This window comes from Schistocerca piceifrons, chromosome 2 (assembly GCF_021461385.2).
Source record: "Schistocerca piceifrons isolate TAMUIC-IGC-003096 chromosome 2, iqSchPice1.1, whole genome shotgun sequence".
NCBI classification, from domain to species: domain Eukaryota; kingdom Metazoa; phylum Arthropoda; class Insecta; order Orthoptera; family Acrididae; genus Schistocerca; species Schistocerca piceifrons.
Window position 1 is genome coordinate 893,712,843 of NC_060139.1, and position 72,089 is coordinate 893,784,931.

Here is a 72,089-nt window from a genome sequence, read left to right on the forward strand (position 1 = left end):
TCCGTCTTTCTTCGATTTACTCTCAATCTATATTCTGTAACCATTAGACTGTTCATTCCATTCAGCATATCATATAACTCTTCGTCAATTTCACTGAGGTAAGCAATGTCATCAGGGAATCTTATCATTGATATCCTTTCTCCTTCAATTTTAATTTCATTCTTAAACCCTTTCTTTACTTCCATCATTGCTTCTTCAATGTACAGATTGAAGAGTAAGGGCGAAAGACTACATTCCTGTCTAATATCCTTTTTAACCAAAGCACCTAGTTTTTGGTCTTCCACCCTTATTGTTGCCTTTTAGCTCTTGTACATGCTGTGCATTACCCGTTTTTCCCTATAGCTTATCCCTATTGTTCTCAGAATTTCGAACATCTTACCCCATTATTCATTTCAAACCCTTTTTCCAGGTCGATAAATCCCATGAATATGTCTTGGCAGAACTAGACAGATATGGGACACAGACTTCTCAATGTTCAAAACTCCCAAGTACGGTGGTGAACTACATGTGTCTCATCAACCACGAACACGTGATATTTACCGTTTATTACAGATACTGCCGGCAATCCTTTTTATAAAACTGCTTGTAATTTATTCATATTTTAGAGCACAACAGCATTTTATTTAATAACCTCAATGAAAACAGTGGCTTTAATAATATTAAAAAGCGTGCACATGTTTTTATATTTTAACATTTATTTAAAAAGTTTTGCTGTGTTCCATAAATGCTCTCACTGCCCTGCAACGCTCCCTCTGTGGGCCATGGACTGAAATAACAATACAGGAAGGAATAGAGCTTACCGTCACATCGACATTGAGGTTATTACAGAGTCAGCATGGACTGGCAATTTCTCCTGTGGTTTTCATAGGAATTGTCCAGGCACTGTAGCCCGATTTTAACAACCGGAGAGTTGATGCTTCACACGTTGTAGCTAGTTTCCGCGTATCAAAGCGCTTAACGTCGTGCCCGAATCGTTTGCCGTTGTCAAACAGCCACAACAATTATTTGACTTGCAGTTCCTTGTCCGCCTTACTTTCTCGATGTATTGGAGTCCCAAATTTTGCGTCTGGTTCTTTGATTTCGTATTTCATCACAGATAACCACAGCAAAAGCAACGCAGACACACAGGCACACACACACACACACACACACACACACACACACACACATGCACACGCACATCAGCACACACATACACGCAACGATACTAACGAAATATACACATTTCATTCACAGCCCTAAGCAAACTCCATTGCATCTTTTCGCACAAGGCGCGATTCAGCGTCATTACTACAGCTATTATAATGACATATACTGACTTACTTGTCATAATCTTCCCGCGGCATTGAGAGAAACTGAATTTTGAAGGCTTGCGTGCCTCAGCGATACAGATAGCCGTAGGTACAACCACAACGGAGGGGTATCTGTTGAGAGGCCAGACAAATGTGTGGTTCCTGAAGAGGGATCGCAGCCTTATCCGTAGTTGCAAGGGCAACGGTCTGGATGATTGACTGATCTGGCCCTGTAACACTAACCAAAACGGCCTTGCTTTGCAGGTACTGCGAACGGCTGAAAGCATGATGAAACTACAGCCGTAATTTTTCCCGATGGCATGCAGATTCATTGTTTGCTTAAATGATGACGGCGTCCTACTGGGTAAAATATTCCGGAGGTAAAATTGTCCCCAATTCGGATCTCCGGGCGAGGACTACACAGGAGAAGGAAAGTTGGCGTCCTACGGATCGGAGTGTGGAATGTCAGATCCCTTAATCGGGCAGGTAGGTTAGAAAAATTAAAAATGGAATTGGATAGGTTAACGTTAGATATAGTGGGAATTAGTGACGTTCGGTAGCAGGAGGAATACGCCTTCTGGTCTTTGACTACAAGCCTATAAATACAAAATCAAATAGGGGTAATGCAGGAGTAAAAATAAAAATCTAGGAGTGCGGGTAAGCTACTACAAACAGCACATTGAACGCATTATTGTGACCAAGCCCACGCCCACAATAGTAGTGCAAGTTTATATGCCAACTAGTTGCGCAGATGAAGAAGAAATTGATGAAATGTATGATGAGATAAAAGAAATTATTCAGATAGTGAAAGGAGACGAAAATTTAATTGTCATGGGTGACTGGAATTCGATAGTAGGAAAAGAAAGAGAAGGAAACGTAGTAGGTGAATATGGAATAGGGGTAAGTAATAAAAGAGGAAGCCGCCTGGTAGAATTTTGCACAGCGCATAACTTAATCATAGCTAACACTTGGTTACAGAATCACGAAAGAAGGTTGTATACATGGAAGAGGCCTGGAGATACTGGAAGGTTTCAGATAGATTATACAATGGTAAGACAGAGATTTAGGAACCAGGTTTTAAATTGTAGGGCATTTAAATACACTCCTGGAAATGGAAAAAAGAACACATTGACACCGGTGTGTCAGACCCACCATACTTGCTCCGGACACTGCGAGAGGGCTGTACAAGCAATGATCACACGCACGGCACAGCGGACACACCAGGAACCGCGGTGTTGGCCGTCGAATGGCGCTAGCTGCGCAGCATTTGTGCACCACCGCCGTCAGTGTCAGCCAGTTTGCCGTGGCCTACGGAGCTCCATCGCAGTCTTTAACACTGGTAGCATGCCGCGACAGCGTGGACGTGAACCGTATGTGCAGTTGACGGACTTTGAGCGAGGGCGTATAGTGGGCATGCGGGAGGCCGGGTGGACGTACCGCCGAATTGCTCAACATGTGGGGCGTGAGGTCTCCACAGTACATCGATGTTGTCGCCAGTGGTCGGCGGAAGGTGCACGTGCCCGTCGACCTGGGACCGGACCGCAGCGACGCACGGATGCACGCCAAGACCGTAGGATCCTACGCAGTGCCGTAGGGGACCGCACCGCCACTTCCCAGCAAATTAGGGACACTGTTGCTCCTGGGATATCGGCGAGGACCATTCGCAACCGTCTCCATGAAGCTGGGCTACGGTCCCGCACACCGTTAGGCCGTCTTCCGCTCACGCCCCAACATCGTGCAGCCCGCCTCCAGTGGTGTCGCGACAGGCGTGAATGGAGGGACGAATGGAGACGTGTCGTCTTCAGCGATGAGAGTCGCTTCTGCCTTGGTGCCAATGATGGTCGTATGCGTGTTTGGCGCCGTGCAGGTGAGCGCCACAATCAGGACTGCATACGACCGAGGCACACAGGGCCAACACCCGGCATCATGGTGTGGGGAGCGATCTCCTACACTGGCCGTACACCACTGGTGATCGTCGAGGGGACACTGAATAGTGCACGGTACATCCAAACCGTCATCGAACCCATCGTTCTACCATTCCTAGACCGGCAAGGGAACTTGCTGTTCCAACAGGACAATGCACGTCTGCATGTATCCCGTGCCACCCAACGTGCTCTAGAAGGTGTAAGTCAACTACCCTGGCCAGCAAGATCTCCGGATCTGTCCCCCATTGAGCATGTTTGGGACTGGATGAAGCGTCGTCTCACGCGGTCTGCACGTCCAGCACGAACGCTGGTCCAACTGAGGTGGCAGGTGGAAATGGCATGGCAAGCCGTTCCACAGGACTACATCCAGCATCTCTACGATCGTCTCCGTGGGAGAATAGCAGCCTGCATTGCTGCGAAAGGTGGATATACACTGTACTAGTGCCGACATTGTGCATGCTCTGTTGCCTGTGTCTATGTGCCTGTGGTTCTGTCAGTGTGATCATGTGATGTATCTGACCCCAGGAATGTGTCAATAAAGTTTCCCCTTCCTGGGACAATGAATTCACGGTGTTCTTATTTCAATTTCCAGGAGTGTAACTGATTATGGTCGAAGAAGAGAGGATATAAAATGTAGATTGGCAATGGCAAGGAAAGCGCTTCTGAAGAATAGAAATTTGTTAACATCGAGTATAGGTTTAAGTATTAGGAAGTCTTTTCTGAAAGTATTTGCATGGAGTGTAGCCATGTATGGAAGTGAAACGTGGACGACAAATAATTTCAACAAGAAGGGAACAGAAGCTTTAGAAATGTGGTGCTACAGAAGAATGCTGAAGATTAGACGGGTAGATCACATAACTAATGATGAAGTATTGGATAGAATTGGGGAGAAGAGGAGTATGTGGCACAACTTGACAAAAAGAAGGGATCGGTTGGTAGGACTTGTTCTGAGGCATCAAGGGATTACCAGTTTAGTATCGGAGGGCAGCGTGGAGGGTAAAAAACGTAGTGGGAGACCAGGAGATGAGTACACTAAGCAGATTCAAAAGGATGAAGGTTGCAGTAGATACGGGGAGATGAACAAGCTTGCACAGAATAGAGTAGCATGGCGACCTGCATCAAACCATTCTCTGGACTGTTGACCAAAACAACAACAACTATAAGGATCAAGTGAGTGTATTGGCATCCCAAATTCGCGATATTCGATCCTTTAATTAGCGCACCTGCGCTTGTAACTTGAGGCATTGTCACGGGAGCTGGTAGAGTTGCAAAGCTACCGAAGGCCACTGCAGACTATTACAAGTAATTGTAGACTGCGGTAGTTTTCTTAGTGCCTCTGGTCAGTTAGGATCGTAACGTCGTTACCTGTATGTTACGGGTGTTGCATACCTGTCGAACGTTAGCTCATTTCGATTGCTTTGTCTGCAAGTGCTGTCAGTGTCTTATCAGGTTCTCCTAAAAAATGGATGCGGTGATCCGTCTAGGACAAGAGTGAAGATATTTAATGGGCCATGTAACATACAGAACGTTTCTGTTATACACAGGTTTACTTCTGTCTGTTACTTAAAACTAAACATTATAAATAACATCATTGGAACTGTCAGTATTTAATACAGGTTTTATTCGAAAATGGTTGATTTGTAACGTGAAACAGGAGGATGTTGCAGTACAAATAAAAAAAACATACAGACTTATCATATAGCGCTAGCAAACACAGTTTCCTCAGAAAAAGGTAAAATTAAAGAAAGGAAACATATCAAATATCTATTAAACACTTCGCTGAGCATGTATGAACCATGTTTCTGTTCCCAGAATGAAATTTTCACTCTGCAATGGAGTGTGCGCCGATGTGAAACTTCCTGGCAGATTAAAACTGTGTGCAGGACCCAGACTCGAACTCGCGGGCAAGTCCTGTACCATCTGTTTTTCACGACAACTTATACATTTTTTAAATTTTATTATGATACATAACATAAGTGCTCTACAATATTTCTTTGTTTTGAATTTTTATAGTTATATATATATATATATATATATATATATATATATATATATATATATATATATATATACATATATATATATTAAATTTTTTTACGCTACCTGTTTTTTAAGTTATAGATCAGGGGCAGAGTGGGCAGGTGTCGTGCTTGGAGGCCTGGTCAAGATGTCCCCATCTCCTGACAGGATAAGGGAAAGGCAGCGGGAGGGAAACATTGTATATTTTTTATTTTTTATTTATTGAAGTTTCATGTCCCAGAAAAAGAATCACATATGAAAAGCGAAGTGACAAAATCGTTAATTCCCTCTGAGCTATATCCCAGCCGCGAAACTACGTAAACCTGGGACTCTCCACCTCTTCGGGGGTCGTGAAATATTTTGCCTAGAAAGTTCGTAATGTGCGTTTTGTATTGAAATTGATGTTGGATGATTTCGTGTTGTTCTAGCAGATAATGCCAATATTCGGTGCCCGATATCACGGTCCGCGAGAGCACGTAGTGCGATGCATGTCCTCCAATCCAGCGGATTGCTGACGTTTTCTGTGAGGGAAAAAGACAGCGTCTGGGAAAAATAAAGCGTCCATCGTCATCGTGGAGTCTTCAGTGCGTTGCGTCAGCCACCAAACATCCTTTGCGTCACAGCACTGCAGAGAATGTTCGTCGGTTTCTGCATGCCAAAAATAAGGCAGAGCGGGGAATCTACCACGTGAATGCCGTACAGTCGTCAGAGGGTGACTTTTTTACGGTTGATTACTGTATACCAAGACGATCTCGCTGCAGTGGTGAGGAGAGACGTGCGGACAGCTCGCTAAATTGGTCGCCAATCCCTCGTTGAGTATTTAAGTTCAACAAAATGGTTCAAATAGCTGTGAGCACTATGGGACTTAACTTCTGAGTCCCCTAGAACTTAGAACTACTTAAACCTAACTAACCTAAGGACATCATACACACCCATGCCCGAGGCAGGATTCGAACCTGCGACCGTAGCGGTCGCGCGGTTCCAGACTCTAGCGCCTAGAACCGCTCGGCCGCCCCGGCCGGCTAAGTTCGACAACACTACTGCCATTGTGACGTCTCAAGTATCGATATATTTCACAGGTAGTGGGGATCCTCGTATAAGGTATCTGTAACTGAACATTACTAAAATCAACAAAGAATCGCGCGATGTCAGATAAAGAAGGCGATATTTTGTCTGCCGACACCGGCGACGGGGTAGGAGCACGTCCAGGATCGACGACGTGATGGTGTGTTGCCGTTGGTTCCATGTCCGTAGCATTTCTAGTAGGTATAGAGCTAGAGCCTTGTTCTGCACAAAAAAAAAGGTTCAAATGGCTCTGAGCACTATGGGACTTAACATCTGTGGTCATCAGTCCCCTAGAACTTAGAACTACTTAAACCTAACTAACCTAAGGACATCACACACATCCATGCCCGAGGCAGGATTCGAACCTGCGACCGTAGCGGTCACGCGGTTTCAGACTGAAGCGCCTAGAACCGCACGGCCACACCGGCCGGCCTGTTCCGCACATTCGTGAGATTAAGTCCTCGAGAAAGGTGTTGTAGAATTAAAGTCTCGTATTTGACCTTAAACCTTGGTGACATAATATCCAAAGGCTGCCTTTAACCTGTCAGCAATTCCTCCCTCATATGACTAAGTGGGTGTAGGGGCATTCTCCGTATCACCTCCATGCTCCCCTAACTCGGTCTGCTATTGCATCAACACATCCGTGTCATGCTCCGAACCCGACAACACCTCCCGGCGGGCCACCGACACGTACGTCATCGGCAGTTGCGTGGCAATCTCTCGCTTTGACGATTCTCCATGTGGCAGTTGCATGACGCGGTGCTGTATGTAATCCGAGCGGATATGTCCTTCTCCACCACAGCCAGAGTATGTGCGTTCCTGGTCATCGTAAATCACAATGGCTCGACATCCCCCAATACATAAATATGAAGGGATATATTTGTTAAGGACGATCCGCTCCTGTCGGACGCCGTTTAACAGTGGATAGGTGCTAAAAATCGCCCAACGTCCAGCCTTGTGACAGAGTACCGTTCCAGATGGTGGCAGCGATTTAGCAACCATCGATTCTGGTACCTCAAACGACAATTCAGATCCGAATGATCCTCAGACCCACGCCTGAATGAGTTACTGATACATCTCTGATATGGCCATTACAGCGGCGGAATTTAAATCCTCTTTGAGCAGCGGCGAGAGTTCTTTCACATGCAGCTCCATCGGTCATCTTGACGTACATTCTACTGCTTGCAATGGATAGGTGTATTTAATTTAGTTCTATAGTAGGTAAATGAACATCTTCCCTCAAAAAACGGTCTATTTAGAAAGCCTTGGGTCTGGCATATTCATTGTCAAACGTAAATCTGAGCGTAGTCTATCTAAAATTGTGTGCCATGGCGATCTAGTCAGACAACACGCCCGAGTATCAGCAATGTAAACATTGCCTCTTCCACACGCACCAGCGGACGGGACGACATGTCCGTGCCGCGCCACTGCCTAAAGCTGATTGAGCATCTGAGCTACCCAAGCACGACTCACGACCCGTCCTCACAGTTTACTTCTGCCAGTAAGGCTGTGGCAAAGCCAAGATTTCGCAGTATCCTTTCTTTCAGGAGCGCTAGTTCTGCACGTTTCGTAGGAGAGCTTCTGTAAAGTTCGGAGGGTAGGGGAAGAGGAACTGGAGGAAGTAAGGTCGTGAGTCGTGTTTCGGTAGCTCAGATGGTAAAGCGCTTGGCCACGAAAAGCAAACGTGCTAATTTCGAGTCTCGGTCCAGCACACAGTTTTACTCTAGCAGGAAGTTTCATCTTTCTGTTATTCATAAACAACTTTCACACTTATCAATAATAAAACTCTCGCCTTTGATCATGATGAAGAAATTTCTACTGAGTCAGAAACAACAATGATAATATAGATTTCGTTAGATTTGTGCATGTAAGCAGTAGCTGCATTAAAAGTAATTGCTTTGGTTACATAAATGCGCAAAAGTTACGCTATCAACTATTTTATATTACTTATAAAATATAACTTATTTTGTAAGGATGCAGAATACGCATTGGACAAACAGTGAACGACGTGTCGTGTTAGTTACGAGCAAGACAAACAAACAACCAAACAAATATCTCTCACATATTCTTTCATGTATCTCTCCCTGCCAGTGCTATGAACACCATTTACTACGTCATTACGTCAATTATGTATTTTTCCAAAACGTTCAAACTGTAGTATTGATAGTGCGCAGCTCGTGGTCGTGCGGTAGCGTTCTCGCTTCCCGCGCCCGGGTTCCCGGGTTCGATTCCCGGCGGGGTCAGGGATTTTCTCTGCCTCGTGATGACTGGGTGTTGTGTGATGTCCTTAGGTTAGTTAGGTTTAAGTAGTTCTAAGTTCTGGGGGACTGATGACCATAGATGTTAAGTCCCATAGTGCTCAGAGCCATTTGAACCATTTTTGTAATATTGATAGAGCGGAACTCTACCAGCCGGTCGCCCTCGTCAGCAGGGACATGAAGATAAAGTATGTGTCGGCACCCGTGTAAGTAGCTGGACAGTGCCGCATCGTAACCTAAATCGTTTATGCGGAACTTTTGTACTAATGCTTTATTCAAACGTGATTTGAGCATTATGAAGAATAGCACGTCAGTATTCTTACAGAAGTGTATTGTATTCGCTAAGAAAATGGAAAGTATTGTAGTTTGTAGTGTTTATATACACAAGGACATGAATTATTATCAAGGGCCGCGCGGGATTAGCCGAGCGGTCTGAGGCGCTGCAGTCATGGACTGTGCGGCTGGTCCCAGCGGAGGTTCGAGTCCTCCCTCGGGCATGGGTGTGTGTGTTTGTCCTTAGGATAATTTCGGTTAAGTAGTGTGTAAGCTTAGGGACTGATGACCTTAGCAGTTAAGTCCCATAAGATTTCACACACATTTGAACATTTTTTTCATTATCAAGGTATTGGTGTCTACATCACTGCGAAACATCAATGTTATCCATTTTTCCGATTACGACGTGTTTTTTTGTTACATTCTTCCGTCGGGTCGTAGTGGAATGTTTCATTTATTAGGTTTTGCTCGTACTATTTACTTGTCCTCGTCCTCGCTTCTCGTAGAGTGATGTTTTCTTCGCTGGATTGAGTCCGTAGTCTTTTAATATAAGATTGTACCGCAGTTCTTAATTCTCCAATCTCTTCATTTCGCTGTTCTTTGGTTTGTCTGACTCTTACTGTGCCCATTCTCTTTCGTTGGGACTTAAAAGTGCATCGCACTCTCTGTCTGTTTCGTTTTTTTTTTTGCTGTTCTTTTTGTTTTCACAGTGTTGCTTCTGACCTGGCAATATCTCCCTCACTTTTACGTTTGGGCTTTGTGTAAAATGCAAATCAAGTCAATTTTTACTAACAAAAACGCTAGGTACACTTTGCACACTTTTAAAACTATATTTTCGATTTATATTCAGTCACTGTATCACTTTGACTACTCACACATCACTGTCTGTTTTTATTCACTCACTCCGCTACTTTTCCGGTTCGTCCCTTCGTCTCTGATAAGAAACCGTCTTTCGAACCCATGACGGTAGCCCCACCAGTGACGAACTTCATAACCTATCAAAGAGGCTTTGAATGGTCTACCACGCTCCAGAACATTACCCAATATTCTAGAATGTTCTGGAATGTTCGACAATGTTCTGGGATATTCCTTAATCGTCCCTAACATTCCGGAATCTTCCTGAATGCTCCAGAATGCCCCGAACATTCCGGAACATCCCTGATCACTGTAGAGGATTCCAAAACACTCTGGAATGTTCTGCAATGCTCTCGAATACTCTCGAATGTTCTGGGATGTTCTAGAAATTTCTAGAGAGCGAAAATTCCCAGCCCTTGTATCTTTAAAATCACGTCCTTCAGGTAAAAACGGGAACCTTCTTCATGGATGGGGCGTAGACGGTTACCACACCATATAACTTCCTTCATCGTACAGGGACTTGTCTGTGAGTTTTAGCGGCACAAATATTGCACGTCTACTTTTTTAATATACAGGATGTTACAAAAAGGTACGGCCAAACTTTCAGGAAACATTCCTCACACACAAAGAAAGAAAATATGTTAAGTGGACATGTCTCCGGAAACGCTTACTTTCCACGTTAGAGCTCATTTTATTACTTATCTTCAAATCACATTAATCATGGAATGGAAACACACGGCAACAGAACGTACCAGCGTGACTTCAAACACTTTGTTACAGGAAATGTTCAAAATGTCCTCCGTTAGCGAGGATACATGCATCCACCCTCCGTCGCATGGAATCCCTGATGCGCTGATGCAGCCCTGGAGAATGGCGTATTGTATTACAGCCGTCCACAATACTAACACGAGGAGTCTCTACATTTGGTACTGGTGTTGCGTAGACAACAGCTTTTAAATCCCCCCATAAATGAAAGTCAAGAGGGTTGAGGTCAGGAGAGCGTGGAGGCCATGGAATTGGTCCGCCTCTACCAATCCATCGGTCACCGAATCTGTTGTTGAGAAACGTACGGACACTTCGACTGAAATGTGCAGGAGCTCCATCGTGCATGAACCACATGTTGTGTCGTACTTGTAAAGGCACATGTTCTAGCAGCACAGGTAGAGTATCCCGTATGAAATCATGAAATCATGGCGGTGAATCGAAGCAGTACATACTGACGAAACTAACATGAGCTCTAACATGGAAATTAAGCGTTTCCGGACACATGTCCACATAACATATTTTCTTTATTTGTGTGTGAGGAATGTTTTCTGAAAGTTTGGCCGTACCTTTTTGTAACACCCTGTATATTGATTACAGTAATAGCTAGCGGAAAACCTTCTAAGCTTAACTCGCATAATAGTGATAAATCAAGAATTGTTTTTGGCCACACATGTACGATTGACTGTAATGTAAAGCGCAATTAGTTATTTTTAACGAAGATTTTCAGTGCTTGAGTGTATTTTCGATTTTGTAGCACGTTGTTCGGAACTTTCCTTGATACTACATAGTTTACACATTTATGTAGGATGTACTGCATCGCGGATACCGAACTGTTGCAGCCTGTGCACCTTCGAATGGCGAGTGACTGATATAATCTGTAGCGTGGTCTGTTCGGACAATAGTAAATACTCAACTACTTCATGCACGTTTCATTTTGTGATGTTCCATATACAGATACAGGCAAAGTAGTGAAATATCATGATAAAAACATAACAGTAAACCTACAAAGTAGAAGAGTCACTTACAAACATAATAACAACCTAAGAGACATTTGGATGCTTGCAGAGGCAAGCAGACAGTGATTTCTCTCGCGCTCTCTTCGTGAGTGGAAAAGTTAAAAGTAAAAGCTAAAAGCACCCGCTGTCATGCCCTGCACAGTGGCGTTTGCATTTCATATGTATATGCAGGATGAGCAAAAGTGTGGGTCTGTGTGTGTGTGTGTGTGTGTGTGTGTGTGTATGTGTGTGTGTGTGTGAGAGAGAGAGAGAGAGAGAGAGAGAGAGAGAGAGAGAGAGAGAGAGAAGGCGTATGCGAATATTAAACGTATAAGCAATTTTATTTGACTAAAACATATTCAGAATGAGACAGACCGAGAATACGAAGTTAGTGTGACAGCGGGAAAACATTGAAATTTACGCAAGCAATCTACCACAGAGAGCATGTTTAATGTATATCCGTGTGACAGGCAAGGCTGCTAATGCAAGTATTGCAGGTGAGTGTAACTAATTTCCAAGATTAAAAAAATCTGGCAAAAGGCATCATTCAGCTTTATAATACTTCTGCCTTCAAAATATTTTTTAATTCATAAGCCGATTAGTGCCTGTCTTATAGTTCCCCTTCTGCAGAGTTTGAGAACAATGTAGATCATCGCACAACGACTTAAAACCTAACATTAATCCCTCGTAACCAGCTTGATAAAAAAAGCTGGATATCGTAACAATATCACATACGTTCTCGTTTGAAAACTTTCTTTCTTACTTTGAGCTTCGTAAGAAGCGTTATGGCCGACAGAGCATATTTAGGCTGGACTTTGGAAATGTTAAGTAGTGTGTATGACAATCAACAGCAGTTAACAAACACGAGAGATGTTACGGAATATGAATTTCAGCACCAAAGAGCTGCTTGCTAACACTATGAAAGGTAGTTTTTCGTAAGCTCTCTTTTGTGGCTCATCTTAAATTTATCTGAATAATAGTTACATTACCTTTATGTGTTATCGTGTTTGAGTGGCCTACCAACCAGCGTATCAAAATAAAGATTTCATCACTTAAAACATTCTTGACTTTCAGCATGACATTCCGGCCCATAATGATGAAGCGGAATTTCAAAAGCTGGGGGAAGTAGAATATTTTATCAAGCCTGTAACAAGTTTTTCTGTTGATTCACTCACTATGGGCATGAGAAGTTTCACTAGTGTGTGAAAAGTAGTCTATGTGGTCTGAATGAGAGATGCCTTGCCTATTGATTCTTAATTCAGCCGATACAGTACCATTATTCGGATCTTACATCTGAAATGTTTTCTACGCTTTACGTTAGCTGAAAAAGTCAAATATCAGGTACCCGGTATGGGCGTTTTCTCTTTCGAAAAAACTAACCCAGGATGGTCATGAAGGAATCCTCTCCTATCGAGTGGGACAGGCAGTAAGTTTGAACTGACATTCAAAGAAAATAACCTTAATGGTCGTCCGCCTGCTTAGCTGGGTGGTAGCGTGCTCGCCTCCCATGCAAGCGGCCCGGGTTTGATTTCCGGCCGGGTTGGAGATTTTCTCCGCTCGGGAACTGAGTGCTGTGTTGTCATCATTTCATCCTCCTCACCGACTCGTAAGTCGCCCAATGTGGTGTCGAGTGAAATAAGACTTGCACTTGGCGGCCGAACTTCCACAAACAGGGGCCTCCCGGCCAACGATGCCATACGCTCATTCTATTACCTTAATGGTCAATGACAGAGAAATATGGTTTTCAACAGTTCTATGAACACAGCAAGAAGAGATCGTTGTTATACTGTTGAATTTGTGATCGGTCTACCTACTGAGACATCAAGACTGTGCCGCGTCTTCTAAACAAAATGATATAGTACGTGACAGGCTACCTAGAACTATAAAACATAGCAACAAATATTATATGAACTTTAACATTATTCATGTAGAAACCATATAAAAATGTTCTACATTTAAGTATTATGGTAGTTGTTGCAGTATAACTACGCCTCCAGCGCCCTTTGAATATTAGGTTGCTCAGTTGGTGCCTGCGTTAATGCTTCTGAGTCGTCTAGCATCTCGTAAATATCGGAACAAACTTTAGGAAGAGTGAAAGAGTGTTTTGATCTGAGTGACGAAGATAATATTTTACATGAAAATATCGAAAAAATGCAATAATTTTCTTTTATTTATTAAAACGAATTTTCCAGATCATTTTCTGGCACTACCGCCCAACATCTATGGCTAGATCTCTTACGCTCATTGGGTATTATTTATTATGTACTTCCTGTTGATTTGTGGGTACAGTTCGTAACTTACAGTTCCGGTGATATATTCTAGCATATGTGCTGCCTCTTTTGATGAATAATATTTTTCAGGCCATTCGGCTCTTCGTGACAACTGGAGTCGACTGACAGAAAGCTGTTGGCAATTTATTTAGCCAGAATACTTGTAAAATTTGCATCAGGTTCAGACAAAAGCCTTCTGAGTTTCACGTCGACTGTAAGGTACGAACTGTACCGACAAATCAACAGGAAGTACATAATAAATTGGTAGCCTCTTGCTGGATCGCCGGCCGAAGTTGCCGTGCGGTTAAAGGCGCTGCAGTCTGGAACCGCAAGACCGCTACGGTCGCAGGTTCGAATCCTGCCTCGGGCATGGATGTTTGTGATGTCCTTAGGTTAGTTAGGTTTAACTAGTTTTAAGTTCTAGGGGACCAATGACCTCAGCAGTTGAGTCCCATAGTGCTCAGAGCCATTTGAACCAATCTTGCCGGATCGTGCAAAGCGCCGTACTCGAATTTTGTTTATCTCGTCTATCATTGCAGATCTTCGGCCTCGATGGGGTTTTCATAGGGGGCAACGACTAGAGAATATGGAGGATGAGGCAGCACAATTTTTTTGCAATAGTCATGCATCAACAGGGATGAATGTGCGGTTGGCTCATCGTGATGCAAGAGCCATGAATTGTCTCGTTATATTTCAGGTCGTTTCTTTCTCACATTTTCTCGCAGGAGTCACAATACGTCCTTGGATTATCAGTTTCTCCCTGTGGCACGAATTCATGATGAACTAATCCTTCGAAGTCAAAGAAAACTATCAACATGGCAGTGACATTTGAGCTGATCTTGGTGTTTGAGAACCTCTCTCGACCCATTGTGGAGACTGAACCTTGGTCTCAACATCATAACTGTAGACCCATGTGTCATCATCGGTTATGATTCTCTTGAGGAACATCTCTTTCTCATCTGCGCAATCTGAGAGCTCGTCAGAGATGGTGAGGCGAAGGTCTTTATGGTCTTCACTCATGGGCCGTGATACGGAGTTGGCGGCAACACGATGCTTTTCAAAATTGTGTCAGGATTTCATGACATGATCCAACTGAAATGCTACATTCCTCTGCAGTCTTTCGGACCGTCCATCTCCGACTGGCAAGCACAATTTCGTTGACGTTCCTAACATGAGCGTCGTCGGTAGACGTTGAATGGCGTCCTGAGTGAGAGTCACCTTCCGTCCGGCGGTTTTTAAACCACGCAAAGCATTCATAACACCGAGTACGGCCAAAGCACTCACCACTGTAGGCTTTCTGCAACATTCGGTGTGTCTCTGTTGTGGTGTTCCTGACTTTCACAGGAAATTTAATACAGACACGTTGCTCCTTTAGCTCTGCCATCTCTAAATTTGCAAACTGTGCGACAAAACGTTCTACTCAATACAGCACTGAACAGTAAGTAACAGACATACAACAACGAAACTTCCGGCCGTTACACATTAAACATGGCGTCTGCTGAGATGCTAACTGCGTTTCGCTCCAACACACCATTGGCGCGAAATTACGAAAGGTCCGGAATGTTTTGGATATACTTTGTATATTGTACTGAAAAAAGGAAACCACCTCCATTCTGGACCCAGACGGCTCAATGAGGACCGACAGGCCACCTTGTCATCCTCAGATAATGGCATGACTTGTATGCAGTAGGGAGAATGTGGGGTGGTCACACCGCTCTTGCAGCTTTTGTCGGTTTGGAATCGCTACTTCTCATTCAAGTACGAGGGTGAGTTAAATGAAAACCTTACATTTGTAATAACAAACTGAAATTTCGCGCCGTTATCCTGTAAGTAGGTAATCGTGCTACAAACAGCGTGCAGAATGGCCTGTAGGTGGCAGCATAGTGCAGATGCACACATACCGTCGCAGTATCAGTATAAAGATGGCCGCCCTACTTGCGACTTGCACCAGGGAAGAACAGCGTTCTGTTATTCGGTTTTTGTGTAGTGAAGGTGTGAAACCTATTGAAATTCATCGACGAATGAAGGTTCAGTACGGTGATGCATGTTTGTCACAGCAGTAAGTCTACGAATGGAGTAGGAAGTTCGCAACTGGTGTGACTTCAGTGGAAGATGCTCCTCGTCCAGGTCAGGCACAACGAGTTGTGACTCCACAGAACATTGCAGCAGTTGAAGCCATAGTGAAGGAAAACCGCCGAGTGATACTCAATGACATTGAAGCATGTTTACAGATTAGTCACGGGTCAGCACACCACATTGTGAATGATGTGCTCCAGTTTCACAAAGTGTCTGCAAGATGGGTGCCACAGCAGCTGACTCCTGAAATCTGAGAACGACGTGTTGATGCTTCTTCGGTGCTTTGAACGAGAAGGTGATGGCTTCCTGGCAAGAATCGTTACTGGGGACGAAACATGGGTTCACTTCCACCAACCGGAAACGAAGAGAGCGAACAAGGAATGAAGCCATTCGTCATCAGCAAGTGATTTCCATATGTTTGGACTACTCAAAGACGCAATGGGAGGAAAGAAGTTCTGTTCTGATGAAGATGTACGCCACGCGGTGCATGAGTTGTTGTGTGGACAATCAAAAGAATTTTTTTCTACAGGAATTTATGCACTTCGTAATCGCTGAATTGGTATCATGCCCGATCTTCTCTAAATCCTAACCTGTTTCTTACTCCCTCTCTAGTTGGACAGGTGGAGCCTGAAAGGCCTGAAGGGCAGTGCGCCTAGGGGTTGGGAACTTAAAATACTGCTCAGTCCACAAGAGTGGGGTTTAATCATTGGGCAAAGCGCTCGTTAAACACAGACACACGGTTCGAGATTCCTGTTAGAAGCCTCAATTTGAAACTCTTTCTTTAATAACTTTTTTTGAAACACTGACCTATAGGATTTTCCCTCACAATGACAACCCAAACTTAAATTATTCATTTATTACCCACAATACACAAGCCCAACGCAGTCTGACTGCTATACACTGACATTAGTTGAAGTAATTAACACAAAAGAATGACCCTGAATTGCAAGAAATCCTAACTACAATACAAATCCAAAAAATTTGAAATTAAAGAAATATGAAACTACCTCCAACTCTGTTAATTGCGTAAACTCATTTCAATGACGAATTCCGAAGTGGAAACCCCATTCTTTTTCATAAGTCACTTACCTCACAGAAAATCTTCATAACACGAACTACACTAGCACGAACAAGTAGCAACAACAGCCATCTGAATAAAGAAAATTCTAACTACTATAGACTCTAACTACTAGGAGGCATATGATCAGCAAAACGAGGATTTTATTGGAGAACAAACTACATATTTAAAAAATTTTACTTATTCATGTGACATCCATTTGCAAAGTTATACAGTTGTCAATAATTCCACTACCAAAACATTATCAACATCCATCCTCATTCATTTCCTTACGTATTTTATTATAAACACATCATTTCATCACAGTTAACAATGCATGTCCTACCAGCAGAGAGCCTCCGCTAAGAATATCATGTCCATAAACTTCCCTATCCACTCGCTAACTCCCAGTCCATCCAAGCACCGACTCTCTTGTCGAAGGCACAGAGTGCCGTCAGCGATATTAACACAGTCTATAGCGCTGCCAACATACAAACAGGCTACTTGCAAGATGAAGTATGGACATCACAGAGACGGAAGTGACAAAGTTAAGGACTTTGTTTATGCTATCATTGAAAGTATAGGGTTAGACTAAACAAAAAAGAAGTTTTCTGAAGTTGAAAACGGTACAGATTGATTTGGGGATAACAGAGTCACAAAAATGGGAATGTATAACGTATGATCGGAGATTATATTCATTTATGAATTTGTGTCTGGAATTAAAACAGGGCAAACGGAGGTGTGTCAACAGTGATCCACAAAAATCACATGAACAGCATTAATGTTTCGGTAGAAATAAATGAAAGACATACGACTGTGGACTTTTCCGCGTATGGCCATGGACCAAAATATGACGCTGACAAAACAATAAAAGATGGCTGTTATGAGGTATCGACAAGAAGAAAAACTAAGGCCACCAAACAAGATAACGCTAATGGTACATTATAGTGGAAGATTACGTACAGATGTGGATGATGAGATAATAGTAAGATAGTGAGAAGATACTACAAACGAAAGTGGTGAGGTATTTGTAAATACAAAATTCGCACTGGATTTGCAAATGTTAAATGTTTTGTTCCACTAAAAGTGCTTACGTTAATACACCTAGCAGTGACATTCAATAGGTCGGAGAAGTATTATAAATTACCTCTCACAAAAGAAAAATTCTAAACTTATAATGAATGGTATAAGTGTTTACAGAGGCCGAGAATGTCGCACTGACCACTCCCTGCTTGGAGCAATGATTGTCTTTCCACACTGGAGGAAACTGCTACCTCAGGAAAATACAGCTGCACTAAACTTCTGGATGCTGTTAATTATTAATTAAATAATCTCACAGATAAGTCCGTGAAATTTGTTTATAACCGAGACTACATAGCAAGCTGTAAAGTTCTGATGAAGGCGCAAATGGTGAAGAACCATAGCAAAAAATTAAAAAACAAATTCACGAGACAACATATAAAGCACTGGTTCAAGGAAGAGAAGAACGAAAACAAACCCCAGTGGTGCACTCAGAACATAGGGAAAAATATAAAAGTGAAGAAGAAAATGCATAACATTTGGCTTAGGACGAGAGACCGATGGGATAGAAAAAGACTTTAAAAATAAACAGGAAGGTTAAAATGAAATTATTAATAGGAGAAATGAAATTTGAGAAAGAGATGTGAGAAGATACGTAGCCGTATCGAAGGTGCAAAGCCAGATGTAGCCTGGAAAACTCAGAAAAATTAAGTAGATATGTGAAAGAAGGAATATAAATAACAGTTATTGTCATTATAGAATGGGAAATTCGTTTCAAGACACTGCTTAGGGACAAGAGAACCAGGTGTATAGACATAGAACCGGATTTCTAGAATGAATTATCTATGGGAAATGAAGATCCAACAACTGCAACATAAGTAGGAAGATCTGCGAAAGAAATGGGAAATGTCAAACTTCCAGACCGCGAAATATAACAATAGAATTAGTGAAGTATGAGCCGAATGTGTTCTTGGAATGTTGAAGTAAATTGTTTAATGTATGCATGCTAGAGGCAAAAGAAGTGCTCAAGAAATGGAATTTGGCACTCTTAAGTCCAGTTTATAAGCCAGAAAGCCTTAGACATGTCAAACAGGAAATGTGCAGCAATGGGCCTTTACATAACAAAGGATCAACTTACGTAAGGCTTGTTATTTGCAGATGACCAGGTGGTGGTTGCTATTGATGAGAATGGTATCCGCTATTTCTAAGAAAATTATTAGAAGAATATAATAATTGGAGATTGAAAGAAAATTTCAAAAAACTGAATACCCATGCAATGGAGAAAGTGTAGGAAACATGATAGTAAAGGGCCAGCACATCCATATCCGAGTAGGGTCCTAACCGAAGACGGGACAAGTAATTATGAAACACAACAAGAAGTAGCCCATGGGAAAAGAGCAATTGAGAAGCTGTGACCTCTGTTATGGTCTTCTACGGTAAGTTGGGAAGTAAACAATTTGCTCTTATTTAAGTATTGTAGAGCCTATAACAACTTATGGATGAGAGTGTTGGAAGCTTACAGGAAAAAGAAGTACTGGGAAAATACCGCTTTTATTCTCTAACGCTTTCGATTATAAAATTCATATCTAACGAGAGAAACATTGTACATCAATGGATCAATCATACATTTCCGTCATACATGAGTAATATAAATTTAGATTATATGCTGTTACCATGGAAGTCTATTTTAACACAGTCCACATAAAAATTCTGTGTCTTGGTACAATTACAATAGCGCATACTTGGTGATAACACCACAGTTAATAATCCTTTTTTCAAATTATTTAACAACTTTGGACAATCATTTACGAAAAGCTCTAACATAAATACTAGATACGATTTGTAAAAATAGACTGTCTCAGAAATTTGTGTAGAATATCATGGTGAGACCACGGAAAAAATATACCTATGCAACTGACCAGACTCAGGAAAGTGACACAGGTAGAACGAAAGACCTGCAGCTCGCCTGCTATAGACATGTGCAAAAGACAGATGACAGACTGTCAAATAATATCTTAATGTACCATCCAGTAAGAAAAAGGAGGAAGAGGAAGAGCGAAATTTGCCGGCTCAGATGGGGTAAAGGAAGCCATGAAAGAAATACAAAACCTGATAAGCTGCTCGAAATAATAGGCAGTGCAGCAGAGAAAGTTTACGGCGTAGTTCCCCACATGTCGGTCTCGACCTGCATTCAAATCAAGTTACAAGCTCATGAGATTGCAACAAAATAATTCAAACTTTTGGTTATGCATCCGAGGAAAACATGGGTATTACGTTTCTGTGTCAACTGTTCACGCAGGTCATAACCACTTTTCAAATTGTGCACTTTTAAGGCTTAATATAAGCTGTTCAGGCACTCCTAACATTTTTGTTCATGCCTAATCTCACTCCACCATTAAAATACTGCGCAGGTGTCTCTCTGTGTTTTAAAGGCATAAGAAAAACTCCTTTTAGGCAGTGCTATTTTCTGTCTTTGGTGAAAACCGTCTGGTGCTGATAATGTGTTGTTTAATTAATCAGAAAACATATCACCACAGCTATATCTTGAGAATGTATCTATTCTCTCACACGACTAGTTTCGTCAGCACATTACCGTCATCCTCAGGCCGTACCATTCCCAAAAGAGTACTTGATTTCCTTGACGCATGTACTGTGGGCTTAGGGGACGATACGGTGTCGAGTACAGACTCCTGATGAAAGCTAGTCCAAGTGTGCTAGCAACAAGAATCCCACAGTAAATGCGCCAAATCACTCTTCTGGTAGTGGTGGGGCCTGAGGATGGCTGTAATGTGCCACCGAACTAGTCGTGTGATAGAGTAAAGACATTTTCAAGATACAGCTGTGGTGGTTCTTTTTCTCATATACGTCATCAGCACAATCCCCACGTGCATGAAATGAGATGGACATGTATAAGTTATTTAATTCTTCAGCAGAAGCCTGAGTATCAGCTTTAGACTTTGCTTGTAATTATTTCAGACGTTTCACCACACATCCATACACCTGGAAGTGGATATTGAGGTATGGACAACCAAAGCCCTAGCCGCCCCCTGAAATAACGAGTAGGGCAAAAAAAAAAAAAAAAAAAAAAAAATGGTTCAGATGGCTCTGAGCACTGTGGCACTTAACATCTAAGGTCATCAGTCCCCTAGAACCTAGAACCACTTAAACCTAACTAACCTAAGGACATCACACACATCCATGCCCGAGGCACGATTCGAACCTGCGACCGTAGCGGTCGCGGGGTTCCAGACTTAAGCGCCTAGAACCGCTCGGCCACACCGGCCGGACAAGTAGGGCAATCCTGATACGAGAATCGTTGGCCAGAAAAGAGCGCCATCCATTTTGCTTAAGTTGAAGCCTGAAATCTTAAGCAGGTGAAAAAAAGAATTTATCTCTTGCTATTACTATTGCACGACACAAACATCACATTACAAATTCGTATTGCAGTTTTAAGTTCTACAGGATGTTGGATTTTACACACACACACACACACACACACACACACACACACACAAACACACACATTAGAACTTCTTTGGAAGCTCAATGGACTACATAGTTCCAGTTATAAATTAAAAATATGACCAGGTCCGTTTCCTAGATACCAACCAAATTTACCAGTTGGTTGTCCTTGCTCACCAAGCGAATGGCGAAACATTCTCTTACATGTTTTCAAACTGAAACTCTCTGTCTTACCTCCAGGTTCCCGAAACAAAAAATTGCTTCAAATGGCTCTGAGCACTATGGGACTTAACTGCTGAGGTCATCAGTCCCCTAGAACTTAGAACTACTTAAACCTAACTAACCTAAGGACATCACACACATCCATGCCCCAGGCAGGATTCGAAACTGCGGCCGTAGCGGTCGCGCGGTTCCAGACTGGAGCGCCTAGAACCGTTCGGCCACATCGGCCGGCGTTCCTGAAACATTTGGCTGAAAAATAGAAAGTTCTATAAGAGTCCGTCACACTCTTATCATCAGAAAATAAAATAAGTGTGTAAAGTATTATTCATGCACCTGAAAGTAATGAATAATTCTGAAAAACTCCGAAAAGTTAAGGAAGTCCCATCAGGAGGACGTCAAATTCGTTATAAGTATGGCGATAAGAGAAAATCGGTACTTACATCAGCTTAGCTGTTAGAAAAAATACAAAGCAGTCGTGGGAAAAGAAGAATTCCTCGTATTAAATCCTACCTGGTACTCTACATTTGTACTAACATATGGCAAAATGCTTTGTAAAACGTATTTCAGTGCCGTTATGCGAGGAATGGTTAGACAAGAAAGCGATATGGGTGCTGGACAGCTGCTTTTATTTTTTTAAGGAGAAATAGCGTTCCGGAGAAAAATTCGGAGTATGGTTTGAATTTAACCTCTAATTGCCACTCTAAACCTGTAATCACAATACCTACAATAATGTGTGGCCGTTTGGTGAGACACTAACATCAGATTTCAAGTTAATAACTAAGTACGTGTACGATTAGCCTTTGATTACACATACAAGCGTCTGAGAATGAGGAATATGCTTATAAACATTGCAAAAATAAAAATCTTCTATGAACAGTGCGTCAGCTCTCTTACAAGAAGCGCGACCACATATTCGGCACTTATACCATCTGAGCTACAGGCTAATGGGGCAGAATACCTCACACTCAATCCCATGAGTCACTGTACATTCGCACTACGGTACTGTTTTGAAAACTGCAGCACCCAGAAGAAACGGAAGAAATCACTCCAAAAGTGGACGATGTGTACAACAGTGCAAACATAAAACGTGATGAAAATTGCAAAGAGACAGCTTGCACGCAGGCCCAGCAACGATCTCCTTTGTCCGGCTGAACAGGTGAATGTTACGCCACGCTCAGTCGATGGTGAGCGGTCAAACAACGCGGAAACACGCAACCAAGTGTCGGTATGCGTCGTCGACGTCAAAGAGCGCCATATCAGCATGTGAATGAGTTCGGACGGGACAGAATGACCGGATTCCGGGAGCCGCGTTTGTCGTGAGGCGTGTGCGGAACCAAGGGATAAAAGAGGGCCGCACACAGAGACGAGCGTTTACTGGAACAGACAACGCGAGCACAGCGCTGAATGGCTGCCGTCTTGACCACGTCGCTGTAAGCGACAAAAGAGCTTCGTCCACAAACGAAATGATCGTATGGTAATATTGGTAGAGAGACACAGTGTGGGACTGTTTGGTTGCTTGGTGTAAGTCTGTCTACGAAGGCTAACCGGAAAGTAAGGTCCTGTCGGTCGCGAAGTGGAACCTGCTGTGAAACTAATTAAAAAAAATGTTTTGTTTGCTACACCGTCCAGCTACATCTCTAGACAATCACCGCTCCAATATAGGCATATTTCGTCGCTTTATACCAACTTTCCAATACCGTCGTCAGAGAAGGCAGCCTGCTGTACTTTTTGCCAATTGCCTCTGATCACTTTGGGACTTAACAGCTCAGATCATCAGTCCCCTAGAACTTAGAACTACTTAAACCTAACTAACCTAAGGACATTACACACATCCATGCCCGAGGCAGGATTCGAACCTGCGACCATAGCGATCGCGCCTAGACTGGAGCGCCTAGAACCGCTCGGCCAACCCCGCCGGCTTTTGCCAATTCTCAGTGATCGTCTACAGTTTGTTGCATGTTCCAAAATGCTATCTCCATAGCCGGTGGTTCATGCGAGCCAGGGGAGCCAATTTCGGTCTGTACTGTGGGTGTCCAGACACTTCCCATCGATAACATTGCAGGAGCGTCTTCATTGCACCTGCAGAACGCGGCCGAGGGTTGTCATGAAGAAGAATATGCATATCCGGTCCTCATACTTGGCGAGAGACACTATTTTTTACGCGTATCTACTTGCTCAGTGTGAGCTAAGAACTGAAAATAAGAATGTCACGCGATTGACGGGCATTCTAGAGACAGTGTCCAACAGATCTGTACAAAGCTTCGGATTTTTACTGCGGCTGTAAAGCTTCGCATTTTTACTGTGATTTCGGAATGGGCCTCATATTTGACGCCTCCTCGGTGGCTTGTGCGTCTTCGTGGTAAGATGAAATGTCCGACCCAGCCGCGAATCGAACTCCGGCCGACGTGATGTACCGACGCCAGTCACTAGACCACTAGGAGAGGCCACATTTGTCTTGACGTAGGAGCACTGCAACAGGTGTGGACAGGTTTGCGTCGACGGTTCGATGCCTTCTGCTGAGGGCTGGATTGGAGGCACGTGTGTCATTTTGTCGATTTCCACTGATCAGAAACCACCAGCTCCTCAGGCTACAAAAGACACAGAACCCCTTCACAGGCGTCCTGAGTGGCGTGGGTAGTCTTCGGACGACTACCGAGTCGACTTGTCCTTCAGTCATGGCCACGTAAATCTTAACCGCTAAAGCGATGAACGCTGTAGGTTTGATTAGTTAGTTGAGCTCGTTAAGAGGCATAGTATCGGCGCGGAGTGGCCGCGCGGTTTGAGGCGTCAAGCAGCGGACTGCGCTGCCCCTCCCGCCGGAGGTTCGAGTCCTCCCTCGGGCATCTGTGTGTGCGTTGTTCTTAGTATAAATTTAAGTAGTGTGTAAGTCTAGGGACCGATGACCAAAGCAATTCGATCCCTTAGGAATTCAAACACATTTGAACATAAGAGGCATAGCAGACAAAATCCATGGGTTATGGTCTGTCTATAACACGTGGCCTTGCTCTTTACGTAGTGAAGGGAATACGAAAAGCAATCACTACATCAGAGAGGTTTTAGAGTCCGAGACCCTATCCCTTCGACAGGCAGCGCCATATCCCTTATTTCAGCAGGACAACGCTCTAGCGCTTAAGGGAAGCAATTGGCGAGCCTTCTTCTAGTGATGACGGGTACAATGGCTTACCTGGCGTGCGCTTTCGCCTTACAGTTCAGTACGTATGGGATGTTCTCGGTCGGCAGCTTCTTCATTTTCGTCCTCCTGCTTTGTTAGTGCGCCTACATACCATTTGGTGGCGTGTTCCACGCCATGACGTCTAGAGCCTTTGATTGCTGCACGTGGTGGCTTCAGTCATTCCTGACTTCTCACGGTCGAAGTTCTATGGAGGTGGTGATAAGTTCATATGGGACCAAACAGCTGCGGTCATAGGTCCCTAGTCTTACACACTACTTAATCTAACTTGAACTAACTTGAGCTGAGGACAACAGACACATCCATACCCGAGGGAGAACTCGAATTTCCGACGGGAGGAGACGCGCGAACCTTCACGAGGCACCGCAGACCATGCGGTTACCCCTCAAAGTTCTGTAATTATACTACTTTATTTGTGTGTCGTAATGCCCCAAATTTGTGGAATAAATATCATTTTATGTACAGCTCTCGCGCACACACACACACACACACACACACACACACACACACATCTTTTATTTTTGTCGTTGACCGTGACTAACGTTCAGAAAAATAAATTTAAAACGCTTCCTATTCTTCTGCTGTAACGAAGACTTTATTGTGGTTTCCCTTAGTTGGAAGTCAAATTCCAGGATAGGAATCCACTAATATTTATTCCCAGTTGGTAATTCCATTGTACTACTACCATCTCACGTAATATTTGGCTGAAAAGAACCGAGTTTTTGTCAAATGTCATACCGCTCTTCTCTTGGAGCAAAATACACTGCTGGCCATTAAAATTGCTACACCACGAAGAAATGCAGATGATAAACGGGTATTCATTGGACAAATATATTATACTAGAACTGACATGTGATTACATTTTCACGCAATTTGGGTGCATAGATCCTGAGAAATCAGTATCCAGAACAACCACCTCTGGCCGTAATAACGGCATTGATACGCCTGGGCATTGAGTCAAACGGAGCTGGGATGGCGTGTACAGGTACAGCTGCCCATGCAGCTTCAACACGATACCACAGTTCATCAAGAGTAGTGACTGGCGCATTGTGACGAGCCAGTTGCTCGGCCACCATTGACCACACGTTTTCAGTTGGTGAGAGATCTGGAGAATGTGCTGGCCGGGGCAGCAGTCGAACATTTTCTGTATCCAGAAAGGCCTGTACAGGACCTGCAACATGCGGTCGTGCATTATCCTGCTGAAATGTAGAGTTTCGCAGGGATTGAATGAAGGGTAGAGCCACGGGTCGTAACACATCTGAAATGCAACTCCCACTGTTGAAAGTGCCGTCAATTAGAACAAGAGGCGACCGAGACTTGTAACCAATGGCACCCCATATCATCACGCCGTGTGATACGCCAGTATGTCGATGACGAATACACGCTTCCAATCTGCGTTCACCGCGATGTCGCCAAATACGGATGCGACCATCATGATGCTGTAAACAGAACCTGGATTCATCGGAAAAAATGACGTTTTGCCATTCGTTCACCCAGGTTCGTCGTTGAGTACACCATCGCAGGCGCTCCTGTCTGTGATGCAGCGTCAAGGGTAACCGCAGCCATGGTCTCCGGGCTGATAGTCGATGCTGCTGCAAACGTCGTCGAATTGTTCTTGCAGATGGTTCTTGTCTTGCAAACTTCCCCATGTGTTGAGTCAGGGATCGAGACGTGGCTGCACGATCCGTTACAGCCGTGCGGATAAGATGCCTGTCATCTTAACTGCTAGTGATACGTGGCCGTTGGGATCCAGCACGGCATTCCGTATTACTCTCCTGAAACCACCGATTCCATATACTGCTAACAGTCATTGGATCCATACCAACGCGAGCAGCAGTGTCGCGATACGATAAAACACAATCGCGATAGGCTACAATCCGACCTTTATCAAAGTCTGAACGTGATGGTCCGCATTGCTCCTCCTTACGCGAGGCATCACAACAACATTTCACCACGCAACGCCGGTCAACTGCTGTTTGTGTTACGAGAAATCGATTGGAAACTTTCCCCATGTCAGCACGTTGTAGGTGCCGCAACCGGCGCCAACCTTGTGTGGATGCCTTGGAAACCTAATCATTTGCATATCACAGCATCTTCTTCCTGTCGGTTAAATTTCGCGTCTGTAGCACGTCATCTTCGTGGTGTAGCAATTTTAATGGCGAGTAGTGTAAAAGGGCTATAGTCAGAAATGAATGCGATTCTGTCTGGGCAATATCTTTTTTCTTAGAAACACAGAGTTTCGGAAGAAATTTCAAATAAAATCTGATTTCCTCTCTGTAAACCTGTAACCACAACGCATCACAATAGTGTGACATACCTGTAAATAGCTGTAACTTCGGTGCTTCTGAAAGTAAATACTATGTTCCTGTTACTGTAGTTGATGCTGTGGTCTTCAGTCTGAACATTGATTTGATACAGCTCTCTACGCTGGTCTGTCCTACGCCATCCCCTTAATTTTTTGCTTAACTATTGGAACTTACATCCGTTTGAACGTGTCAGCTGTAGTAAAGCCTTAGGCTCCCTGTACAGTTTTTACGACACACCTTCCCTCGATTACCAAAGTGAAGATTCCTTTCCAGAAGACAACTGAAGATTCCACTTTGCCTGAGGATGTGTGCTATCAACTGGTCCGTTCTTTTAGTCAGTTTATGACACTAATTTCTTTTTTTCCAGACTCGTATCTGTAATTGTTCAGTAGTTACCCGATCTACCTCGTCTCTTCTCCAGCATTCTACAGCACCACAGTTCGGAAGCTTTGATTCTCACTCGCTTAAGTGGCTACACTGCAGAAAAGTCTAGGACCGGTTACAGCACACTTTGCCAAACATCCTTTGGTGCTCCCACCTTCCCTGTCCCCCACCGGGCCTCTGCTTCACACAGTAACAGCCTTTCCTTGGACCGTCGTTATGACATTAAAACTAAATCTAAATCTATTGAACGTATAAATGGGTTTTATTTTCGTTCAAAATACAGGGTGATTCAAAAAGAATACCACAACTTTAGGAATTTAAAACTCTGCAACGACAAAAGGCAGAGCTAAGCACTATCTGTCGGCGAATTAAGGGAGCTATAAAGTTTCATTTAGTTGTACATTTGTTCGCCATTTCAGCCAATAAAGTTTTTGGTCCCTTTTTCTTCGAAGGTGCTACTGTAACTGGACTACAGTATCTGGAGATGTTAGAGAATTGGCTGTTCCCTCAGCTCGAACAAGAAGCACAACAATTCATATTTCAGCAGGATGGAGCGCCACCACATTGGCACTTATCTGTCCGTAACTACCTGAACGTCAACTACCCGAGGCGATGGATCGGCCGCCAGGCAGCCCGTGACAGAGCACGTCATCACTGGCCTCCAAGAAGCCCTGATCTTACCCCCTGCGATTTTTTCTTATGGGGGTATGTTAAGGATATGGTGTTTCGGCCACCTCTCCCAGCCACCATTGATGATTTGAAACGAGAAATAACAGCAGCTATCCAAACTGTTACGCCTGATATGCTACAGAAAGTGTGGAACGAGTTGGAGTATCGGTTTCATATTGCTCGTGTGTCTGGAGAGGGCCATATTGAACATCTCTGAACTTGTTTTTGAGTGAAAAAAAACCTTTTTAAATACTCTTTGTAATGATGTATAACAGAAGGTTATATTATGTTTCTTTCATTAAATACACATTTTTAAAGTTGTGGTATTCTTTTTGAATCACCCTGTATATACTACGTACACATTTCTGGGCTACAGAAATAAATTTATGAATCTTATTCCAGTGCTAAATATTAAAAGATGAACAACTCAATTCCGTTTCAAGTAATTACCAAGGCATAAAAAAGCTTTAAGTGAAAGCAGGAACCACCAGATCTAATGCACTTTTCTAGCTATAATGAAAGTATGCTATCTGTTAAGCGGATCAGAATGAATGATATTCTAAAAGCTACATAATTTTTAGTTTAATAATGAAAACTTTCGCTTTTATAATCGGCGAATTATCTCACTTCCGACAGGAAAAAGTTGGGCTTATTCAAACGAGTCTAATTTTATACTGGCGTATTAAATATAAGGCATTGTTTAACTGTATTCAATGATCCTACCTGTGAAGAGAATTCACCAGTAATAGGTTAAACTTTAGAAAATTGGCTATGAAAATAGTTGAAACTCAATAAACATGGTAAAATTTTATGTGTGCAACAAAACCTGAAAACAAAAATTTGTGTGGGTGACGAAAATGAAATAATCTGCCAATAAAATCATATTTAACTCTTACAGTTGTATTATATACGTACTGACAACTTCTCCATTGGATGAGACATTATTTTGATATTTTTCTAGTCACTTAACATTTAAAATCTTTTCAAAATAGAATCTGAAACTACCGCTTTCAGTGGGTAAAATTAACAGTCGACAATATCGTCCTAGAGAAACTGTTGATCTAAGATAAGTCCTTATCAACCTGAGTTTTGATAACTCCTTTTATGAGACGTTATGTGCTGCAGTAGTGTTGTATTTGTTGTTACTGTAGGCCTTACGAGAAATTTGAGGCCATTAACATGGGGACTTAATCCAAAGGATTACATTTCGAATACATTTATACCAGCGAGTGTAATATCTGACTCTGAAGTCAGTGGCTACGATCAAACATTTGCGATTACTCGTTTTTGGATCCATGTATACTGGAAATTTGTTCCTGTTAATGTCGTATATTTTCACCCTTATCAGTTTTCACTACTAACCGCGATATAGCAGCACTTGGACGCTTCTGGCGCAGCCGACAAGTTGACGCCCCAAGCAGCCGCTTACGTCGCTTGTTCCTTAAACCGGCTGTGGAGAAAGACTTCAAAACATTTAGGTATAAATTCGATGTTAACCCTCAGTCGATGTTATGCAGTATGAGCATACCCGCTCCAACATTCCAATGCACATGACGTCGGAATTTTCTGTACTTCACACTTCTGCTTCTCAGTAGCTTTCTTCCAGTTCGTTAAGAGAACTTGTAGTGAATAACCATTGTTACTAGCTGCTGTTGACTTGATTTGACAAGTGAAATAAATTCCTTAGTAATTTTAAACATTTTAGATTTTACATTTCTTGCAGAAATATCACTCGCACACGGCTAACAAGAACAGAGTCGGTGTTTGAGATCAAAATTCTGAGAGTATTGTCACTCAGTGGTTACATGAGGGGGAAGGAACTGAAGACAGTGATACTGAAAGTGTCAACGAAAGTGATCTTGAAAGCAACAGTGAAAACGATATTGAATCTGAACTGGTTGTATCAGATAGTGTTGAGTGTGAACGAGTTAGTGAGAGAACTAAACAGAATACTTTCTATGGGGGCAACCGATATAAGGGTCATCAGAGGAACCTAGGAGAAATGTTCGAACGCTTGCTCACATTATTGTAGTACATCTTCCTGTGTTGAATAAGTGAGTGCACAACGTCTTTGTTTAAATTCATTTATACAGTAATTCGTTCAGCCATGAGGGACAATAAATCCACGTCAACATATGATTTCCTAAAATGTATTTCAAGGTAACTGTGAGAGACGTATATAAATGAAAGGTTCCTCGACGCAAAGTTACCTAAAGAACTTAGAGGTGCAGTTGGAAGTATTGGCAATAACTCATTGCCTTCTTCAGAGCAGAATGTTGGCCCAGCGAAAAAGAAATCTCCTGTGTCCTCGATCATCAGATACGACGACTGAAGTGGTCTGTATAAACTCCAACAGCATATTTGTGCATCCTGCAGGCAGTCGATATACTTCGAATGTGTGGATGTATGAAAATTTGCTGAAGTTCAGGGTTTGTGAACATACCCTAAATTAAAGATTACCTGATTAATTTTTGTTTTATATGTAAATTTTGGACACTAATACACCTATAGGCACTGCTCTTAATTACCAGATGTATGATTTAAAGTTTTTTCAATAATTATAGATATTTTGCGATTCGAAACTGATTTTTAGACAGGTCATTTTTTGATGTTGTTAATGTGTTCTGGAGCCAATAAATAGTAGATAACAATGAGAGTAGCCTGCATTCGTTACATTCCTGTCGAAATGCGTGTCCAGAAAATGCAGTAAATCTGGGGTGGGGATGGGAAAAAACGACCTATTATAGCCGGTACCGGTATTTTAGCTCAGAACAACTGTTTTTCCTGTGCTTTTTTCGTCTCGGTTATAACATGTGTTTACTGTTTTTTGCTAATAACCGATTAAAACAACGAAATATCACTTACCCATAGAAGCAGTCTTAATTTGTCTCGCTTTTAAATAAATCTTTTTGGAAAAAATGGAGTAATTTTATTCGCACTATTTGTATTGGTTTTAAATACGGCGCAATCACAGAAAATGGGAAAAGCAATTGGCACTACGTTAATAACAATGCTGACAGAGACGGGCACCAAACACACGGATTAAGATTTAGTGCGGCACTGCTGTTGTGCCGTGGCTTCAGGTAATGCGTGTACGAGCGGTGTGTAACACTTGCCCCAGCTGGTCTATACGGTCGTTGTCGCCACCACATACCCGTTATTTTGCGGAATGGTACCAACCCTGATCTGGAAATATTTTTACGAAGTGGAACTGAAGTTCAACACTTCATTAGCTTTAAGATTATTAAGTATTTATCTGACATTACTGTGAAATAATATAAGAGAAAGGAAATTATGGTAACAGTACTAAATAAGAATCTTAACAGCAGTTCTAAATATGGTTCAAATGGCTCTGAAGACTATAGGACTTAACATCTGAGGTCATCAGTCCCCTAGAATTTAGAACTATTTAAACCTAACTAATCAAGGGCATCACACATATCCATGCCCGAGGCAGGATTCGAACCTGCGACCGTACCGGTTGGGCGGTAACAGCAGTTCATTCATTGCATACAATAGAAAGCAGCAGATCTGATGCCTTTGTCTGCATAATACGACTGTATTGCTTGTATACCTCGAAAACGGTCAAATTAGCATGAAAAATATCTGAAGCTCAGTTTTCATACTATAGCACTGACTATTCGTACCGCCCAAATTGTGGTATGATCCCCATTACAACATGTTTTTCGAGAAGAGTTTCAAAAAATGTGGATCAGTGGTAGACCTCTAGTGATTTTTTGTAGTATTCAACAATTTGTCGCTTTTCGTGACAAGCAGCGAACAGTGGGCGGACTAAGTTTTTTTTTTCATTTGCCAGTAAAAGGATAATTAGGTTCTATATACGTTGAAACTGAGAGATTCAAATTTTTTTAAATCTTTGTTTGATTTCTACGTTTATTACTGGAACTAATGGAAATGAAAAACCGAAATTCGGTTATTTCAGAAACTGTTTATTTTAAGCGGTTTTAAAGGTCAAGTTATACTGCCATTGAAAAAAAGCGATATAATGGAAATGAGGCAGTTTCAGCGACAACAGCTACCCTAGTGTGTGGTATATACGGTTCTAGGCGCTACACTCTGAAACCGCGTGACCGCTACGGTCGCAGGTTCGAATGCTGCCTCGGGCATGGATGTGTGTGATGTCCTTAGGTTAGTTAGGTTCAAGTAGTTCTAAGGTCTAGGGGACTGATGACCTCAGATGTTAAGTCCCATAGTGCTCACAGCCATCTGAACCATTTTTTTGCGATATGTAGATGCCCTATTTCGTGGAACATGACACCGACTGAGAGTTAAGAAATTTCCTTGTCTTAGGATCGTTTTTCTTGCTGTTGTCGATCATCATTTTATATCCCCTCGGCCATCGTCACTTATTTTGCTGCTCAAATAGCAAATTCATACATTAGTTTTGACAGTTGCAATAAAAGGGGATAAATAATAATCGCGCAAGGACAAGGTGTCGAGAAGGAGAAACGCCGGCCGCGCTTGCTGGTGCGCCGCCGACTCACCTGTGGTCTGCGCGCCTCGGCGCCGGCGGCAGCGGTCCGAGGCGTCAGCTGCCACTGTGCGCGCCCCCAGAGCAGGCAGGCGGAAGCGCTGCGGCCGTGGCGGCTGCCGGCGGCGCACTCGCGTCGCTGCTGGGACACCCCGCGCGGCACTACTACGCGCCCCTCTGCGCATGCGCTCCGCCGGGGAGGCGCCGCGCCGCCACCTCGCAGCCCTTAAACGCCACGCCGGCCCGTCCACCTCGCGCCTTCCTTCGACCCCCTTCGAATATAAGGCCCCGCTGACACCGATAAAAATTACAGTCACGCACACCACGAATTATCCTCCGCTGTTTCCGAGGAAACAGGCTGTAATTCGGAGTCTCCCCTCCGCTATGCGCAGTATAAACAGCTCTAATAGGAAATCCGACAGCTATCCGAGGGCATTCGCGTGACCGCTACCAGATGGGTGCCTGAAGGAAATGGCGTTGAAGGAAAGTGGTAACGAGTCAACGCTTCGTGGCCTAACGTTCGTGGCCCTTAAGACTTACTAGCTTTGAAGTTGGGGGCATAAATGCCATACCACAGTTATACGAGGAGCGTTAAATAAGTAAAGCAACACAATTTTTTTCTGAAAGTAGGTTGGTTTATTTCTAGATTCCAATACATCATATTATTTATGTAAGTCTGCGGGCTTTCATGGCCGTTGTCACTGAAGTTAAAACCTTGTGGCTTATTAGGCCGCGTCATGATTCTTATAAAACGATCGACGTTTCGACCCTTCTGCTGGGATCTTCCTGAGGATCTTCTCGTGTCCACTACTGCTCTAGCAGTAGTGGACACCAGAAGACAGGTAGCTCCCAGCAGAGGGGTCGAAACGTCGATCATTTTAGAAGAAACATGACGCAGCCTCATAACCCAGAAGATTTTAATTTCAATCATTTCTTACTCTTTTGGCTACAAAGCCCTATTTTCCAACATAATCTCCGTTCAAAGTAACGGCCTTGTGCCACCTTACTGGGAGGGTCTGTATGCTCGCATGGTACCACTCTACTGGTCGGAGTCAACGTCTTCCTGCAAAAATGGTTCAAATGGCTCTGAGCACTATGGGACTTAACATCTGAGGTCATCAGTCCCCTAGAACTTAGAACTACTTGAACCTAACTAACCTCAGGACAACACACACATCCATACCCGAGGCAGGATTCGAACCTGCGACCGAAGCGGTCGTGCGGTTCCGGACTGAAGCGCCTAGAACCGCTCGGCCACCACGGCCGGCCCCTCTTCCTGGATCAGTAAACTTTCCATCACCCACGCACTACTTCCAGCGCGGTGCATCCTTCATTGTGCCAAAGAGATGGAAGTTGGAAGGTCCGGGCAGGACGGCTGATAAGGAAGAACAGAACAGTGAACTTTTGTCAGCAGCTCTCAGGTGTGCAGTCTAGCGTGAGGCCTACCGTTGTCATGGAGAATTAGAAGTTTGTTATCATTTTTGTGTTGATGAACACACTGAAGGCATTTCTTGGGTTTGCTGAGGGTAGCACAGTACACTTCAGTAGTGATCGTGGCACCTTGCGAGAGGACATAAAACAGAATAAATTCAGCGTCCCAGTGGACCATCGCCATGACATTACCGGTTACGGATGCAGCTTTAATGTTTTTCTTCGGAGAAGTGGTGGTCCGCGCCGCTCCGTGGATTGCCCAAAACTACCAACAACACCTCAGCTGTCGAACTAGACTCCGTGCTGGACAGCATCAACACGAGGAAAATACACTGCCGTAAACTACGTGAACGACCAGGGCAGGTCATCGGAACGTCAACGGCCACAAGGCAGCAGATACCGCTGGTACACTTCATTAATGAAGGTTTTTGTTGTGGTCTTCAGTCCTGAGACTGGTTTGATGCAGCTCTCCATGCTACTCTATCCTGTGCAAGCTTCTTCATCTCCCAGTATTTATTGCAACCTCCATCCTTCTGAATGTGCTTAGTGTATTCGTCTCTTGGTCTCCCTCTACGGTTTTTACCCTCCACGCTGCCCTCCAATGCCTCAGAACATGTCCTACCAACCGGTCCCTTCTTTTTGTCAAGTTGTGGCACAAACTCCTCTTCTCCCCAATTCTATTCAATACATCCAAATTAGTTATGTGATCTATCCATCTAATCTTCAGCATTCTTCTGTAGCACCACATTTCGAAAGCTTCTATTCTCTTCTTGTGCAAACTATTTATCGCCCATGTTTCACTTCCAGACATGGCTACACTCCATACAAATACTTTCAGAAACGACTTCCTGCCACTTAAATCTATACCGGATGTTAACAAATTTCTCTTCTTCAGAAACGCTTTGCTTGCCATTGCCAGTCTGCATTTTATATCCTCTCTACTTCGACCATCACCCAAATAGCAAAACTCCTTTACTACTTTAAGTGTCTCATTTCCTAATCTAATTCCCTCACCATCACCCGACTTAATTCGACTACATTCCATTATCCTCGTTTCGCTTGATGAAGGAAATAAATAAATTAAGTTATACATGACACAGAAAGACGACTGCAATTCTAGCCGACTTCAATGCACGCATGTTGTTGCTCGCGGCAATCTCCCAGAAGGCGGTAGCCAGGATCAAACAAAGAGATGTGAAAGCAGTTGAGGCTTGATAGTAGGTTAAGTGAGCACTCAACGTTAGTGACCAAGATCGGTGGGCGTCGAACTTCGTAACCCTCGCAAGAAACGCCTCACAACTGCAGCCGCTCGTGCACACCACCAGCGGCTCTGGCCTGACGACACGCCGCGGAGACTTCCTCGCTGCTCTGCCCCAACCGACCGACTGCCAAGGGCCGGAAACGGTCATAGGATCAAATACACGTCGGTCGATGAGACGACCGACCGAACGACCAACCAACAGTCGTTCCCACTCCAGGCACCTTCCGTGGAGCAGTTCAAGTATGTCGCCAGCGGTCGGCGAACACTGGCTGTCCGCACCTCACCGGCGCTCCGTCCCCAACTTCACTGCTGCCTCGTCCCGACTGAACTCCAGACACACGACGACCCGGAAATACTATCGGTCGCTCCAGAGATGGTACCACATTGCACCTATCTACAAACGCTGCTGCTGCCACTCACGGCAGGTAATGGAGGAAGTTAGTGACGCCAGTAGTTGGAATAAGAAAACGAGGCGGCAGTACCGTAAAAGAGGATGACAAAGAATAAACGGCATGAACAGGAACCGCGCATGGCTCAGTGACAAAGCTCTTTATGGTCTTGTAGGCGGTGGGAAGCCTAGCGGGCACACCCCCCAACTGGTGGACGAGAGTGTCGTCTACTTGTACAGGAAGCTGTTCGATAGTGATCCGTCGATGACCGCGAGTGACAGTGTCCGCACGTTCTAACATACCAGCGGGTGGCTGGCGTAGGGGGCTCAAATGGCTCTGAGCACTATGGGACTTAACTTCTGAAGTCATCAGTCCCCTAGAACTTAGAACTACTTCAACCTAACTAACCTAAGGACATCACACACATCCATGCCCGAGGCAGGATTCGAACCTGCGACCGTAGCGGTCGCGCGGCTCCAGACAGTAGCGGCTAGAACCGCTCGGCCACTCCGACCGATGGCGTAGGGGGTTTGGATAGGTTTGGGCGACATTGTTGCGATGATTAAAGACTCATCGTGTCTTTGTTCTCTGTCAGGTCTTCATAGAAATTTTGCAAGCGTCTATGAGTATCTGCAATGCTCTATTTTTATGGCAAAAGAAGCTCAATGGCAGGTTACTGCTTGGAACGCATATCCGTTACAGATGCCATTTTGAATGTTGCGGTGTACCTCTGCCACCAAACTAGCTTTTTGAAACTAAAGGGACTGAAGTAGGAATATTCCACGATGTCCTACAAGTAATTGTGCGTTTTTTTCCATCGAATCCGGCCGAGAAAAATATGTGTTGCCTAACTTACTGAACTCTTTTCGTCAGAACTGGCTGAACAATAAATGCGAAACAGATCACCTGCATTATAGTTGTGATTAATTGGTTAATAAATCTATACGCTTATTAATTGGAATAGCATAATTTTGTTATTAGATGAATGGATCCTAGCGACATTATTATAAGAGAAAATATGAAACTACCTTCCCGGCTTATAGACAGTTATCATTGCACTTTCTATTATTTAACCCACTTATGCATAGGAAGGGCCTCTTGGAACCGATAACTGCTTGACAAAAAACATAAATAAATAAAAATAATTGAAGCACTTTTGAGGAGAGGAGGAAACGAAATGAAGCTTCACGGGTTGAGTGAGTATGTCATGTTCTATCAGTGTTTATAAGAACGAACAAAATTTTCAAGGAACTTAGCAGTGTAAGCCCTTGAACCCTCTCTGGCTTGGCTGTGTGGACTGTTTCGGTTGGGAAGAGTGACAGAGACAAGCTGGCTCACAACTGATCTGACAGATCCTTGATACCATGAGCAATGGCACTGGGACGGGGTTGATGGTCCGAGCTGGTCCCATACATGGTCAATCGGAGACACATCTGGGGATCTTGCTGGCCACGAGAGTACCTCAAAATCATGCAGAAACATCATGGAGACACGTGTCATGTCAGGGAGAACGTTGTTCTTTTCAGACACGGCACCTCGATACTGTTACATAGCGGTTTTACTCTCAGGGTTCCCTCAACTCATATCTTCCGTGACCTGAAGTTCTACCAGATTCCTCCCAACCCCTGTGCCTTTCCAAATCAATAGAACGATATATGACGGTAGCATCTGTTCACGAAAGAACAGTTACCATGGATGACCATGCAGCTTTGCTAGAAATGAAATGATAATTAAATGGACACCCTAGCTGCAAACAGGCGTTGATGTACTTCATTGGGGACATGTTGAAAATGTGCGCCCCGACCGGGACTCGAACCCGGGATCTCCTGCTTACATGGCAGACGCTCTATCCATCTGAGCCACCGCGGGCACAGCGGACAGTGTGTCTGCATGGACTTATCCCTTGCACGCTCCCCGTGAGATCCACATTCCCAACATGTCCACTGCACTACATTCGTAGTGCGCCTAACAGATGTTTGCCCATCCATCTCATTACTCGTGGCAGATTAATCTACCAAGTCCCGTACGAGTTAGGGCATATCGTGTGCGTTCGCACAAGAAGGTCAATGGCCGGGAAGCCATATTTTCTAGCTATATATGACGGTAGTATCTGTTCCCGAAAGAACAGTGTCCATTTAATTATCATTTCATTTCTAGCAAAGCTGCATCGTCATCCACGGTAACTGTCCTTTCGGGAACAGATACTACCGTCATATGTAGTTAAAAAATATGGCTTCCCGGCCATTTACCTTCTTGTGCGAACGCACACGATATGCCCTAACTCGTACGGGACTTGGTAGATTAATCTGCCACGAGTAATGAGAAGGATGGCCAAACATCTGTTAGGCGCACTACGAATGTAGTGGTGTGGACATGTTGGGAATGTGGATCTCACGGGGAGCGTGCAAGGGATAAATTCCTGCAGACGCACTGTCCTCTGTGCCGGCGGTGGCTCAGATGGATAGAGCGTCTGCCATGTAAGCAGGAGATCCCGGGTTCGAGTCCCAGTCGGGGCACACATTTTCAACATGTCCCCAATGAAGTACATCAACACCTGTTTGCAGCTAGGGTGCCCATTTAATTATCATTTCATCAATAGAACGAGATCTCCTCCATGGTGACACCCATACTCGTTGACGATGGTCATCTGGAGTACTGCTTAACTATGGTTCACCGCTGAGCACACTGCAACGCCGTTCATCAGCAATTAATGCTTCCCTGTCCTGCTCTGTCCTCACGAACCCAACATCGGGCTACCGTCACATCTAAATGCCCCACAAATCGGGTATTGCATTATTCGACCAGTTGGCCAAATGGAGACCCCCAATAAGGGCCATTTCACTCTCTCTCATTTGCTGATAACGTTGTCTCACACGATTACACTGCAACTTCTTGTTCTTTACAGTGGTCACTCACCTGACTGTTTTCACGCCCCTGTGTATCCTAGAGAGGCTGGAAATAATAGAGAACTTTAACAACACTACTGCACTATGGTGGTAGTTCTTCCTGTCACGGAGAATTGCATCTCTAATCATTTACATACCAACTGAAGGCGTGTACGTATACGAAGTTACATTCACCTCTGGCAATTTCTTCTGACAGTGTGTTTTCTTAACTGTAATGACAACGTAAGGCAAATCGTAGGGAACGTAAATGCCAGGAAGAGATCCTTTTAGAAACGTTTAAGGAAATATTATGCATCCCATACAGGAGTGGCTTCCGCAACACATGTTCGACCGATTCCAGAGTACTGCTCATCAGTCCGGGACCTGTACTAAATAGGATTAACACAAGAGTTAGAGAACATCCATTGAAGAGCACAGATTTTGCTCGGTATCGTACAGTAAGTTAGTATGAGCATTACGGAGATGCCCAACAAACTGTAACGGCAGTCGCTACAAGATACGTTTCGTGTATCACTGAAAAGAATTCTGTTGATATTCGAAGGGCGCACCCTCTAAGAAGAGATGGGCAGCATTGTCTTTCGTCTGATATATGTCTTGTGAAATCACCACGATGAAAATAGTCAGAGCAACTAAGAGTTCATAGGAAACGTGACGCTTCATTGGCTCTTCTCTATCTCTTCTGTTAATCCTGCTTACTAAGGATCAAAGATAAATTGTCTTAAATTTAGTATTGTGTGTAAATTCCGTGGAAATTTTAGAAAGACCATTGACTTTATTTGGTAAAAATATTATTTTGGGCAAGTTATTATCTACCCCGCTTGTGGTTAGAAGTATACATTCTCTAAGAACTGTTTCAACTGCTCAGCAAAAGCAGGTATTCAACCAGATCAAACCCGCATTTAGTAAACGTGCCTCCTCTCATAAGTATAATGGCTAAATATTCTTATTAATTCGTAACTAGCCTATAGTGTGCAAATTATAGTTAGATGGACAATATTAGTGAAACAATTGTATTCAAATCGTCACGTAGATAGGTATCGTTATTTGACTGTAAAAATGTCGTTCTCCATTTCTTTTTCTTGTTTCTATTTACACTGTTAGATCTATTTGTTCTGTCAGATGTGTAAATCAGCAGATAGTTTATTAGGTGGCAATATTACAAACACTGCGGTTTCGAATGTGAAGTCCAGATTATCTTTGTATGTATTTCCGCTTTGATTGACAATATATATCTGATAATTTCTCCTTTATTCCATTGATGCAAGAAAGATCAGTGTACTTCTCCCGCTCTCGCACCAGAAAGGACCGACAATACGAAACCGCACGCGCACCCCTAGCTCATATGCACAGAGAGAACAGGAGAAGAGAACAACAGAAAGCCATTCATTGTGACCAGGCAAAACCGGAGACTCGCTTTCCGAAATGTGATAACAAATGAGTACTGCACCATCTTGCTCAGTCACAACAGCACTCGGGCAGTGTTGGGGAGAAACTGAGATCCTCTAAGTTAGCAACTGGCGATAAAGTCATAGGTATTGGACACGTGAAACTTAAGATTTGAAGCAGTTAAGCAGTTATACCGAGGTGTGTATTATTTGACATATAAAGGTTAATTATAAGACATGAATGGCAGAATCTGTCGCCCTGAGCAGAAGTAATTCTTGGGTCCAGATATAACTTACGCGATTCATGCAAAAACCCCACTGTTGACACCGGTACACAGAATACTTTATAGGTGACCTTGCTCTATTTACGATGAGATTTGTACTGAACCAACGAAAAGCAAATGTGGAGTCTGTGCAATAGACGAATTTTGATTTGTGGGTTATATCACTGTGAATTAAATGCCGTGTTATATTGTTTGAAAGCAGTGAATTAGTGAATTCACTTAGCGTGTTATCGCAGAGGATCCTTGTCGCCACAGTTATAAGCTATGGGAGGCAATGAATTACTGGGATCTCACCGGCAAAGGCCACATCGTTTCACTCTTTTCCAGGCGTGATCTGTTTGTAAACTGTCTCCCTTCAAAGGATCCGACTGTCTTCAAATTAAAGGACTTGTAGTATTTCAAGAAACGAGGGGTAGGTGATAATACGTTAAGATAATCTTAAATGCCATTCAGTGTGAGATCAATACTCATTGGTTGAACTCTGTTTCTGTAATAAAGTTTTATCACGATATCTAGAATGAGACGAGACAGACAGAGGTTTGGGAAGCGAATGTGGCCGGTATTTCTATTATTTCTGCTTCTATATCACAGTATTAAAAGAACAATTTCTATTTCCTTCTTATTACAACAAAAAATAAAATCGCTGGACTAGCGTTTACTACACTCCTGGAAATAGAAATAAGAACACCGTGAATTCATTGTCCCAGGAAGGGGAAATTTTATTGACACATTCCTGGGGTCAGATACATCACATGATCACACTGACAGAACCACAGGCACATAGACACAGGCAACAGAGCATGCACAATGTCGGCACTAGTACAGTGTATATCCACCTTTCGCAGCAATGCAGGCTGCTATTCTCCCATGGAGACGATCGTAGAGATGCTGGATGTAGTCCTGTGGAACGGCTTACCATGCCATTTCCACCTGGCGCCTCAGTTGGAACAGCGTTCGTGCTGGACGTGCAGACCGCGTGGGACGACGCTTCATCCAGTCCCAAACATGCTCAGTGGGGGACAGATCCGGAGATCTTGCTGGCCAGGGTAGTTGACTTACACCTTCTAGAGCACGTTGGGTGGCACGGGATACATGCGGACGTGCACTGTCCTGTTGGAACAGCAAGTTCCCTTGCCGGTCTAGGAATGGTAGAACGATGGGTTCGATGACGGTTTGGATGTACCGTGCACTATTCAGTGTCCCCTCGACGATCACCAGTGGTGTACGGCCAGTGTAGGAGATCGCTCCCCACACCATGATGCCGGGTGTTGGCCCTGTGTGCCTCCGTCGTATGCAGTCCTGATTGTGGCGCTCACCTGCACGGCGCCAAACACGCATACGATCATCATTGACACCAAGGCAGAAGCGACTCTCATCGCTGAAGACGACACGTCTCCATTCGTCCCTCCATTCACGCCTGTCGCGACACCACTGGAGGCGGGCTGCACGATGTTGGGGCGTGAGCGGAAGACGGCCTAACGGTGTGCGGGACCGTAGCCCAGCTTCATGGAGACGGTTGCGAATGGTCCTCGCCGATACCCCAGGAGCAACAGTGTCCCTAATTTGCTGGGAAGTGGCGGTGCGGTCCCCTACGGCACTGCGTAGGATCCTACGGTCTTGGCGTGCATCCGTGCGTCGCTGCGGTCCGGTCCCAGGTCGACGGGCACGTGCACCTTCCGCCGACCACTGGCGACAACATCGATGTACTGTGGAGACCTCACGCCCCACGTGTTGAGCAATTCGGCGGTACGTCCACCCGGCCTCCCGCATGCCCACTATACGCCCTCGCTCAAAGTCCGTCAACTGCACATACGGTTCACGTCCACGCTGTCGCGGCATGCTACCAGTGTTAAAGACTGCGATGGAGCTCCGTATGCCACGGCAAACTGGCTGACACTGACGGCGGCGGTGCACAAATGCTGCGCAGCTAGCGCCATTCGACGGCCAACACCGCGGTTCCTGGTGTGTCCGCTGTGCCGTGCGTGTGATCATTGCTTGTACAGCCCTCTCGCAGTGTCCGGAGCAAGTATGGTGGGTCTGACACACCGGTGTCAATGTGTTCTTTTTTCCATTTCCAGGAGTGTATTTGCAGTGACAGTTCTCCCACCTAATATCCCTGCTTAAAAGAAAAATGAGAGCTCCACACTGTAATATCATTAGCAGTTTCTCTTGAAACAAATGTAATAACTGTAATTTAACAATTTATAATGCTAAAAAGACCTTTAAAAATTTGGATAAGGTAAACTTCGAGTTTAATATTATTTTCAACACTCACAAATAAAAAAAAAATTGGGAAATTTAACAACTGCTGTTTTTTCTTTTTTTTTTAACGGCTCAAATCTAACATAGCGACCTAAAGTTATAAGATATTATTCTTTGACCAAACAGACGATTTTAATAACCTTGCACACACACACAACACATGACTCACGTTAGAGGATTAACTTACTTTAGCGCTCAACACAATGCAGGTATAGCTCAGATCTAATACCAGACGGTTTCTCTGCCTTATTCTATGGGGCAAAAGCGCAACAACAATAATGTAGGCAACAACCAGTGACCATATTTTTTTTTATATTTTTTTTTATTTTTTTTTTTTTTTTTTTTTTTAGACAGGCGACGAGATCATAATATTGTTATGAGACTGTGCACCCAAGTACATCGGAAAGGAACCAATAAAATTCAAGATACGAAAGCAACGATGGTGATGTTTTCAAAACTACCCTAGAATTGTAACATAGCGTTCAACCTTTCCAACACAATAGGTGGCGCCAAGCATCACCCTCACGACCAGCCCTCTGACATGTGCGGTGCATTCCGCTGTTCGTGCTTGAAGAAACAGCCGCACTGACCTCTGTACACAAGCGAGCGTAGCCGCGAACTTGTAGAATGTGGAAGCCGGGGTTTCGGTTTGGCAAAAGGCTCAAGTAAGCTGGCTACCATCATGCGTAGTGACAACACAGAAGATTAGGGGAGGTGGTGTTACGGTACAGAGGTGTCTTTCGTGGTTAGGGCTGGTACTCTTATTACCATTGAGAAATCGCTAAATGTGGAAGGGTATGAACGAATTTAAAACATTATGTTTTGTGTACAGTAGAGTTACAATTAGGGGACGGTAACTGCCTGTATCAGCATGACAATGTGCCCTCACATAATGCAGCCTCTGTGAGGCAATCGTTTGTGGACAGTAACGTTCCTGAAATGGACTGGGCTGTCCAGCGTGACGACCTGAACCCAGTGGAACACCTTCGGTATGACTTCTTTTATTCATGTTTGGGTGTCAAAACCCATGAAGCCAGTATCGCACATGAAATGTTCCTGATTTGGATGGATTACTTGGTTTGGCTAAGAATGTAGCCTTCTTCCGATTATAAAACATTCTTTGTTAGTGCTGGTGCCATTACGGCTTCACACATAGTTAAAATATTTCTTGAAATGTCAACACCAATACAGAACGGGTTAAAACCTGCTTTTCGTCGCTCGTGGCCAGTGTGATTGAACGATGCTCATAGAAAGAAGGTGTTATAAAATGAAACCTTACCAACTGACACAATCACTAGTTACATGCTCTCATAATAGAGACCACTGTAAGGATGATTCTGTGACGCGGTACATCTGAACAGTACGGGAACTGATTCCCGTCAACATTACTGTAATAAAGAATGTTTTATGGGCTGAAAGTGATAGAATTCTTAACCGAAACTAGCAACCCATAAAAATAAAGATATTATGTGCGATCTTGACATCATGAGTCTTCAGTCCTTAATATAAGTAAAAAAATTTACAACGGATAGCGTATCTCCTGGTTGACAATATCAACAAGCTTGACTTTTGATATGAGTTAGAACGTCGACTTCGCTGCTGTACTTTTTGCAAAGACATTCGTACACTTCGAAAGTGATCCCAGTAGACTTCAACTCGTCCTAATGGCTGTGGAAACACTCGATATTATCGTCTCATAATGGGTGTGACGATAGTTTTGATCAGGTAGTGTACTTCATGATCAGCTATCTGATATTATCCAGAAGAAAAAAACTACTATCATCGAGATAAGTTAGTCGTAATAATCTGCTTTCACCGCAGAATACCATAGTTCATCTTTTCTTTCTTTAGTGAATACAGGGTTGTCGTAGCGAGATTGATTATTGTAATCCCCAAATCGTCGAAATATAAGCGAAAAATATAAAACGTCCAAATGTGTGTGAAATCTTATGGGACTTAACTGCTAAGGTCATCAGTCCATAAGCTTACACACAACTTAACCTAAATTATCCTAAGGAAAAACACACACACCCACGCCCGATGAAGGACTCGAACCTCCGCCGGGACCAGCAGGCGAAAAATATACCTATTAAAGAAGCAGACAAATATTCACTTGACGCCTTCCTGAGACACAATCTCCACTCATTCCAAATTAATAATGTAAGTGTAGACCAAATGTGGCTTGAATTCAGAGAAATAGCATCGGCAGCAGTTGAGAGGCTTATACCAAATCAACTAACGACGGAGCTGATCCTCCTTGGTACACAAAACTGGTCAGAAAACTGTTGCAGAAACAACGAAACAAACATGCCAAATTTAAACAGACCCAAAATCCCGAAGATCGGCGATCTTCTACAGAAGCTAGAAATTTAGCGCGGACTTCGATGTGGGATGCTTGTAGCAGTTTCCACAACGAAACTTTGTCTCGAAACCTGGCAGACAATCCAAACAGATTCTGGTCGTGTGTGAAGTATGTTAGCGGCAAGAAACAATCAATGCCTTCTCTGCGCGATAGCAATGGAGATACCATCGAAGACAGTTCTACCAAAGCAGAGTTACTAAACACAGCCTTCCGAAATGCCTTCACAAAAGAAGACGCAGTAAATATTCCAGAATTCGAATCGAGAAGAGCTGCCAACAATGGTAACGTACGAGTAAATATCCTCTGAGTAGCAAAGCAACTTATATCACTTAATAACAGCAAGTCTTCTGGACCAGACTGTATACCATTTAGTTTCCTTTCGGAGGATGCTGATGCATTAGCTCCCTACTTAACTATCATGTACAACCGTTCGCTTGACGAAAGATCTGTACGCAAGACTGGAGAGTTGCACAGGTCGCTACGGTCGCAGGTTCGAATCCTGCCTCGGGCATGGATGTGTGTGATGTCCTTAGGTTAGTTAGGTTTAAGTAGTTCTAAGTTCTAGGGGACTAATGGCCTCAGAACATGAGTCCCATAGTGCTCAGAGCCATTTGAACCATTTTTTGAGTTGCACAGGTCACACCAATATTCAAGAAAGGTAGTAGGAGTAATCCACTAAATTACAGGCCCATATCGTTAGCGTCGATATGCAGCAGGATTTTGCATCATATATTGTGTTCGAAGATTATGAATTACGTCGAAGAAAGTGGTCTATTGACACACAGTCAAAATGGGTTTAGAAAACATCGTTCCTGTGAAGCACAACCAACACTTTATTCACATGAAGTGTTGAATCCTATTGACAAGGGATTTCAGATTGATTCCGTATTTCTGAATTTTCGGAAGGCTTTTGACACGGTACCACACAAACGGCTCGTAGAGAAATTGCGTGCTTATGGAATATCGTCTCAGTTATGTGATTGGATTTGTGATTTCCTGTCAGAAAAGTTACAGTTCGTAGTAAGTGACGGAAAGTCATCGAGTAAAACAGAAGTGATTACAGGCGTTCCCCAAGGTAGTGTTATAGGCCCTTTGCTGTTCCTCATCTACATAAACGACTTGGGAGACAATCTGAGCAGCCGTCTTCGGTTGTTTGCAGATGACGGAAAAGATACCTGAATGGTACGAAAAGTGGCAGTTGACCGTAAATAACGAAAAGTGTGAGGTCATCCACATGAGTGCTAAAAGGAACTCGTTAAACTTCGGTTACACGATAAATCAGTCTAATCTGAAAGCCGTTAATTCAACTAAATACCTAGGTATTACAATTACGAACAACTTAAATTGGAAGGAACACATAGAAAATGTTGTGGGAAAGGCTAACCAAAGGCTGGGTTTTATGGACAGGACACTTAAAAAATGTAGCAGACGCAGAGACTGTCTACACCACACTTGTCTGTTCTCTTGTACACTACTTTGTACATCGCAGAAGTTCAGAGAAAGGCAGCACGTTTGTATTATTGTGAAATAAGGCGGAGAGAGTGTCACAGGAATGATACAGGATTTGGGCTGGACATCATTAAAATAAATGTATTTTTCGTTGCTACTGAAACTGCTCACGAAATTCCAATAATCAACTTTCTCCTCCGAATGCGAAAATATTTTGTTGACACCGACCTACATAGGGATGAACGATCACCACGATAAAATAAGGGAAATCAGAGCTCGTAGGGAAAGATATAGTTGTTCATTCTTTCCCCGGACTATACGAGATTGGAAAAATAGAGAATTGTAAAGGTAGTTCGATGAACCCTCTACCAGGAACTTAAACGCGACTTAAAGAGTATCCATGTAGATGTAGATGTAGAGCTGACAATAAATGAAAAGAAGATGGAAACTGAAAGACATTTCGCAGAAGATTTGGCTCAAATGCAGCCACGTACCTGTATCTAGACGTCCGTGGACCGGACATGACCCTTGGACAGTGGTTTGCTCACCTATGAATTGCAGCAAACAACGTAAGTTCATAGCAACTTCTTAAGTCAACCTCAGTTCTTGTATTACAAGAATTCGTAAGGTCTAACGGAATTCTCTGAAATATATCTTTTTTAATCTGTACAGTTATGCAGGTAGCATGAGCTCCATGAGGGAGAAAGGCAGTTATTGATTAGGTATAGCGATATGTTTACGTTACTAAACTGTGTATTCAAAAAGAATTAACTGAACAATCTCAGACACCGGTTGAGTGATTTTAACAGACAAGGGATGTATGAGAGTGGGAACGCCAATAACTGGCGAGGTGTGGACAGACGGTGAGTGGTATGACGGCTAGGGAGCAAGTGTCATCTACATCTACATCTACATCTACATGGCTACTCTGCAATTCACACTTAAGTGCCTGGCAGAGGGTTCATCGAACCTTTTTTTACTACTTCTCTACCATTCCACTCTCGAATGGCGCGTGGGAAAAAGGAACACCTAAATTTTTTTTCCGATCAAGCTCTGAGTTCTCTCATTTTATTATGATGATCATTTCTCCCTACGTAGGTGGGTGTCAACAAAATATTTTCGCATTTGTAAGAGATAGTTGGTGATTGAAATTTTGTAAATAGATCTCGCCGCAAAGAACACCGCCTTTGTTTCAGTAACTGCCACCCCGACTCGAGTATCATACCAGTGACACTCTCACCCCTTTTGCGCGATAACACGTAACGAGCTGCCCTTCTTTGCACTTTTTCGATTCCTTCGTCAATCCTACCTGGTAAGGATCCCACTCCGCGCAGCAATAATCCAGCAGAGGACGGACAAGTGTAATGTAGGCTGTAGTGGGTTTGTCGCATCTTCTAAGTATTCCGCCAACAAAGCGGTCTTTGTTTCTCCTTCCCCGCAATGTTATCTATGTGGTTTTTCCAATTTAAGTTGCACGTAATTGTGATTCATAGGTATTTAATCGAACTGGCCGCCCTTAGATTTGTGAGATTTATCTTACACCCAACATTAATCGGATTTCTTTTAGTACCCATGTATATGATCTCGCACTTTTCTTTGTTTAGTGCCAATTGCCACTTTTCGCACCATACAGAAATTCTCTCTAGATCATTTTGTAATTGGAATTGATAGTCTGATGATTTTAGTAGACCGTAAATTACAGCGTCATCTGCAAACAATCTAAGGGGGCTGCTCAAATTATCACCTGGATCGTTTATGTAAATCAGGAACAGCCTATGACACTAGCTTGCGGAACACCAGATATCACTTCCGTTCTACTCGACGATTTATCGTCTCTGAGAGGAAATCACGAATCCAGTCACACAACTGAGACGACACTCCATATGCATGCAATTTGATTAATAGTCGCTTGTGAGGAACGGTATCATAAGCCTTCCTGAAATCTAGGAATGTGGAATCGATCTGAGATCCCTCGTCGACAGCACTCATTACTTCATGGTAGTAAAGAGCTAGCTGTGTTGCACAAGAACGATATTTTCTGAATCCGTGTTGGTTATGTATCAATAAGTCATTTTCTTCAAGGTGATTCATAATGTTCGAGTACAGTATATGCTCCAAAATACTACTGCAAATTGAGCTCAGTGATAGGGTCTGTAATGCAATGGGTTACTTCTATTTCCTTTCTTGAATATTGGTGTGACCTGCGCTACTTTCCAGTCTTTAGGAACAGACCTTTCGTCAAGTGAGCAGTTATATATGATTGCAAAGAAAGGCGCTATTGTGTCTGCATACTCTGAAAGGAGTAATGTGGTGTAATGTAAGAGACAACGACAATACATGCATGAGTACAAGTTAACATATAACGTAGAAACATCGTTAGTACAGCGAAGTGTTGCGTATAGCCACCTCCACAACGGTAGCTTACGTAATTGTAACTTAGTTGAAAACAAATGCAACAGCAGCAAACTACAAAATACATAATAAGACCAGTAGCCTGGTCTCCTTGTTGCCACCGGTTGAGAATTATTTGGACTACCCGCTTGGGAATCGTCTAAGGACATTGATGCGTCCCCAGTCCATCGGCAACGTACATATTTTACAGGAGCAGATTGCAGTTGCAATACGAATGAAGCCAGGTTCATTTCAAGGGGTGCGTTACTGACTGTGAAGAATGGCTGGAAGAGGTATCAGGATGAGTTGTAACTACACGGCCAGGAATTACGCGCCTTTACAGGTTTCCAATACATTCAGGATTTGTTATTGCAACAGTGTCTGTAGAGTGCATGAAATGATTACATTTACAGGTTGAACCGTGATTTATTTTCAAAGAATATTCTTAAGAATTTATTTTATTTACTAGCGATTCATCAACAACATTAACACCTTTAACCACACTATGTAAGCATGGAAGTAGTTGCCAGGGAGTAACTGATGAAATCATTACCAAATTTCTTTTAACAAATAGGAATTTTATTCACTTTAATAGTGCCTAAAAGTATTTTTAAAAGAAACAGATTTAAAATTATAATCAGAAATCAGCCTCTAAATATGAAAGTTACAATTTATTCAGAGGTAGAAAGAAACAAGTTTTGACTGTATGAGCTTTCGGGCAGAGAACCTTGCCGCTCCCTTTTGACACGGCCGTAGTTGCGACCGCTCACAACAGCCTCTGAAAGACTACACTGGTGCAAATCTGCAACACACCGAATGACTTTAAACTAAGAGTTTTAACAATTTACACACAAACTATGCACCCCCTGTACGAGGAATAGAAATGGTACAAAACACAAACTATTAAAATATTAACCTTGCCACCTAAGGTGCAACTTGATTTTAACTTCTAAGAAAAGTCTTACGGTGAAAGGGTGGCAGCTTTATATACTAAAATGATCATTTAAATAAAGGCCCATGAAGTGCAATCTTGTATAAAATTCTACAAGGTTGGCCAAACAATAGTTAAGATGCTCTACAGTACACAGATACCGCCTCTCAAGATCATACGCAATAATATCAAAGTTTGCACAGATCAAAATATATTTCAGCAATAAATTCGTTAACACACCAAATCCGACAAACATGACAGAGGCAGCTACTAACGTACGGTAGATTGATAGGGAGATTACCGAACAACCCGAACCGCAAGTTGTTCTAACCCGCCCCTACTCCACAAGGGAAGAACGGACCACCCAGTCTATAGACAACCACCTTCCCACGGGTGGGCAAACGGAGAACAATGGTGGGACGACCTCAGAGCAAAACGGCTGGTGACCTCACTAAGAAAACAAGTAGAATTTAACAAGAGTAAATCAAACAACATATCACCAATCACTTAACTTCTAATAAACTGCGATTTCTGGAAAAGACCTGGCGCAGCACCCCCAAATCGCTCTCCCGAACCGTATGCTGCCAGTCGCTTCAACGGGCGCAGGAAGGCGCGCCGATCTCCCGTCTCACGGCGTCGCAGCTCGCACCGGCCAGACTGATGTGTGGGTTGACTCCTGTTGCTCTCGTGTCGACCGCGAAGTCACTACCCCTAGCTATGCGCCGCGGCTCACTAGACTCACGTGGCGAGCTCACATGCGCCGACGCTCAAGACGGACGAGTCATCTTGTGTCTCAGCGCACGTCTGACCAACCGATCTATCCTACCGCCAATGACCATTGCCTGAGCAAACTCGAGCAGACTGGCGGCCTAACGCGCAGACTCAGATGCAGGAACTAAGCCCCGACCGGGCGACCACTCGCTGATTTCTCTTACTGGTGGCGTGGAAAGACTCTCATTTTGCCGGCTTTAAATGTTGATCCGAACGACACACATATTAGCACTCCGAACGACAGACAGACACTAACTGCTTAACAAATGCGGACGAGAGACAGACTAGCAATCTGGGGACGAGAGACTGACCCCGACTGACCGACTGGCGAGCTTATAGCGCCCCTTAAATGCACGGCTCACAGGTCTATGGTACAAGTGCTTCTGAGGTACCAGATATTGAACCATGCTGAAACACCCACATTAGTACGTGGTGTACCTACACAGGAGGCAAGGCAGGCGCTGTCTGCGGCATCCAGTCGGTCATACAGATTACGAACGCGGTCCTAGGACACATCATACAACAACCTGCTCACGTAGTTCTGAAAGCGTTGTTGGTTGTCGAGTCGCGTATGTTAACTCTTGTCCCATCATAATTCACTCGTGCAAGATTCGAGACAGGTCTGGAGATCTTGCTGGCCACTGAAGTTGCAGCACATCATCCAGAGCACGTTGAGCTTCACGAGCTGTGTGTGGTCGAGCATTGTCCTGTTGGAACTATACATTGCAATGATGGCAAAAGGAAGGGAGCAACAAAATTCTGCACGTACCGAGCACTGGTTAACGTCAATCCAGAAATACGCTGTACCATGAGGCCTTGGGTGGGGCGTGTGTGTCTTGAACGAATTCACTCTACGAGACAGCACCGACATCACCTGCGTGCAGGAAGAAACTACTTTCATCACTGAAGACCACAGCACGCCATTCTATCTTCCTAGCGATCCTCTGACGCCACCATTCAAGCAAGCTGTGCACGTCGATGCTTTAACATGAGTGGGAGACGGTCCATAGCTGTGCATACCCATAGTCCCACTGCGAATAACCGGTTAGCAACAGTTCGCGTTGACATATCTGGGCACGAGCCCTCCTATCTGTGCTTATGGTAACTGTGCGATCTGTCACTGCTGCTCTTACCATAAGACGACCCTGGAAGGCCTCTGATACTGCATGGACGTCCAGAATCTCGTCTACTGGTGTGAGGATGTTCGCGTGGCCGCTAATGCCAGAGTCAATAAAACATTCTCGGGTTTCAAGCCGCGTCAAGTGTTTTACTGCCGACAAGCTTTCGGCAGAGATCTCCTCTGCCACTGTCAAGTGGCGTGGCTGACTGTCATGTGGTTGTCATTGCCGTGCTTATATAGCCCTGCCGTCGCTCGTGACGTCGCTCGTGACGTCACTGGTGCTCTTTCCCGCACCATACATGGTACTGTTTTGGCCGCGTGACTGCCGGGCCCGCTTGAGCTCCCTCAACACCGGATCCCACGCTGTACTCAGCTGCAATCCACCGTCTCTATTGAAGGTGTTGTCAGAAATTCTAATCTCTATGGCCTCGTTTGCCACGCTATCCCAGAAGCCATTTGTCCGTTTAATAATAGACGTCTCATCGAATGCAATTCAGTGTTCGTTTTCCAGAGCATGTTCTGTTACTGCTGACTTTTCGGGGTAGCGCAGACAGTAACACCGTTCATGTTTTATGCGGCGCTGTTCAATAGTGCGAACAGTCTGGCCGACATAGAACTGCCCATATCCAGACGGTATCTAGTAAATTGCTGGCTTTCTGAGGCCTACATCGTTTTTCAGAGGTTTCATTTGTTACCGGATCTTTGGCGGAGGCCTGAAGATTGTGTCTATTTTGTGCCTCTTCAGGAGCGGACTAATCTTCCGTGTTGTCGAACCACAAAACGGTATGAATGCAACCTGCTTGGTGTCTTCTTCAGAGGTCTTCTTCTTTTGAGGCTTGGATGACACTGCTTCTGAGATCTGTTTGTTGTTGTAAACGTTTTCCTTAAAAACTTTGCGTAAGTGTCTTCATTCTCTCGGCAAGTTTTAAGCGTCTATGACGGTTTCAGCTTCAGGTACTAAGGTCCTCAGAAGTGACTGTTTCTTTGCTGGAAGCTGGCGGCGTGAAGATACCGATCGGTGTGGGTGGGCATGCGGTAAACGCTATGACCTAGAGACCCATTGGGCCGCGTAGGATTAGCCGAGCGGTCTAGGGCGCTGCAGTCATGGACTGTGCGCCTGGTCCCGGCGGAGGTTCGACTCCTCCCTTGGGCATGGGTGTGTGTGTTTGTCCTTAGGATATTGTAGGTTAAGTAGTGCGTAAGCTTAGGGACTGATGACCTTAGCAGTTAAGTCCAATAAGATTTTCACACACAGACCCATTGGGTTTACGGCGGACAAACACGTCCAAGAACGGCAGGGAACCTCCTTCTCTACTTCTAAAAATACCATCGTCGTTACACAACTGACACAGCACATCCAATTCGTGTGGAAGTTCTCAGAAAGGACCATCCCGCCACTTGGAAGGTCAAAATCGGACTCCTTTCAAACTCACTCACTTGGCTTTAGGAAGCATGAGTGCGTCTTCATGTCATTGTTGCCTGCTTGCTTCGCATGTTTCGACCACACTGTGCCTTCTGGCTGTAAGCATTCCGTATTGGAGGGTGGACACAGGCGGCCCTCCGGTAGCTATGCCACTACGCTACCTGCAGGAGGACAACTTGAAACCATTATCAATACATCAGCTATCACTCAGGTGGCATATTCTATCTCCGAAACAATATCGACGTCGTCTTTCCTGGAGTACTAACAATTTTCCCTGGAGTGTATATATGTCCTATTAAGTTTATCCTAAACCAGTATGGAATGAGGTGGAACATGCGTAGCAAATTGGCCTCGCATTCAACCGTCCAGAGCCATATTTTCCGTATATTTGCAAATTAAATTAAACCGAATGCTATACCGTTTCCTTTGAGGTGGCTGCAAGTTGTTCCTCCACCCTTCTCCGTTCCGTGCTCGCACTCTCTCTCACTACCCCGTCGCCAAGGCGACGTTAAGCTCCGTGTTTCCCTCCATCCATCTTAAACTGATCCGCATTTCAGGTAAAAGCGTAATTTGAAACGGCAAAGTGAGTTTTATTAAAATTTTGGCAGCGGAGAACGTTTCTTTTCTGGGCTCCTCATTTCATTATGCTTGCTTACAGACTGTCGAAATTTAAGCATCCCTAGCGCTTGCCTTTTCTCCTGGATTTCGCTCTTCCCGCCCGTCTGGGCAACTTCTGAAGTATAACTGTTTCTTTCATTCGTTCCTGAGAATAACACTTAACCCTCAGGACTATATCTCACGCGGCTAGTTGAGCTCTATTTCATATGCGAATGCGTTGTAAATGAAAGCCCTAAAAATCTTCGTTCCCCAGTCAGCATTCGAACAAGCGCAAGGATTTTGTACAGTGGTAAATCAACACAACTGCTGAATGACCTTTATCATTATGCCTGTAACTTCTGGCAAGTGATCTAGTGTTCATTTACAGCATTTTATTGTTATGAAATGTGACAAATGACCTGCAGTAGTAATCAGAAAAAATAAACATGTGAAACAGCAGACAAATAAACGAACTCTTACGTACTGTACTCAACGCTTATGCTCCGTTATAAATCAGTAGTAGCCAACGTGAGGGTAAAAGAAAATATTAAGGATAAAATGAAATTTTCTGAGTGGTGAAAAGAAAAAGGAGTTCGATTGTGATTCGATCATGAAACTAAGTTATTTTTAAAAGATCATTACAATTTTCACTATTTCTGTGGTGTGTTAGTCATTGCAATAAGTAACCAATTTTTTTAAAAAAAATACTGTCACTGTGAGATAATGTAGTAGAAGTTACATTTTGTGTAACGAGTATACGAACGTCTTCTTTCTCACATTGTCCACCCATTACAAATATGCTTTGTACTTGCTACCATACGTTTATTATGGCAGATACATGACATATAGTTAAATATATCACAAAAATGGTTCGTTATTCACTTCACAACAAGTAAACCAAATGGTTGGCTACACAACAAGGCATAAACCATGTGATGTCTACTACATTACTGGAGGGCTGAAACAACATTATTATTATGTTCGAGTCTCGGTCGGGTACACAGTTTTAATCTGCCAGGAAGTTTCATATCAGCGCACACTCCGCTGCAGAGTGAAAATCTCATTCTGGAAACATCCCCCGGGCTGTGGATAAGCCATGTCTGCGCTATATCCTTTCTTTCAGGAGTGCTAGTTCCACAAGGTTCGCAGGAGAGCTTCTGTAAAGTTTGGAAGGTAGGAGACGAGATACTGGCAGAAGTAAAGCTGTGGGTACCGGGTATGAGTCGTGCTTCGGTAGCTCAGTTGGTAGAGCACTTGCCCGCGAAAGGCAAAGGTCCCGAGTTCGAGTCTCGGTCGGGCACACAGTTTTAATCTGCCAGGAAGTTTCATATCAGCGCACACTCCGCTGCAGAGTGAAAATCTCATTCTGGAAACATTCCCCGTGCTGTGGCTAAGCCATGTCTCCGCTATATCCTTTCTTTCAGGAGTGCTAGTTCTGCAAGGTTCGCAGGGGAGCTTCTGTAAAGTTTGGGAGGTAGGAGACGAGATACTGGCAGAAGTAAAGCTGTGGGTACCGGGCGTGAGTCGTGCTTCGGTAGCTCAGTTGGTAGAGCACTTGCCCGCGAAAGGCAAAGGTCCCGAGTTCGAGTCTCGGTCGGGTACACAGTTTTAATCTGCCAGGAACTTTCATATCAGCGCACACTCCGCTGCAGAGTGAAAATCTCATTCTGGAAACATCCCCCGGGCTGTGGCTAAGCCATGTCTCCGCTATATCCTTTCTTTCAGGAGTGCTAGTTCTGCAAGGTTCGCAGGAGAGCTTCTGTATAGTTTGGAAGGTAGGAGACGAGATACTGGCAGAAGTATAGCTGTGGGTACCGGGCGTGAGTCGTGCTTCGGTAGCTCAGTTGGTAGAGCACTTGCCCGCGAAAGGCAAAGGTCCCGAGTTCGAGTCTCGGTCGGGCACACAGTTTTAATCTGCCAGGAAGTTTCATATCAACGCACACTCCGCTGCAGAGTGAAAATCTCATTCTGGAAACATCCCCCGGGCTGTGGCTAAGCCATGTCTCCGCTATATCCTTTCTTTCAGGAGTGCTAGTTCTGCAAGGTTCGCAGGAGAGCTTCTGTATAGTTTGGAAGGTAGGAGACGAGATACTGGCAGAAGTAAAGCTGTGGGTACCGGCCGTGAGTCGTGTTTCGGTAGCTCAGTTGGTAGAGCACTTGCCCGCGAAAGGCAAAGGTCCCGAGTTCGAGTCTCGGTCGGGCACACAGTTTTAATCTGCCAGGAAGTTTCATTATTATTATTGTTAAAATTTATAATTATAATTATATAATAATTATAATTATGATATATATTATATAATAATAATAATAATTATTATTATTTTTATTGTTGTTGTTGTAGTTAGTTGTGGCACAAGATGTGGCACACTGAAATCTTTCAATATTCGTCAGTTCAAAAGTAAGGAGTCCAGCGATCCACTAATTTTCGAAGTAATTATAGTGCACACATTTTAATTTGAAGTGTCTCGCATCAAAACACCGACAACGCTTAGTAAGTTGTGCGGGAAGGCACGCTGACAGCTTTTCGAGAAGAAATCTCTACTTGGAAATGCCCGGCTTGAGGGTCTATATTGGCGGTGCTGAGCTTCAAGCCCCTGAGCCAATACGTGCAATCGTCTTTGATGTACGTCAATCCCTCCGTGGACTATCAACGACGCCCGTAACTGAAGTTACGGGTGTACCATACACCACACCTCTCACACTTCACTACAGAAAATAGCCGAGAGATGTCAGATATGGCAACAGTGCTTGCCATGGAACTGGCCCACCTCCACCAATCCATGAGCTGTGATATGCAACGTGGAAGTGATACCGCACATAGATCTCAGAGTGTGCTGGATGTCTGTCGTGTTACAGCCACATGTTCATCCGAAAATTTAGTGGCATTCCATCCAATAGCGTAGGCAAGACATCTCTTATAAATGTAGGTCGGTCATGTTAGTCTGTTTATCAGTGCTACCAATCGTTCTGGCACAGATGCTAATACCGATCCTGTGTAAGCTTAATATGCCGTCTCTACTGAACGCGTATTCATCCGTGAATAGCACCAAGCTCTGGAATTGCGGGTAGAGTGTGCATTGTTGTAAATACCACTGCGCGAACTGTACCCATCGTGGGTAGGTGATATGGATGGAGCCAGTATTCATGGACAACGGGGCACACAGCACTTTTTCCCCGGTGTACTGCTTGCGCCGGCCGTTGTGGTCGAGCGTTTCTAGGCGCTTCAGTCTGGAACCGCGCTGTTGCCACGGTCGCCGGTTCGAATCCTGCCTCGGACATGGATGTGTGTGATGTCCTTAGGTTAGTTAGGTTTAAGTAGTTCTAAGTTCTAGGGGACTGATGACCTTAGAAGTTAAGTCCCATAGTGCTCAGAGCCATTTGAACCATTTGTACCGCCTGCGCCACCTCCGAGTGATGGTGGCTGGGACCTCTTCGAACATTGTCGCCATGTCCTCCTACAACTGTACTGTTCGAGACGAGTTTGGACGATCCACATCACGTTTCAGCACCTACAGAAGAAGAAACAGCAGGCAGTTGATAGTATTCGCAAGCATCGAGCACAAAAATCTACGACCTTACTGTGCAATGGACACACCTCAGACAGAAAATACCTACTAGCAACTTTATGGCTTCTCTGAGGCGTCTCTCGATGACCGCGATCGTGGAATGACGCGCGGTGCGTTTGGAAAACGTTCCGCGTACAATGTTGCAGCAGCTCTCACCTTGCAGTCCGTTTTACCGCATGCAAGTACCATGTCGGTCATTTCGGCTGCTGTGTACTGCTACACATTGTACTGCTGTCAACAACATTACTGCACTGGCAGATCAGATGGTTCAAATGGCTCTGAGCACTATGCGACTTAACTTCTGAGGCCATCAGTCGCCTAGAACTTATAACTGATTAAAACTAACTAACCTAAGGACATCACACACATCCATGCCCGAGGCAGGATTCGAACCTGCGACCGTAGCGGTCGCTCGGCTCCAGACTGTAGCGCCTAGAACCGCACGGCCACTCCGGCCGGCACTGGCAGAACACACGAGATCTGCAGTTGCATGCGCACAAGGACTGTGTGGAGAAATTAATCTGCAGTTCACATATAGCTAATTGGTTGCAGACATTTCTTATTCAGACACCAAAACGAATCGGAACAAACCGTCACTAACGATCGTTCTCGCCTACGACGACTAAACCGTGCATTTTCGAATTTGCGTTCCTTCTTGATAACCGATCAGTTTGCTTTCCTGCACGACATAATTAGCCTTGTCGAAGATTCGATGGGACATATATAACTAAATTTATTTGCTGAGAATTAGTTGTAGGTAGCACCCACGATACATTGAGAATTGCTTCATCACTCTATAAAAAGAAGTTGTTAGAAATAAGCAGTATCATTTGTCTCATCGTCTCATTACCTGGTGTAAAAAAAAAAAAAAAGTTAGGCGTTAAGATTGATGAGGGTGGGAGTAAATGATACCACCCAATAATTGACTGCAGTGACCAGCAAAGGTCCCAAAAAGCTTGGCAATCACAGTTATAAATGAACATTACGTGATCTCATCTACTCATACGACGGGATAGCCTGTGTTTCCAATTGTTATATCGAAATGGTTTTAGCAGCTTGAATATAACATAACGCCTGAGAAACAAACAAACTTCAAAGAAAATAATTCAGCTTCCTTTAGTGCACATCTGTCCGATACAGTGTAGAAGAGTATTTTAGATTCTAAACACAGCACATTAAGGCAGGTGTATGGATATGTTTGAGCAGCTTGAAACGTGCAAACCCTTGGAACTCTTCCAAGGTATGACGTTAAAAGATCAACTATACGCACTCAACAGGAGATCTATATAGTATTTTGCTTGTAAATACGAGCCCTTTCTCAGTTTTTGTTACTGGGGTGCTTTTCTCCCTTTCGACGTTATATACTTTTCCAACTTTACTATAAATAAACTTTCAAACGTAGTGTCGTCAGTGTTTACATCACGCTGATCTTTCTTTTCAGTGCCATTCTGCAGGGTATGTGCCAATTAACATTAATCCAATACGGGAATATAAACACCGACATGTAAGTAAGTGATTAGAGCGGCGTTCGTGTACTTCCAAAATTTGTGCCGTAAATGCGGGAATGTGAGATGGGGTGACGTTATTACCAAATGCGTTGAAACAGGATCAATGTGCTCTTATTATTTTCTTCATTGGTGATGGACAAACACTAGCAGAAATCTTTCGGAAAATGTAGAATGTGTGTGTTGAAAGACACAGCCGTAGATTGGTTCGCCAGGGGGTGCTCCTGCTTCTTGATAACGCACCTATCCCTATCGCAAATGCCGTAAAAGCAGAAGTTGCGCTAATTCAAGTATCAGACACTCGAGCACCCGCCCTTTAGCCCTTAACTCTCCCCATGCGATTATCACGCTTTAGGCTCCTTAAGGAAGGCCCTGAAGGGTCGACGATTACTGTCGGACGAGGATGTACAGCAGGCAGTTACGGATTTATGACACAGCAGGGCATGCCGCTCTACCTAACAAGTATCTTCAACATGATGCGTCTGTGGGATGAATGCCTCAACGCTCACGTTAGTTTTGCCAGCCTGGTTTACCCATTCTGTATTGTACAGCCTTAGAAAGAAGTCTATATCAGCCCCTGGTCACGCCTCAGAAGCCAATATCTGATTTCAGAACCTCTATCAGTTCATGATGTAATCCAGTAATAATATGAAAGTTCATAGCTAATTAAAAGTATGTGCGAGACCGAGACTCGAACCAGGAACCTCCGCTACCTTTCATAAATAAATGCTCTATCGACTGTCTAAGCATGACTCACGATTAGGTCTCACAGTTTCACTCCTACCTTCCATGCTTCATAGAAATTCTCCTGCATACATTGCAGGAATATGGATATTTCCGCCTTGGCAGGAGAACCAGATAGGAAACTAAGCCTTTTTTTCCAGTGAGGTGACCGTGATAAGGATATTTCAATTATAGGCTTCATCTATGTAAATACCATTACATGTCTTTAATGCATGTTTTCCATTGTCTTCTACACTGGCGTGCCGTAGACTTTGCTGGAAATGAAACATCGAGAATGCGAAAAACTGAGCCAATGAGGACAGTGATTCTTCCACATTTTAGGGATGTTAAGGAAGATGTTCTGTGGTATTAAAATCTGGTGAATGGTTTGTCGTTCCACGTGTCTGTTGGCTCCTCGCTATTACTCATTTCAAGAGGTCATGTTATGTGCCTGCTCGAAAAGCACGTCCCTAGTTCTCTAGGCCTACATGTTCACATCCTTAATTACATTTAACTGATAAATTTTCTGTTATAGAGAAAGTTAACTTTTTGTAGTGTGCGTCATTTTCGTAATAACTGTAATAACGTACAGTGTAGCCCTCATTTGAGTGTAGCCTCGGGAACGGCGCAGGAATAAGTAATGCCCTTCAGCCGCTATCCCGTCGCAGTGAAGTCGTGTATTACGAAATGTGAAACTTCTGAAACTCGGTACATTGGGAAGTCAGCGACAAACAACATCAATCTATAAAATGTTTGGATTTGGTTATCACGAGACGGAGTCACATAGTGACTTTTGTAAAGTTCCCTTATTCTATAATGTTCTGAGGTACAGAAATGTGATATGTGGAAGTATTGCAGAATTACTAGGAACGAAAAGGTGGCTTCCTACTTAAAAATTAAATAGTTCTTGCAACTAACGTAGGGGAGGCTGTAGTAACATATGATGTCAAGTTAAACCAGATACCACGAATAGCAAATATCTCACCAAAGACGTCTTTAAACAATGAAATTCCAGTCTTACAATGAGGAAAGTAGTTTCAATGAAAAAATTATTTTCAAAATGTTGCCTTTGCGTTGAGCATAAATTAATAACAATCGTTTATAAATATTTACGACCACCAGGAAAGTGTAAAAATCAGCAACTACAAATTGATACAGAGCCGCGTAGGTTAATGGATAAGATTTCATCCCAGCATACTTTGGATGATAATGGGTACTGCTTACAAACGGTTTCTACCTTTCATCTCATTGTTCAATATTATCAGTGCCATCAGATCTCTCACACGATTTCTGTTAAACTATCTAACGCTTAGGATGCACATTTTCTTAGTTTATTAACTGTACTGAGGTCTGTTCAACGACATTAATCAATAATTGTTTAGTCGATGTACACAAACGATTTGTAAAGGGCAACACAGGAGACCTACTGCGCAGATGAGTTCTCGAATTCTTGAGATGCATCCACCTTAAGTTAAGCTATATGATCAAAAGTATACGTACATCTATCAGCGGACATTAATATGCGGTGTGTTCATCTTTCACCTCTATGACGGCTTGAACTCTGCTAGGAATGAGGTGTCCGAATGTCTGTGGAGGCTTTGCCAACAGCAAAAACGAGAGGAACTAATGATGTAGGACGCTGGGGTCTGGAGCGGAGTCGACGCTTTAAAAAAATGGTTCAAATGGCTCTGAGCACTATGGGACTTAACATCTGAGGTCATCAGTCCCCTAGAACTTAGAACTACTCAAACCTAAATAACCAAGGCAGGATTCGAATCTGCAACCGTAGCGGTCTCGCGGTTCCAGTCTTAAGCGCCTAGAACCGCTCGGTCACATCGGACGGCAGTAGACTTTCTAACTCATCCCAAATGTGGCCCCTTCGCTTCAGGTCGGAACTCAGGACATATCTGTCCATTTCAGGAATGTTATTGTACACAAGCCTATTAGCTGCTGCTTTATGATTCGTCAAAGCCGAACCCTTCCATCGGACTACCACAGGTTATAGTATAAATCACCAATCCAGATCATCCACTGTCCATTAGCCTTGCCCTGTTTATCACCTCAAGCGTTGCTTAGCGTTGACTAAAGGAACGTACGGCTTATGAGAAGCTGCTCGACCACTGCACCCCGCGCACAGCCATTGTGTTAAATGGATTGCATGTATTATTTTTTTCTTTTGATTTCAGTAAAGATTATTTTAATCTATCCTACCCCATGCTGGGTGGTCCCTGTACGTCAGCACACGATGGCTGCCTGGTCTTGGTTTTAGCGGTGGTCGCTCCTTCGCGTTTCCACTTCACAATCACATCATCAACACTCGACCTGGGCAGCTTTAGAAGGACTGATATGTCTAGTATGGAACTGTTATTCAGGTGACTTCCAGTGATTACTCCACGATTCAACTCACTGTGCTCTCTTAACAAACACATTCCGCTGTTACAGCTTGTCTGCTTTCCGCAGGTCGTGGTCTCGTGGTTAGCGTTGCTGCCTCTAGATGATGGGGTCCCGGGTTCGATTCTCGGCCGGGTTGGGGATTTTCTCCTCCCAGGGACTAGGTGTTTGTATTGGCCTCATCATTTCATCGTCATTCATGAAAGTCGCGTGATTGGGCTGAGTAAAGTTTGGGAATTTGTATGGGCACTGATAACGGTGCAGTTGGACCCGCGACAACCCAAATATCATCATCAGCTTATCTGTTGACAACGCAGTACTTCGTACTTCTTTTTATACTGGCGCGTCCGTACCCCATGGCATAGAGTGGTCAATTCTGCTTTAAATACGGTTGTCCTGATACCTCTGATTAGATATCTGTATGTATAGTAAGCGAAACACATTCAAATTAATGCAACATATTTCACGAATCCTTCGAATAAACCGGTTAACATTCCGTATAGTAACCCCTAGTATCGGCAAGCTGTCTGTACATAACCATTTACGTAGTTTCTTACATTCTCTGGAGACTAAAATGCATTTAATCGACAAATTTACGTCTACGTAAAACGAATTTCACAAATCAAGGTCTTTTTTTAAAAACTAATAAAGTGTAATTAGCCGTGAAATTAATTTGATAATGAATGACGCTAAAAAAGGAATGTATCAGTAACGAATGAATACTGAATTCCGAACTGGAATTAATTTATATTATTGAATCATGACAAATTGAATTAGAGGTAATTGCTGTCTTAAAAAAGTGTTTGTCACTGCGGCGACTGGTACAGGTCGCCGCGTTGTTGCGCTTGTATACAGAAGATAGGCAAAATAAGTACGTAATCGGCTGCCCTGATTACTACACTTCCTCTGTTAGGAGGTAAGTAAATTACTACCTGCAAATATTCTTTTTGTTGACCGTGACGATGTCGACCACGTCTTCGGGCTACAAGTGTTTCTATTGACAGAAGAAAGAATATTGTCAAAGAGGGGAGGCTACAAACAAGTAGCACACAAACAGTTAAGTGGCTGATTGTACATGTATCACTCAAGAGAAGATGAAATGGGAGGTAGCGATGTCACACTACAGAACAAAATCAAGCAATTATTTTCATTTACTATTCGGTAAGACGATCTTCCGTAGGAAAAATTAATAACATATACACACTGTAACAAGAAAGAAAATGCCGTAGGGTCCACAGACAGTTATATTCAGTGGAATATAGAGAGTAAATGACAGGGAGTTGGTGGTTGACCATGAGAATTACTGGATAAGGAAGCAAAATAGGAGGGGAGCGGGGAGGCGCGCCTTGCTAAGAATGACAGTTCTTACCCCGTTAGCTTTGCTGAACGCGTGATACCAGCAACTCGCCGCACAAGTCGCGAATTGGCATAGTAAAGGGAAGCGAAGTAGCCATAAGAATACTGTTGTGACGCGACCTGGCTGCTGCCAATCTGAATTTACACCACAGTGGTTCGAGGGTGTCGAAAGTTTATGTCAAATAAATACGGCAGAAACTGCTGCATTATCGTTTCCAGGTCAGTCTTGAAGTGATACCATCTAGGACTACAGCGCTTCTCCTTGGTTTTATGGACTTGCACACAGCACTGTAGTCGATATTGGCAAATAAAAGGGGGGGGGGGGGGGTAGGAGGGCAGAAAATGCTTTTCTGCTGCTTTTGGCGAGCGTGGCTGCTAGCCGTTCTGGCCTTAAAGAAAGCTAATCTCTCATGTGGCCAGCCCAACGACTTGGGGATACAGACGTCTGCGTACCCGACGGCGGGTATGCAGCCGAAATTTGAACACTGTGTTTCCTAGTCGTAGTTGATGCCATCATGTTGCCTTCCCAATTAGCTGATCGACGGGTGTTAAGAATGAACAGCCTCCACGATCAAATGGTCCTGCTGCTAACCACATTTCGGCCGGCCGAGCTGGCTGACAAAAACTGATATTAATGCACAATTTTTCCGGTTCAGTTTACCTACTTTTCGGTTAATCAAGCAATGGTCTCTTGATTACGATGATTGGAATTGTAGCTAAGTATACTATATTAATGTGTGAGTGGAAAGATGACCCTTACACGATTAAATTCTCTTTCTTTGTATAAGACTGAACTGCACAAGTGCTGATGCTTTTCTAAGACTGTGTGATACCTACCAGAAAAGCCTCGGGTTTATTGTGTCACGTGACTGTGATGTCAAGATTAGATGCATCGGGCAGTGCTGTGACAGTCGAGCGCTGAGTGTGTAATAAGAGCGATGTCAGCGTATTTGCTCGCTGACTGGTTTTGTGTGTGGCACCAACGTGCCTGCCTGACAAGGCCGTTCCTTGAGTCCCTCAGTTCGTGGAAAATAACCCAACAAAACCTACCGCTGTGCCTAACGAAGTCTTTATGAGTCTCGTCACCGTCAGCTGTCGTGGCCTGAGGTAGCGGATACAATGATCACAGCGCGGAAAATCGCTCACATGTCCAATACTGGATAACAAGACTCCATGAGTCCTTACTATACAGAACTTTGTCATCATGTCTTACGCTATAATTTCACTAATGCTCACCCTGCGTCAGGTGGCACAGATAAGAATTGCCGCAAAAAGACCGTTATTGTACGCTAAAAATATACAAATAACCCGGATGGACTGAGGTGTCTCTGTGGACGTTGATAGGGCTGCCAGTGTGACGGGTCGATGCATGGTGGCAGGGAGCAGCGCACCGTTTGAAGCTCCAACCGATGGCCTCATTCTGCCGCATCTGAGTGTAGAGCGCTCTTGAGGGTGTGTGTAGAATATTTAGCATTGATTCGGATTTAGCGAGTGTACATAGCCAGTGTAGTGCTTGTTTAGGATGACAAATAGCAAACATGGCAATTATTAAGTTAAGAAACTACAGCTAGTCTTTTCTTAGCATATAACTTTTTCTAATTATAATCAGAACTATAAACAGTGGCTTAGGGTGGCTCTCACGCCACACTTGCCATTTACCAGTGCTGCCACAGGATAGAGAGGGAAACGTGTGTCAGATGCGAAGAGCGCATTGGCCACTCCGCAAAGTATTCTCGGCCTCTTTCTACGCAAGGCGCTTGACGCAGCAGCAGATTCACTTGCGCCTTCTGATGAGATACCTCATGCTTTCCGACAGCGCATCGTTCAAGGAGAAGTCAAAATGCTATGATCAAACGTCTCAGACCTTCTTCCATCGGCGAATAGAAGATGGATGTACTATGTGATATGAATATCGGATCCTTTACTTTCAGCAGACATATCTGTCAAAATGGTTGAGGAACAGTTCAGAGACTTTAGTATGCGTGTTCTCTCCTTTTTCCTCTCTCTTTCCCCGATTTCTAGACCTTAGTTATATTAAGCTCAATTGCTGCAGAGCCGCTCCAGTTGCTTAATTAGTAGTTATTAAGTCGACACGGCATATTTCGATCTTTATGTTAGACCATTGTCAGCTGTATCTGAAACTGACATTGTTAATACATATTACGATGGGCCTAATATAAATATTTTGTGTAACAGGACATGGGAAACAATGCAATATGTGCAGTATAATAGGGAAAACCAATGGATAAATTACGTTGAGCTGTAGATAAGGAACATCAAATGATAAAAACAGAGAAAGTCAATTGGGTTTAAGAAGTTTCGCGCCCGGTGGTACTATAAGAAAAGCAGGCTGTCATAAACATCAAAACTGTACAGTCCGACACATTACAATTATCAGCATTACTCAGTTTAAGAAGAGTTATATTCTTACGGGTTTCTAAATTCCAGTTGCAAATTTCTCAAATAAAATGTTAAATGTGATTATCTGGATTTAATAAATGTGTAAAATTGTTGTAGTGGACGGAGCGTCCAAGTTGAGCGTGAGGTTACGTCCTCTAACGATCAAAATTTAAACCACCGGAATTCCGAGGGCTCTAGAGTAGGTCGCAGCATCGATTACTTACAAAAATATGTTTGTAAACAGTTGTGAACTTGCGGAGTGTCTTTCAAGGTTGTTATCAATTGCTGGACGGTGGATGTTCAAGAAACTGGTTTTTCTTCATGTGAACTGCTCGTGGGGCGTCTTTGCCTTGGATTATTTCAGATGTGTGTAAATTTCTAGCTCTTCATAAATTTCAATAAAATAGCCCTATTTCATTGTACGAAGGATTACGAGGACGTTTTCGATTCTGTTTACCTTAAGACTATCTTGCATGACGTGAGCTGCGAAGGTGGATTTATCTCCTTTATATTTTCTTTTCAATACCGTGTGTTTGTTACGTCGCTTTGTGAAATTCTTTCCCATCTGCCTTATGTAGCTACCGTTACAATCAGAGCAGTAAATTTTGTATATGACACAGTATTGGAATACATCGTGCGCTGGTTTAATGTCGTGTATTAAAAGCGTAAAAATGACATTTGTGATTTATTTGCGATGTGCTTATTAGATTATCTAGGAAGTTTAGTTAGGCACAGTTTTTGTCATGTTATCATTGAACACGAAGATTTTCAATTCCACTTCAGTTTTACTGTTTTCATCATTGGATGGAGCTTCTCTACAGCGTAACGTAGTTTATATGTTCTTTTTGTAATTGTACAGTACATATATAAACACTGTCTCCCACTTCCTATTATAAAAATATTGAGATACCCACCATATTACGTATGAACAATGGCATTTTGAGATGCACCCTATGATGTTATAATTTAAAGAACTAAACCGGTCGTTTGGAGATTATACAGTTCTAATTCAGCAACTATAGCGGCTTTTCACTAACTGAACAACCGTTGCGAAATCACCACCCTCCAAGTACGGAGAAACTAATAATATTGCAATTGCCTTGGAAGCCATGGAGAATTGTATGCCTGACTTAAGCCAGACTCCTTTTAGCGACGATTCTGGAGGTGTAAAGACGCGATTTCTGAACGTCTTCGGTGTATCATGAAATCTTTACACCGACAAGTGGCCGATTTACATGGTTATAGTTTTCAAATACGTTATTCGTTATTATTAAAATCTGATAGATAAACACCTTTAAAAGAAACTGTTAACATCAGTGACCGCAGGACATACGAATTTTGGTGTATATTTACCTTTGATAAGACGTGTTCCTCATGTGTTCCGTGTCATGATGACTTAGTGATGTGAAATCGGTGTATAACATAGTAATAGGAGACGAAACTTGAATATATCCGTGCGAGCCGGCGGCTAAGCAGCACTCAACTGAACTACAATATACAGAAACGAGCCGCGTGGGATTAGCCGAGCGATCTTAGGCGCTGCAGTTATGGACTGTGCGGCTGGTCCTGGCGGAGGTTCGACTCCTCCCTCGGGCATGGGTGTGTGTGTCTGTCCTTAGGATAATTTAGGTTAAGTAGTGTGTAAGCTTAGGGGCTGATGACCTTAGCAGTTAAGTCCCATAAGATTTCACACCTACAGAAATGATATACACTTTAAGAAAGAATAAAAAGAGACAGACCAATAAGGAATTATCCAAATCGGACGGAAAACGGTAGATATGATGTACAAGTACAGACTCTGCTGAACAAGCTATGGTGTGGCAAGCACGAAGGCAAACAGTAGAAACCCTTGCTGTGTGCAGGAGGTCATTATATTGCTAAAATGTGTGCCCAAGATGGCTTGCCATGAAGGGCAACGTAGCGGAGCGTAGAACATCGTCGACCTACCGCCGTAATATAAACGTGCCGCGGATGACAACCGAATGGATCCTGCTATGATCTTCACTCATGGTTGTTGGGCCGTATGATGGGCGTAAGTCATGTTGGTGAAAACAACAATCCGGGGTGACTACCGACACGTCTTTCGCACTTGAATCTCATTGGATGGAGTAGAATTGTGTTCAGTGGTGAGGTCCGCTTCGAAATGAGCACAGATAACCAGCGAAGAGGTGTCTGGAGACTGCCGTGGGATGCCAAGCTGACTGTCGATCTCCACATGGCCCTCCAGCGTCAGTAAACGTCTGCGGTGCATTTCTTCTCATAGCAGTCTTCGCATGGCAGCTACATTGCTATTCGTTGAAAAACAGTGACAAAAAGGAAAAGCGCAAGCTTTCAACCACTTTGCCACCTGAGAGAAAGCTGTTTAGCTTAGAGAACAATGAATTACACGCTGATCGTCACCCATTGAAGATGCCTTGAAATTAAAGCGAAATGTCTCTGGGTGCACAAGACAAATAAAAAAGAACTTAATGTATAGCATGCAAAAGGCGTTTTTATTTTGAACCACTATACATCATACCTAGGCATCTGAAATGACTCTAATTCATTCTTTTCAGTTTGTGTCACTGCCGGCCCTTCGTTCTAATACTGAAATGCACTCCACATATGCAATTTCACAACGTTGTAATAAATCAGTGTGCTTGGGCGTAGATTGTAAAAGAAGTTTTCATCAGGTATGCCAAACTGATTTTTACTTTGAAAGTCATCCACAATCAGACAAATTTTGTACCACGTGTTCAAGAGCACGCGAGTTGCAGTTACGTCTGAAAGAAAATATTGTCACGCAGTCGTCCGCTACGGCCACTTCACAGAAGAACAGTACATTTTTATTAGCTGTTTTCAAACTTTGAAGTGAGCCAGCCAATGGAAATGATGGCGAACCGATTCGGTTATAAAGGGCCGCATGTCCAGCGAACAAAGTAACGTAAAATAGTGACATATCCTAGTCTTGTCCGTGCTGTATTGCACTTTGTATTGTGATAAAAAACAGTGACACGTTGACGCTACGTTGTCTTGGATTATACTGAGGTGGTTGCTTGCTTGCGACATCTTTATGTAATTATACTTCAAATAACGTCAGATTTATTTAAGTCAAATTCTTTGCTCCATTTGACAGTTTCATCATAACGCTTGCAAATCAACATCCAATTTCTACTAGTCACGTGAGTTTGCAAATTTATTATGTTACTGCTTTTCTACTCATGAAATAATATCATAGGCGTTAATACAGTACTGGCCATTAAAATTGCTACACCTCGAAGATGTGCTACAGACGCGAACTTTAACAGACAGGAAGAAGATGCTGTGATATGCAAATGATTAACTTTTCAGAGCATTCACACAAGGTTGACGCCGATGGCGACACCTACAACGTGCTGACATGAGGAAAGTTTCGAACCGATTTCTCATACACGAACAGCAGTTGACCGGCGTTGCCAGGTGAAACGTTGTTGTGATGCCTCGTGTAAGGAGGAGAAATGCGTACCATCACGTTTCCGACTTTGATAAAGGTCGGATTGCAGCCCATCGCCATTGCGGTTTATCGTATCGCGACGTTGCAGCTCGCGCTGGTCGAGGTCCACTAACTGTTAGCTGAATATGGAATCGGTGGGTGCAGGAGGATAATACGGAACGCCCGGCCTCGTATCACTAGCAGTCACTAGTCCGCATGGCTGTAACGGATCGCGCAGCCACGTCTCGATCCCTGAGTCAACAGATGGGGACGTTTGCAAGACAACAACCATCTGCACGAACATTTCTACGACGTTTGCAGCAGCATGTACTGTCACCTCGGAGACCATGGTTGCGGTTACCCTTGACGCTGCATCACAGACAGGAGCGCCTGTGATGGTGTACTCAACGACGAACCTGAGTGCACGAATGGCAAAACGTCATTTTTTCGGATGAGTCCAGGTTCTGTTTACAGCATCATGATGGTGGCATCCGTGTTTGGCGACATCGCGGTAAACGCACATTGGAAACGTGTATTCGTCATCGCCATACTGGCGTATCACCCGGCGTGATGGTACATGGTGTCATTGGTTACACGTCTCGGTCACCTCTAGTTCGCATTAACGGAACTTTGAACAGTGGACGTTACGTTTCAGATGTATTGCGACCTGTGGCTCTGCCCTTAATTCGATCCCTGGGAAACCCTACATTTCAGCAGGATAATGCACGACCGCATGTTGCAGGTCCTGTACGGGCCTTTCTGGATACAGAAAATATTCGACTGCTGCCCTGGCCAGCGCATTCTCCAGATGTCTCACCAATTGAAAACGTTTGGTCAATGGTGACCGAGCAACTGGTTTGTCTCAATACGTCAGTCACTACACGTGATGAACTGTGGTATCGTGTTGAAGCTGCATGGGTAGCTGTACCTGTAACCCCATCCAAGCTCTGTTTGACTCAATGCCCAGGCGTATCAAGGCCGTTATTACGGCCAGATGTGGTTGTTCTGGGTACTGATTTGTCAGGATCTATGCATCCGAATTGCGTGTAAATGTAATCACGTCAGTTCTAGTATAATATATTTGACAAGTTGTTATGAAATAAATGAAATGCATTCACAGTTGAGAATATGGACAACCATCAGCTGTATAATGGAATGACTACAAGGAAATGTCTGGTGGGCCGGGAATCGAACCCGATTTCCCGCTTATCGCAAGCGCTCGCTTTGAATTAGGCTATCCGAGCATGTTTAACGAGTAGACCCAAACTTTTATATGTCGTCAACTATGTGTCTAGAATCTTCACTCGTACATCCATTATGTACACTCCCGTACAGTGGAAACATTTTGATTGAAATTTGCTTCCCCGACATTGGCTCATATATAGGATACAACGGGCGTGTGCTCGCGCGTTTGTGTGTGTGTGTGTGTGTGTGTGTGTGTGTGTGTGTATTCTTAAGGGACCAGACTTCTGAGGTCATCGGTCCGTATGTTTAGAACAACACACACACACGTGCCCGACGGAGGACTCAAACCTCCGCCGAGAGGGGCCGCGCAATCAGTGAATGTCGCCGTAACCGTGCGACCACCCCGCGTGCCTAGGATAGTGCAGTGCCCGTATTGTTCAGAAGTAGGATACAATGTTCCTTCGGGTGTGCAGTGTGCTATTTAATCACGATAAGCTGGAATTTCGAGTTGGAGTCTCGATCCGGCAAAAACTTTTTCTGTCATCTCATTATACAGCTGGTGGTTGTCCATATCCGCAACTGTGCATACATCTTATGTGAACTATGTAATTTGTGTTCATATAATTTGGGATTCGTACGACTTAATTTTTCTATCTACAAATCGTAATTCAAATTTTTAGTGTCGACAGTTTCTTATCTTTAAATGCAATTTTGAGGTAGTCAGGAAAGATCCTGTTGCAGTAGAACTTTCAGGCATGTGGTTGGAGTGACGGGGACTTCGATATTTTGCAATCACACTAGATCAAAACGCTGTATGACACAGGGTTCAAACACATTTCCATTCAATTAATTGTACCTGTAATGCGAAGTTCACATACGCATACAGTGCGTATCTCCAATAGAATTGTTGATTGAATGTCTGAAGTTTCAGCTTTGCCTTGGGTTAACTTACGTTAAACCCAGTTTTAATTAACCCTTTTTGAAATAACAAGTTAAAGTAGAAGCTAGTTACACGCTTTCAGCTTCTTTCATCATATGACCGCTTTCGTTACTTTATTTCCTATGCTCTTAAAATTTCCCTGCCTGCTCGATTTATCTCTTAAATCTATTTCTCATTGAAAATGGTTATTAATGGCCTCCACTGTCATTGTTTTAGTAGCTGTTGTGAATATCGTAAATTGTGCCACTCTTCAGTAATGAAAGCTTTTATTAATTATTATATTTTACTGCGTTTCTTACAATTTCTCTTGTATATCTAAGCCAGTAACTAGGCCGGCCTGGGTGGCCGAACCGTTCTAGACGCTACAGTCTGGAACCGCGAGACCGCTACGGTCGCCGGTTCGAATTCTGCCTCGGGCATGGGTGTGTGTGATGTCCTTAGGTTAGTGAGTTTTAATTAGTTCTAAGTTCTAGGGGAATGATGACCTCATAAGTTAAGTTCCATAGTGCTCAGAGCCATTTGAACCATTTGAACCAGTAACTAATTCTTCTGTCCGCAGTTCGTGGTCGTACGGTAGCGTTTTCGCTTTCCACGCCCGGGTTCCCGGGTTCGATTCCCGGAGGGGTCAGGGATTTTCTCTGCCTCGTGATGACTGGGTGTTGTGTGATGTCCTTAGATTAGTTAGGTTTAAGTAGTTCTAAGTTCTAGGGGACTGATGACCATAGATGTTAAGTCCCATAGTGCTCAGAGCCATTTGAACCATTTTTTGAACTAATTCTTCTGTTACTGTAACATCAGAAAAAAGGTTTTGCGGCACTCAGATTCCCAGAACTCCAGAAGATAGACGCTGTCCATTTGACTGTTTAGAGATGTCACTAAACACGCCCAAAGACGTAAACAAGCATGCATGAGCAGCGCTATTAGACAGAGGGGATTCGATAGCCGATCATTTCCAGTCATTCCACCAGGAAGGAGGTACACGGCCCGCGTTGTCTGTAGTCCAACCGTGCCTAGA

The 72,089-nt window shown here is 43.7% G+C and overlaps 1 non-coding gene across 1 annotated transcript; it reads right to left on the reverse strand.

Annotated features, from left to right (window-relative positions):
- Positions 1–37,471: 37,471 nt before the first annotated feature.
- Trnat-ugu lies at positions 37,472–37,546 on the reverse strand. Its single transcript has one exon. It is a non-coding gene; the product is annotated as a tRNA-Thr (tRNA).
- Between the last annotated feature and the right edge of the window lie 34,543 nt (positions 37,547–72,089).